This window comes from Parasteatoda tepidariorum, chromosome 7 (assembly GCF_043381705.1).
Source record: "Parasteatoda tepidariorum isolate YZ-2023 chromosome 7, CAS_Ptep_4.0, whole genome shotgun sequence".
Taxonomy (NCBI): Eukaryota; Metazoa; Arthropoda; class Arachnida; order Araneae; family Theridiidae; genus Parasteatoda; species Parasteatoda tepidariorum.
This window is the reverse complement of record NC_092210.1, coordinates 590,375-662,463: the sequence shown is the minus strand read 5'-3', so window position 1 is coordinate 662,463 and position 72,089 is coordinate 590,375. Positions and strand designations below refer to the sequence as shown.

The 72,089-nt window shown below is 29.2% G+C and overlaps 1 protein-coding gene across 2 annotated transcripts; it reads right to left on the bottom strand.

Moving 5' to 3' along the window:
• Positions 1-18,180: 18,180 nt before the first annotated feature.
• On the bottom strand, positions 18,181-65,815 carry LOC107448959 (SH3 domain containing GRB2 like, endophilin-B). 2 transcript variants are annotated; one of them, XM_016064337.4, is made up of 10 exons: positions 65,549-65,812; positions 59,675-59,816; positions 56,735-56,860; positions 52,237-52,370; positions 39,367-39,459; positions 33,432-33,467; positions 30,615-30,704; positions 27,834-27,934; positions 21,465-21,636; positions 18,181-19,009 (listed from the first exon to the last, which is right to left on the bottom strand). In XM_016064337.4, exons 1-10 carry the CDS (start codon positions 65,618-65,620, stop codon positions 18,902-18,904), a joined length of 1,074 nt encoding a protein of 357 aa, XP_015919823.1. In that variant the 5' UTR covers positions 65,621-65,812; the 3' UTR covers positions 18,181-18,901. The 2 variants fall into 2 exon arrangements, with proteins under 2 accessions (XP_015919823.1, XP_015919824.1); XM_016064338.4 differs by lacking the exon at positions 33,432-33,467 and having other exon boundaries at positions 65,549-65,815.
• Between the last annotated feature and the right edge of the window lie 6,274 nt (positions 65,816-72,089).

The window sequence follows — 72,089 nt, the reverse complement described above, 5'->3', positions numbered from 1 at the left end:
TGCTTTTTTTTAATTCCTACTGTTATCATAGTTCAATCTCTCCCTGTATCTCCTTGTTCAAATTTTCAATCGTTAATAAGATATTTTTTATTCTTCCACTCAAATTCAAGTACAGTTTTTTTCTTGAACTTGTAGTGGATGACACTTGTTGTTAATGTAGTTTTTTTAAATGTTAGTTTTGAAAGGGCTGAGCGAAAAACGAAATGGAATTTTCAGATGGATGTCATTGTTTTAAATTTTACTCTAATCGATTCAGTTATTCTCATATTTCAAAAATAACATCAGTGATGATTTCTAACTTTTAGCTCTATTTGAACAACAAAAAAACAATTTATTGCACACATTTAAATATTTAATTATTTTTTATTCGCTGTGTCAGATAAATTAAATAAAAAATATTACGTAGTAGAACGTATGGTCCATGTCACCAAATTTACACTTTTATAGTTATCTGATATCACACGCCTTTTATTTTCAATTCCTACTATTATTTTACACTCTCCCTATATCTTGTTCAAATTTTCTATCGTTTAATAAAATACTTTTCATTCATCCACTCAAGTTCAAATGCAATTTTTTGAACTTGCAGTGGATGACACTTGATGTTCATACAATGTTTTTTGCAAATATTAATTCATTAATTGAATTTAATTAGTTAATTTTAGTTTTATGTAGGAGAAAAAAATTTTAATTATTTAATGAAAAGTAACTAATATTAAAAATAAAATTGTTGACCAACTTAGGAATTGACTTTGAAAAAACGTTTTTTGTATCACTTGCTCATTTAAAGTCCACACATTTTTAAGAGATTGTTTGTAAACAATCATCGCTTTTCGGTGTCATTTAACTCGGACGGAAGATTGAAAATACGATATTTCATTGCTAATAACCATTGTTATAGACTAATCTTTCCTTGATATCTTATGAATGGCGATTAGCATGGTGTTTTTTGTTACAGATAACTAATAATTTTTTAAGTTTAATTGTTCGCCTGCAATATTGAAAAACGTGTTTTTTTTTTATTGTCTCAACGCTGCGTTGTCATTTGTTGGGTTCAAAATTACAAGGCTGCGAAGTTGAGCATTGGTATAGTTTGTTCAACAGGAGTTGGCACTTGTCTCCGCCTTCATCACGTGGTTTTACGTCGATACTATTTCGCTATTTTTGGAAAAAGGATGTGAACAATTCTGAACAAGGTTGCGATTGGGAGATCGTATGACAAAAATATTTATTTCGCAATCTTTATGTGCATTTCGCTAATATTAAATATTTTATGAATTTGATGATATTTCTCTCTTTCGAGTGAATGTTTATTCTTTTTGAGACATTTTGCTGGGAAAATAGCAGTTTTTAAATTTAAAATATATTTAATTAGTTAGAGTAATGAAGAGTATAATAGCGGATGATAAAGCGAAATAACTGAAAAAGAATTCACTGCTTGCGGTTGGGGTGCATTAAGAGTTTCTCTCATTTTCAGATATTTCTCCTCTTACTCCTGCGCTGAAATGAGCTCTTCGTCCGAACTGGTGGAGCTAAGTACCAACTCCTGGTGAACGAACTATATAGTTGTAAATCCAAAAATTGGGTCGGCTGTTCAACGACGGTTACAAAATAAAATATTTAAAAAAAAAAAAGATATATTTGGTGATTATTAAAACTGCACGAATATATCAATCAGTGTTTATACCGATACTTTAGAAATATGCACTAAAGGGATATGTACCAGAGAAAATTACTTGATAGGGGTAAAGTTTGACAATTATGAATTGGCCACGAGCAATGGAATCATGCCAAGTTATGCTAAATACATATTATCTTTATTTTATTGAGATGAACTGCAAAAAATGAGTTTTTCTTATTTCAATAACGTAAAGCCACCGAAAAGGGCAACAAATAACATTAAATAAGAAAATTTAAATTATTTTTGCTGCGTTAATTGAAAAACTTAGGGGAAGAACCAGGTAAGCTACATTTTCGAACCGAAAAAAAAGTTGTATCGAAACTATTTTATTCACAATTTATAAGTAGGCGGGACTTGTAATTCTTTGCTTAATTTTATTTGCTACTGACCAATTTGAAACAAAAATTATGCAAGCATGCTAAAAACAAATGTGGATTAGTTCTGTTAAGATTAAAGTGAAGGCAATTCTGTTACATTACATACCCATATTGACGCAACCACTTTATGTTATTTTCTCTGATTCACTAATTCCCCTAAAAATGTCACTTGCTTGGTTTTTCCATCAAGCTCTTTAGTTGTGTCGGTATCTGCCCTTCAGTTTCAACCATGAATTTGCAGAGTATCTCAGTACTGATTTATTGATTCTTTAGTTTTTTTTATTCACCCCGTGAGAAGAACGGGTATTCAGCTGGTGCTAAATAAAAATAATTGGCAATCAAAATTTCATTTTAATTACCATTTAAACGTGTCACATAAAAGTAAACACTGATTTTACCTTTTAAACGGGCATACTCATTTATTTGGTTATGCTGACTTTCAGTTCTTAAACAGCACCATTAAGTAAAATAATTTTTTTCGAAATTTTTAGCTTTAAAATGTATTGCTTACTGTTTTAGATCTGCGTATTCTTTTGACCTAACGAAATTTATAACAATTGGATACCGACACACGTGACCTATGGCTTCAGCGCCAACTAATCTTTATCAGAAAAATGGTGTATTAAAGTTAAGCTAAGTTTCTCTACATAAGTTGAATTAAATACAGAGCCGTATAGCAAATCGAATTAGTTGAAATCTAATTCTTTCTCGCCTACTTCTTTTACTTAAATTTATTATTTGTGTATGTATTTTATTGTAACCGTGATATATTTTTGTTTTGTGTACCTGGTAACTTCGATGCACAATTAGTTTGTTGTTTATGTTCCACATGCCTTCATGCCTGTCTTCCCTATGTAAATATATAGTGAAAGAATTAAAATCTTAGAAAAAAAAATCTTTGTGAAAGAATTTAGAATGTGTCTCTTAAGAGAATTGGTATCTAACGGGCTTTCTTGAAATAGAATGGAAAGAATAGTGGCTAACGTAAACAAATGCCACGTTTCAACAACCCATCAGGATCGAGATACCCTCACTACGTCCCTTGCAAGTATCCTATTAAAGTTCATTTTGCTTTGAATAAAAAACACTTACAAATAGAGCTCATTGTCTCGCATAATTAATAATAGCAAATAAGGGAACAATTTGATTTTAACAAAGTTTCTTTTTTTTTATTCTTAAAGTGTCAATTTTACCGATCAGACAATTCAATAAAATGCAATTTGGAAGTAAATTTCGATCAATCACAGGATGGATTCAGTTCAAGTGACTTAGAGTTTCGTAAATCATGAGCTTGACGGAAGCGATTTTTGAGTAATCACATTTTTCTTCCTATGAGAAATTAGAAAGACTTTATGCAATGTTTTAAATTAAATTCTAGTTGAATTATTGTATTAAATTATTTTTAAATTTTAATATACAGTAACGCCACGGGCTGGTATACCCTACCTTATACATTGATTTTTTAAAAAAAAATTAAGTGCCGCTGTGCCTACACTGATATTTTTTTACGGTTTAGTGTCATTGCTCGGTATACAAATAATATTGCATGGGGTTAAAGTGTCACAGTTCGGTGTACATTTGCCCAGTATAATGATGTTTTTTTTTTTTCTTTTCTTTTTTTAAGGTTTACTACTGGTGTAGCTAACCCCAGAAATTCATTCAGTAATATTACTACTACTGAACTACTACTATTGAACCTATAGTAGTTCAGTAGTACTATCATTACTACTTGAACTACTGCTATTGGTCCAATATTATTACAGCTACTGAACCAAGCTATTGCTTATACTAGTTTCAGTAAAGTGGTGCTGTTATCAAAAGCCTGCAGAAAAGCGATGGATATATTTTAAGGAAGATCGAATACCGAAGATATATTATGATACCGTTATATATTATGATACCGAAGATCGAAGAAGATATGTACATATTTCTTTTAGTTGGTTGCATTTGGTATTGTATAGAAGGCATCATTGACAACATTGGTTGCATTTAAAGGAACTGTACAGCAGAATACGTTTGTTTGTTAAAGTCCGATGAAGAGAGTTCAAGCCTTAATTAGACTTTCTTGAAATATGTGTGTTTTTATTGCATATACCTGAGACATACAAAATTTATGAGCTCCAGATTCTTATCTAAAAAAATAAAATATTTTTTATGATTACAAAGTTTATATATATTGCTATTTTTCATGGTTTTTTTGCATTTAAAATTGGTTTCAAACTAAAATATGAGATTTCAATTTTCGAAACTTCTCAGTTTTCTTGTGCAAATACATTTTCTAAGATTGATTAAAGAGAAATCTATTAAGCTTAAATGATATTTTTGATTTGCAATAAATTTTCCATTCATTCTGGAATGAATAAAATAAGGGAATGGTGCTAAAATGAGGAGTTAGGAAGCTATTCCAGGTCATTAACCGCTTAAAAGACAAGTTTATATTTTCTAAAATGCATATTTGTGCATTTCTTGTCTTAATATAATCCAAAATTAGTCTATAACTTGAAATTCTATTGCTCAAGATGTCAAGATCTTAAAAAGGAAAGTTTTAATAAGAATGAACTATATTTATACATGTTTTTTTATGCTTGAATTATATCAACTTTTCTTCTATTTCCTTTATGTAGCAAAATAGGCTTTTATTTTTATTATTTTTCATTTAACTTGCTCTATTTTACCAAAAAATAAACTTTTAGGAAACAAATAGAATGAACAAAATAACGCTTTTATTTAAGATTTTAATTTATTTGATGTGGTTCCTTATATATTATTTATTACTTTTTTAACAAGCTTTTCTAAAAAAATGAATGCTGAATGGCACAGAAGGATTATATAATAAGTATTGCAAGACTCTTATCTCGCTTTTAAATGCTATTTTTTATGATACTTTAAATGACATTAATTACAAATTTATACACTTCACTTCTTAACAATTAGTTCTGATTTCTTAGCTCAAAGAAAAAATAATCAAGGCATCACATTGTTGAAAAAAAATTTGATAGTTACTAACAATTAAATATCTATTGTAAGTGTATGAACAGTAAGGCATTTTCATTGTTAAAAAGCAATCTAGGCTTGTGTAAAATCATTTTTGATCATTCTAACTTGTGCCTTCAAGATTGAATGTGTTTTTTAGAGTTCTTGCTTTACAGCAAATTGATTTTGGGAATTGAATCCTGCGTATTGATAAAAAGTTGAAAAGTCGAGAAACCTCGAGAAAGTTCGGAAATTTCGCTGATAACATGCAGTGTGGCCGGTATTTGTATGAACCTCCTGATTTTTCAGGTCAACATCGCCACCGCACACGAGATGCCATGAAGATTTTGGAAGCCAATAATTTTGTATGCGTGCACAAGCTTGGGTCTGGCTCCTTTGGCGATGTGTACAAAATGGTTGACTTATTTGGCCGAGAAGTTGCCGTGTAAATTGTTCCCCTAGAAGTCGCTAAAAAAAGCGAAATTGAAATTTGGCCAAAATTGTCTCATCCAAACATTATCCCCCTCCTCCTTAACTTCCATAGCCCGAATGTAGCAATTTTTGTGACGCTCATACAGCAGAACACTTTGCTACATACAGTCCTAGACAGGCACTTTATGAGTCAATCAGGTGCCCTAGGCTGCCTAAAATCATACTTCTTGGCACTCTTTATGGACTGGCATATTTGCACTCTAACGAGACCGGTCACTTGGATCTGAAAGCAGATAATGCGTTGACTTCGTATGATGGCAGAGCTGTTATCAGTGATTTCACTTTCCTTGCCTCAACATTAAATATTGTTTAGAGTTTGTTGCAATACATTGCTTAGAGTATTTTTATTTTAAAATTAAATTCACTATCCTATTTAGTTACTTTTTTATATTCGAATAGTTTTAAAGTATAATTAAGATTATTACTAGCTTATAATCTTTTTGGCATAATTACACAGAGAACAAACTAGTGCACAGTCTGTTCTACTTCGCTCGCAGATCACCGGGTCATCGAAGCGGGAGTGCCATCCCCTCTACAGAGGACCAAAATTGTGATGGCATGTCTCCGGATCATCCACAGAGATGTTTCCAAAACCGTAGCCAATAGTCCACTGTGTACCTCCAGAGAGACGTAAATGAATTACAACTGCAACCTTAATGCATTATCTTATTGAATGAAAACGATATTTTATGAATCGCTAATTCGATAACAATCCAGTTTTTTTTTCACTATGTAAACATTTATAAAATACAAAAATATTATAAAATACATTTATAATATTATTTTTATTAAAATTTTCTTTGACAATATACTTCAGCATACATGTTTTTTATCATTAAAAAAGCAAAATTTTTATCTGCAGAAGGAATGGCTTCCCCACCTTTAACCCGGACAACATGAGAGCGAAGTTACTTTACCGCAAAATAGTTTAACAGGGAACCGATACCATACACACTAGGTCACTTCGCAGGCTGATCAATGAGGTTACCCACCCGCTCACCGAAAGCAGCCAGAGAGGCTTGACTTCTAAACTCTACTGAAAACCGTGCCTTACCATCATAGTGCATGTTACCTTACAGTGGGACTCGTATATTTTTAAATCACTGCGATGCAAAGTATTGAAATGGACTTTAAAACGGAATGTTTTCTTTTATATAATTTTTAAAACAGAAAAATATGACTAAAATGAATATTAAAATACAAAATGCACACCTCAAACTTTACTTTTTAATTACTCTTGTTCATTAATATATTCATTTTACTCGTCAAAGTAATATTTTGAATTCCTATTCATTTCATTATTTACCTTACATTCATTCATTATTTACAATAATTTCATTATTGACTTTTGACTCGGTTTGAGGGTGCTTAAAGAATAATTTTGTTTTGCAGGTCAGAACTTGGATTGCCATATACATATATAGGCCTCCAGAAGACTTCGAGAGTGAATGAGTAGTTGAGGGCAAATCTTTTGATTTGTGGGAATGATGGTTCTGGAGCTTCTTACCAACCAAGCCTTTGGCAGAACATCATCCTACGTCGGAAGTTGGCAAAAGGATCCTAATCTTTTCAGCCTTCTTCAGGTAGATAGATACATATAAATTTTTATTTAAATTTAATTCAACCTAAATTAGCAACCTAAACTGATTCAGAGCATATTATATTTCGATCAAAATATAATTTTAAAAATTTCATATTTAAGGATTAAAAATTATGTTATGCAAAAAAATAAACATTTTAAGTCTTTTTTAAAAACTAACTGTTAAACTAAGTTTTATGATTAATGTATTTGTTAATAGATCAATATTTTCAAGGTATTTTTATCGAATTTTATGATTACCTTATTTCATGCACTTATTTAGTATTCCTGTAAATACATTTTATCCAATATACACTCCATTTAACAACTTAAATAGAGTGAAGTGTGTTTTTGAGAAATAGATGAATTAGAGAGATAGCTTATGATATTGTTTCAAACGAATGCTCTGTGCGTAAAAAAAACGGAAGAAATGATTTCTGATTTAATAATTTAGTTTCCACGCAATCCTAATATTGTTCGAAATACTAACCTTAAATATTTGCGGAAACAAGATTTTTTTAATGGGGTGCCATTGCATACGACACAATATCCATCCTAATATTGATCTACGGCTCAATGGTAAGTTCATGACATCCTTCAGCCATATGTGTTGCCACTTATAGCAAGGCTCCTAAGAGCTATTTTTTAATAAGACACTGCTGAGTCGTGGTAGCTCAGGGGATAGAGCATTCGCCTCCCAATTGAGTGAAGGATCCCCAGATTTGTTGTTGAACGAGCATATCTGGGACCAGTTGGACATCCTCCGAGTTTAGTCTATTGAGCGGTGTTTTGACAGTAACTGTGGAACGAGATGCAGCGGGATATTATAAGGAACTTGCATGTCTCAATGCCCGACTACATCACATCCTACATTCCATTCTTTTGTATATTTCTCTATTTAAAAATTGCACTTTTTTGATTTTTTTAATCACTCATATCAATGTTGTAGTAACATATGTAAAATTTTGTTTTATTCTGACGAATCTTTCTAGGTGCACCACTTTTTATGGCAATTTCTTAATTATTTGTAGCTTTTAAACTCAACTCATTGCCATCAAAAATTATATGTTGACGAGTACACATAAAGTTAAAAAGCTACAAATAATTTTACAAAAATTCAGACAATTTTTAAATTTTCTTTTAACACTTAACATTGTCTAATGAAAGAGCCTGAAATACTAGTTGAGATGTTCAAAGGAAATTTAAACAGTTCAGAGGTAATTTTACAGCTACTTATTGAGGTTTAATTTTGTGAATTGTAATTTTTGTTCTTATGATCAAGGATGTTGTAACTGTAGAACACAATAATTGTAACTTATAGTCACAGCAAAGAGAAAGCTTAGAAAAGGAACCTAGAACTCAGGTATCTGTTGGCGCTCTGTTTCGTCCTTGCTTGTTAAATGCACTGAAAACCTAAATATTATACGTAATTTTGTTTACAACCTAAACTTTTAATTTTGTTCTGTTTCCTTTAATTTGAAATTTTACTTTGCCCACTTACATCTGTAAGCCTCGTGTTATACTCTGAGGAACGTCAGGAGTTGTGTAATAAAGTTTAATTAAAGAATTTTAATTTTAAGGTTTTAAAACATCATTCATAATTGAAAATAATAATGTTTTTTTTTCTTTGTAGGAAAATAATTTTAAGCGTTGCGTGCGCTCTGTGTGGGGCATCTCAGACAGGCAAATTGAACTTGCTTTGAATTTTATTCATAGCTTTTTGATGTCCGATCGAAGACTGAGATGGAATTCTGGAAAAGCAGCTGACCATTGCTTCCTTGAGGATGGTAGTCAGATCGGAGAGGGGCCTTATCAAAAATGGGGCATTTTTTGTAGACATGACGGTGAAGAAAGTCATGAGAGTAATGTGAATAGGAATCGAGGTATAAAACGCCTTGCTGGTGTAAGTTTGAAGGTACTGCTTCCGAAAAAAGCCAACATCTTAGTTTTGGAAGAAGCAACTGGAAAACACGAACTAATAAAATGTAAGAATTGCAAGCGTACTAAGGTATGGGTAGAAAAATTCGAGCGAGAACTTAAATGAGAAAATTGAGATGTTAAAACGAAAAAAATGCGGCATTGGAACACGAGGTTCGGGAATTAGAAGTGTATGTAGAAATTGACTCGAAAGTTGAGAAAAAGAAAACGCCTGTCTTGAAAAAAACGACGAGAGCTAAAAGTACACAAACTTCAAATAGTTTGAAAGCAATAGAAATTCAGGATAATTTATCTGACAACACTACAACTAATAGTAACATGAGTCAAGGAGATTCATTTATGAACTGGATACGAACAAAGTTAATTGCTTGCAAAAATAAAATAATTCGATTTAATTTTAAATAGTTTTGATTTTAAAACGAAAACAGACCACATAACTGAATGTGAGCAGTTGACTGACTTAAACTAATCTTATCTAAGAAATCAGATAGAGAATTCACCAAAATAATTCCCGAAAGAAGGTTCTTGCAGCTAAATAAAAAAAAACATGTAAAAAGAACCAAACAATTACAATACGTAATCAAAGAACTAAAGAATCCTCAATGAATAACTGAACATTTTCTAACAGATGAAGCAAAACGCCTCGTTTACCTTAAGTCGAATAAGATATCAGAAAGAGATTTCACCAAAATAATCTCCAATGGAAAGTTCTTTTTGCTAAATAGAAAAATAAAGTGTCAAATTGAACAACAACAAAAAAGGAACAATATACCGTGAATCAAATCAAAGAGTACTCAAAGAATAACTGACCTTTTTCTAACAGATGATTCAAAACGCCTCGTGAACATCGTTCAATCACAAGTACAGCCGCAGATGGATTCATTTACCAACATTGCAGACCTTACAACTGCTAGATTGACTGCGTATACGCAAGGATTGCTCATGACGCCTAGTAAAGCCAAAGATGTACACAGAGAGCTCATCATTTGAATTTCATAATGGTTTAGCGTAATAAAACGCTTCTCCTCCATTTTTACAAAAATATATATATAAAGGTTCAAACAGTACAACATCTTAAAAAGTACAGTGAAATTGAAACTTCTATAAAGACGATTGACCATTTCAATGCTCTATAATCCTCCACATAAAGCGAAGTCAAGCTTCCTGGGGATGAAAGAATTTGTGAAAAATGGGCATTGGTCTTCCTACAATCATGCTCTATATATCCTTAAATATAAGTTGTGGTCACTAAATATGAGAAAAGTATGCAAGAACCTGAACTGAAGTCTTAACAGTCATTGCGGAAAACAATGTTGGAAATTCACATGAAAGACTTCCTCATATAAATAATACTACAAATTGCATGAAAATGACAGTTTACTTATTTTATAAAAATTTATTTATTATTCTTTTCTACAGTTAATTTTTTTTCTTCATATTTTTCAGATATTTTTGAATAAAGTCATGAGAATATAGGAGCGAATGCCCACTTCCTGATGTAGGAAAATCCTATTTGAAATTTTTGTGAAGAAGAAAATCCAGAGTTTAGTGTGAAGAGCTATGACATTGTTAATCATGTTTCTGAAACACGTTTATGGGACAAGGTTGAATATTCTGACTGGAAAAACGTTCTTATTTATTAGAGAAAAAAAATGAAGTGTCTAGAAATAAGGGCATAAAATAGGTTGCTACCTAAAGTTTGTGGAACAGAGTCGCATCCCTTATGGAATTTTTTTTCTGGTTCTGAAGAATAAGAATATGGAGAGTCTAGTGAGAATAGAAATCAGGGTATAAATGAGTTGGTTGCTGACACCAGTTTATGGAACAGAGCCTCACATCTAAAATAAAAAAACTTTTATTGGTTCTGATGAAGAAGAAAATCAAAGGATGCTTATGGCAATTTTTTTACAAATTATTTAAAGCGCCTTAAGATTTTAAATCACAAGCATGAATTCTGCTTCCCGATGAGCAAAGTTTTGGCGTCGAAAAATCTTTCAACTAACTTTTGAGAAAACCATGGCAAAATGTTTTTAAACAATAACTTAAAACGTAATGTGAAATCTTTAGATAGATTTTGCTGTTTGATGGTGGTTTGAATGTAGAATATTTGACTACTTTACTGTAATCACCTTAAAACAAAATTGAATAAATGTATTTTTATCGTTAAAGTTTGATGACTATGTACTAATATTTTAATTGATGCATATTTCCCTCAATTGAGTAATAAATACTATTTTCAAACTTGTTTTAAATGAGTCGTTGAAGATTCGTCGTGCTCCAATGTTGTGCTCAACCTTGGGGCTTGACATTTGACTTTTAAGGCAAACAATGTTTTAAAAAAAAGATTTTTTCGAAAAATACAAAATCTAGGTTTTTTTTTTTTTTTAAACCAGGCTCTTTTTGTTGGTATATTTAAAACAAAAGGTTAAATAGTATTTTAAGCGCAAAACTAAAAATAACTGAACCATTGAAAAAAATATCCCAGATATTTTTTTTTATTGTTGATTAATATTTTGCATAAAGAATTCAAAAATATTCTCTTTAGTCATATAAAGATTAGAATATGATAAAATAAATGCAATTAAAGACTTTAAATACACTTATTTATAACTTTACAACTTATTTATAACTTTACAACTTATTTATTACTTTAGCATGCAAATAAATATTTAATATCTAAATCTTATTTTAGTAGTGCTTGTAAAAAATAAGTTTCCATGTTGAAAGACAATATATATAAAAATTTTATATTTCAACACTATTTATATAAATGTCATTATTTATCAGCAAGCATTTTGTCGCATTTATATCAATTATTTGTTTGGATGAAAATTTCTTGTTTTTTTTTTATTGAATCAAAATAAATTTTAATATAAAGGAGCATGAGATATTAAAGACATTACATTTTAATTAAAATATATTTAAAATAAATAGAACGATGAAAAGCAAACATGGCTGCATACACATAAAATAACTAAGGTATGTTTTAATTCTAATTGTTAAAAAAAACAAGGAACAAATTACTTTGTCATGGAATGTTGCTAATGGATGATACTAATGGAACTTAACATTCAATAATATCCTTATTGACGTACTGCAATATAAAATAAACAAGAGAAAAATATTTTAAACAAAAAATTTAAATTTTTTTCTTAAACGTTTTTTTTTTTTTTTTTTTTTTTTTAATCATAAAAATTACAATTTCAAAACATTATAATAATGAATATAAACACTCTGCCTGTATGCAGAACAAATTCGTTTACAACAAAAATAATTCTGAAATTAAAATTAATTCCACAAGAATAAGTCTAAAATGAAACTAAAAAAATAAAATTTAGAAAGCACCTCATTCCCATTTATATTTTTGACTGTAGCTAGCATTATGCATCTTTAACAAGTAAAAAATAAAAATTGAAAAACTTTTACTCGTTCAATAATTACATGAAAGCTAATTTTATAAAACGGACACATTAAATTAGTTATAGTCTATTTTATTTTAAGTATTTTTAAGAAGCATCATGATTTTATCTTAAATTTTTATGTTACAATTAAATTTTTATGAAAAGCTCACAACAATTTGTCTTACATAGGTTTTTTTGTCGAAACTCAATAGTAGCAAGCAATGTTAAAAGGGGGTATTATTACAAATCTGCACTTTCGAGAAGAAGAAAAAAACTTTGTCAATTGCAAAAAGATTGCTTTAATCGATTCCAAACTGTTGGATTCTCTTCTTTAGGAATTATAAAAGATTACTCGGTATTTGATAATCGGTGATTGATATTCCAAAACCAACAAAAAACTTATTTTCATAAAAATTTTACATACCCCTTTTTAACATTGACCGCTTCAACTGTATGTCAACATATAAAAATTGCAGATTTATGTTTCTTTAAAGTAGTACAAATCCCAATTCGCAATACACTTAAAATTGTGAGAAATGTGAGAAAATTCTTTTTTTTTCCATTAATATTCAAATTGGAAAAGTTTATATAAATAAAAATTTTACTTATTAACAAGATTTTCATTGGTTTTTTTTTCCTTATATATATAAAAAACCGTTTGGTTTTAAGCGTGGTTTGAACCACATCGGTTTTAACCAGCCAACCCTAGAAGCACACACACAAATAAAGTCTCTCACAACAAATAATTTCACAAGTTCTCTTCACAATAACTACCATAACATTACAGTTTCAACAAGCCAATTACGCCGAGGATTAACGCCAATTTATTGGCTAGATTCCGAACTTTTCTGCTTTGCGGAAGGGATGAACCAATATGAAGACTCAACAGACTTTCAAACTCAGTCAGATATTATATTGCAAGATACTATACTATCATAACAAAGGAAATAATTATAGTAATGGGGTATTAAATGTTTATATACCCACAATGTGGCCCAATATGGTTACATTGAAAAACCACAAAAGTTACTTAAAATGCTAGTTATAAGGCTATGAGCCAGGTGGACCGATAGGATTTGGTAATGTGGAGCAACAGATTGCTAGTCTTGTGGCCGCAGGCGCGAAAACCAGCCATGGTCAATTATTAAAAACTATATAAAATATATTTTTTTATTTAGTTTAGAATATTGAAACATTAATAAAATATTCCTTTACGTAATATTTTTTTCTAAGTGCGTATATAATAAAAAAGTTAATATTAAAACTTTGCCGCTCTTATACAGTACATATATAATGCCCCACATTTCCCCTTAATATTAACCTATAATTTTTCAAGCCTGGTCAAATACTATATTGCAAGATACTGTACTACCATACATAAGGAAATAATTATAGACAAATTAGAGGGCCCGCAATGGGACTCAATATGGTTACATTAACAAACCCCAGATATTACTTAAAAAGCTTGCTATAAGATGGTTTGCAAGGTGGACCAGTAGAGTTCAGGGTGCCACTGTTTAAAAATTAAAATACAATGGAAAGGATTGAAATTCAACTGCACTGATTACTGTGGGGGACAAATTTTTCATTGCATTTATTCAAGTCTTGTCGGGGTGAGTGGATTTCAATTTTGAAATTAGTTACCTCCTAAAGGTAGCGATTTTTTATTAAATGACATTTTTGACAAAAGTTTAAAAAAGTGAGGTTGAGACAAACTTTTATGGAAGTTAGGGCACATAATCAGGATTAAAATTGTATTAAGATTCATGACCAGAAATGTAGTGGTGATACTATTATCCGTATTATCATCTCTTCAGAAGCACATAAAGAAACATTTCATAATAGGAAAACGCCCTAAGTGACATGACATTTAAAAAATGGGTTCCTATCATTGAAAATGTGTCCTAACTTTTTTTAAGAACTTTTTTAAAGTTTGTCACAACATTAATGCAAGCCTCTGTTATATATAATGCATTTAAACTGTTATAGTTTGACAAAAATTAGTTTTAAAAAAGGCACTTAAAAAAATAAATAAATAAATAAAAATAAACTATTGCTGGAGAGAACTGAGAGCACATTTGAAAATGTCTATATGAGAGTATCTAAGATCTGTTTAAAAAAATCTCATGACAAAAAATAGTTTTAAAAAAAGTCATTAAAAAAAACTATAGCTGGAGAGAAAAACTGATAGCACATTTGAAAACGGTGATATGAGAGTATCTAAGTTCTGTTGAAAAACCTCATACAGTAGAAAACAACAAAAAAAATGTTCCCCAGTGTTAATTTTAAACTAGTATTTTCTTTCAAAAATAATTTAATTACAAATTTTAATTCAAATTATTATTATCTATTTTGTAAAAGAATATTATAATTGAAACGCAAAATTATTTTTACTTGAAATTAATAGTGACAAAATGAATAATGATCAAATAAAATAAAATATTTATACAGATCATTTATTTTACCAACTTCTTTAATTTTATATTATTATGTAAAAATGTTATATCCCTATTGAAGTGTAAGAGACAGAATCAAATAATAAAAAATATTTATTTCGTAACAGTAAATTTTGAGACATTTGCTCAAATAGAGAGCCTGATTTTGGAATAAATGCTTTTAAAAAGCGTGGAATTAAAACTTAAAAGCATTTAATTTCACAAAAGACTAAACAGCAAATTTATTTAAATTAAAACAAAACAGTCACTTCACAAAAATAATAAAAGTTAACACAAAAAACACAATTATATGTACAAGGAAAGAAAATTTTAAGACAAATTAAATAAGTTGTTTCAAAATCCTTTAATGAGATTTTCTTTCACTTATTTCTCACATATAACTGGAATTCATTCATAAAAAAGTTACTGGTAACTACGTTTATTACCTTGCAAATTGCCAAGATACTGAAATTCATTTTTTTTATTTAATCAAAATAATGTGAAAGTGGTTGTACCTTACACATTAAACTGAGCAGTCACTAAATAAACTTAAAATTCATTTTAGTAATTACAAATTCTTTTAAAAGCATGTGATCAGATTATTATCACAGAGAAATAAAAAAAGGGAAATGTTTTCCATTTTAAAAAAATAGAATTAATTAAATAACTATGTTTTTCTTCCTCTGACAATATTTTCAGGTGTATAAGTTGAACATTTTTCTTATTTTACTTCATGAAACATGGATAAAATTTTAATCATCAGTCAAAGCTAGCCCCCCTGAAAAATTCTTCCTTCCTGACGCTTTTTCTTATATAATTTTCAGTAGTACTTTAAGTATTAATATTAAAATGCCAATTGAAGCTTTCATTAATTGCATTTTTTCAGCAAGAAAAATTTAGCCTCCAAAGAGCAAAAAAAGTTACTAAAAAATGGGGGTAAACCACAAATTGATTTTTTTTGAAGTAAATATGTTATTACATTTCAATAGTACACTAAATTAGAAAACTGAATTTTTCTGTAGTTTATAAAAGCTTCCCACAAATACATCGAAACTCATTAAACTAGTAATATTTGTGAAAGCTAACTAATTTGCTTCATCCAGATTTCTTTTTTCAGTTAAAAAAACATGGTTTAAAGAATTTAAAATTGCAGGACTTCAAAAATATTATTATATCAAGGTACTATAAGATGAGAAACAGGATCAATATAATCATTGGGTGATTTCCAGGCTATGTTACAAGCTGTAATTCGTTCTTGCAGCTTTTTATTTGCTTATCTGCTTACTGAGCTCTTAAAATTCATTTCCCTGCAATTGTGCACTTTGCAAGATTTTATTGCTTGATTGTTACTCAATGCTTGATTGTCAGCACAAGTGATGGGTGTGCTTAGAGGTCATTAACATTGACAGAAAAGCAGCCTTACCAATATTATAATACTCTTCTTTCTTTTTAGGTATAAATTATATGAAGTATACTGAAAATAACTATGTACACACAGAAAATAAATATTGTTAAAATTAGTCACACACTTTAATTATTGTTAGAATTAGGTCTATGATTTAAAAGTTTATGACAGATACGTGTCATTTGCAGGACACCTCACGTTCATTACATTTTGTTAACTTGAAAAGTTAACTTATACATCAGGAAATATAATATTTTAATAAAAGAATTCCGCGTGCATAAGACACAAATAAAAATACATTTTAAAGATTTCCTGTAAAAATTATAGGGACTTTAAAAAAATTTATAGAAATAAAATAGAAATGGTAAAAACAATTCCGCATGTTGATCCGCATATTTTTGAACTTTTTTTTCGACTGAAATTTAAAAGAATCCAACTTTTGCATTTCAGGAATATTTCAAAAATATTACGTAATTGCTTCCAGTTTTTTCTTTTCGTTTTTTTTTTTTTTTTGTATTTTTTGCCTGATTTTAGACATAAGAATTCCTTTATGACATAAATTATATTAACATCCAGTAAGATGATTTTGAAAAAAATAAGCTTACATTTGATTATTGTGCAAAAAAAGCAAACCATTAAAGCACTTTGAAAACTAAAGAAGCAAAAAATACATAAAAAAGTAAAAAGAATATTTCGCTTAGAAATTGCTAATTAAATAATTTTTATATATATCTTTAAAATATAGCTTTTTAATTAAGAGAAAAAATTAATTATCAAGTTTTGAATGTGAGTGGAAAAAAAATGAAAATTTTACTTTTTAAATGCCCATTTAATAGTTTGTATAAATATTTTTAAAAAATAGCATTTAATTCAGAGTGAAAATTAATCATCAAGTTTTAAATGTGAGTGAGGAAAAAAAATTAATATTTTACTTTTTAATTGCACATTTAATATTTTTTATAAACATTTTTAAAAGATAGCTTTTTAATTAAGAGTGAAAATTAATCATCAAGTTTTAAATGTGAGTGAGGAAAAAAAAATAACAAAAATTCAGTACTTATCTATTTATGGGGCATTAATTTCGAAGCATAGAATAACCTAGAATAAAGTTACAGTACATACATTTTTTTAATAACATCACAATCAACCACCATAGCACTTTTGATTGTATCTAGCATTGGTGCCAATTTAGCTACTGTCCCATTAACAGAAAAGTACTTGAAGTTGAAAAAAGCCAACGCTACTTCAAAGAATTTACAAATTTCTACACCACAAATTACACTAAATGTTAGCTAGTTTCAATAGATCTTCAAGCAGATCAACAACTAGAGACTTGCAAGGAAAGCCAACCAGCAACGTTTGTTTTCCATTGTTGCACAGAACTATTCTCTATTGTTTCATACAAAATATTATATAGTTATAAGCAACTATAAAAAAATAATAATTACCAAACAAATAAACAAATTTGCATTTAGCCAAATAAAAAATTAGGGTTTATCTCCACATTGTAAAAAATTTTGCTAAATATTAAAAATTTTAGATGGGTTGATCATAAATTTTTAAAAAAAATTGCAAGAAAATTTATGAAAGCATTAAAAAATGAGCAAATTGTTTTGTTCCACTTCTTACATAGGTATAGCATGGAGGGACATGTGGCCTACTCGGAATCCAAAAGAGTATTCAGTGTCATTTCTTATTTTTAACCCACTGGCGGTTCGGCATGTAAAAAGTCATATTTAAAACAGCAGTCTTCTCTGCATAGCAAAACCGGTTTTTCCATGTTAATAGATAGAGGAATAGTGTATAAGGGAGAAATATTCTCCCAATTTCGCCAATTTTCTAAACTGCCGGTGGGTTAAATTCCAAAAAAGCACTTTTTTTATTTATTATTATTAAAAAAAAATAATAAATAAAAACAGTTTATATGGTTTAGAAGTAAAACAAAATATTATATCGTGATTTTTATTTTTAAAATTCAGTTTAAAAAAAGTTTGAGAGAGATTATTGTGAACATAAACTGCTCTTTCTTAAATACATAAAATAACTGAATAAAGTAAAAAGAGCATAAATAAAGCACAAATAAAGGTGCAGTAATGGACATTACTATAATTTTGTTTCCATAGACAAGAACCTTCTTCTGCTCCTTCAACCCTTATTTATGCTTTATTCATGTCATTTTTGCTTACATTCAACATAGCACAAGGCTTATATTATCTTATAGCCTATCTTTTTATCTAATAGCTTATCTACTTCTTGGCATAAAACATAAAATACTTATTAAATTTAAAGAAACATTTAATAAATTTTTTATTCTTAAATAATGTTTTGACGGAGAGAAAAATATATAGTTAGGATAAAATGCATGGTACATTGCCTATGTATAGTATTAACACAGTTTTTTTAGGAAAAAAAGAAAACCTAACGCTCCAAAAAAATTTCTTTCACTCTGCCTATGATTTTTCAAAAAACTTTCTGTGCAAACTAAAATCTGTAGAAATTATAGAAAACTCGCACTGGAAGGCATCCTTAAACAATGCATGAATCTTAATTATCACTCAATTTATGGCTATTTATTATTTTAAGAGTTCAATATTAAGACTAAGAGATATATTTTTAAGGACTAATTCAATATTTCGAGGTAAGCAACTGGAACTTTTCCCTTCTCTGTGCCTCGTTCACCCATCATCCAATCTGTGTCCGGAACGGCAAGATTACTGACAACAATTACCTAAAAAAGAATAGAAGTTTCAAATAATACAGTAAAACCTCGCTACAACAATTTTCTTGGGACGAAATAAATATATTGTTGTAGAGGGATATATTGTTATATCAAGCGTCTACATACTTTGGGGACAGGAAAAGATTTTTCTTTAACTTTTATGTTATATATGTATTAACTATAAATGTATATATTTTATAAAAAATTAATTTGGAAGAGTGTTAATAATGGTTAAATATCAAAAACATTTGAAATAAAATAAGATCGCAAACACACTTGAAAATATTGAATTGTTTATTGAAAATAATCTGATATTTTTGTTTGTTTACTCATTTTACTGACTGAAGTCAACCAACAAAGTATATACATTGAGTTCAAAGTCTGAAAATGATTTTTGTTTGTCTCCACCCACCCTCGACAGAAAAAGTTCTCTTTCAGGTGTTAATGTGATTTGTGACTCATGATCAGCTTTTAACATAAAGGAAATGAAATCAGATAGAAATGTTACATCTGTGTCTTCTTAAGAGACAATTCGAAGAATGGAAGCTTTTGGGGTTGTCAGCAGTAAGTCTTCTCTTGTTAGAAAGAAAATGGAAAAATGGCAAAAGATGATAAGATAACATTTTTGCCATTTTTTAGAAAACCTATAATAAATGGAGAAACTAAGGTTGAAATTTGGGGAAAAAATTGTTTTAAAGGGGTTTATTATTTCAGAGAATATCGTAATATGGAGAGGAGGATAACATTCATTCATATGAAAGTTCGTCGGGACCACGAAACATTATCATAATAGAGGGGGTTATTGTTGTATTGGATATCGTAGTAGCGAGAGTTCACTGTATTCATCACAAACAGAATTTTTTATTTTATTAACATACTAAATTAAAACAATGTTAATAAAAAGGGAAAAAAATAAAAAATAAAATTTGCAAGAGAGTACTTTGCACTTCACTTGCATTATATTTTTATTAGCCTTTTTATAACTTCATATCTCATCAGAGAAATGCTGCAATCTTAGTTTACTTTGCCCTGTTGTCTTTTAACATAAATATTTTCAACTTGACAACTTTCAAATCAAATTTGCAAAAAACATTTACATGGAAACAGGTAAATCTTTTAACAAAATAAAGAATATTTTCAAATTTGTTGTTATTTAAACAGAATTAAGGGTTTTATTTTCAATTATTAAATAAATTTATGACTCGTTTTCTATGAACCTTGATCAACAACTTATAGAAGCCATTTAAAGTTTCAACAGACATAATATTTTTTTTTATTAAAATTGCAAAGCAAAGAATAGTTTATGGCAGCATTCCCAATATTTTCTTCTAAGTATGTCAAATAATAAATATAACCAAAGCAAAATAAAATTTAAATTAATGGCAAGTATCAATTAAAAAGACAAGTATTAGTATTCATTAAATTTATTCACAAATAATTATTGAATTAATGAGAAGTATTAAGAAATAAATCATACACTACTGATAAATTACGCTGGGTGTAAAATTGAACTCTCTATAAATCTGGACCTGAGATTGGTCTGCTTCTCCTCCCCGCAATTCCCAACCTCATTCCATCATCTAAGCGTTGGTGGCCACTCATTTTTACTGTTACAATTTGAATTTAACCTATTGCTGCAAAATAACACCAAGAAATTTGCCGAGGGTGCAAGCGAATGAAATGTGCCTTAAACTTACACGCACTTATATAGCCTGTTTCTCTAAAGGCTTCGTCTACACATGATTACATATTTTATGCATAAGATTTACATTTTTGTCTAAAAGCAGTAGTTCAGCTCTTTTCATGAAATTCAATAAAATATGCAAATTCTCTTAATTAATTTCAGCAGTATATATATATATATAAGTTAAAAATATAGAGAAAATGAGGAAAATAATAACGATTAAAGAAAAGAGAAAAAGAAAAATTATTAAAAAATAATTTTCAGAAAATGAAAAAGATATAATCTCTTCATCAGCTCACACGATTATATCCGCAAAAAGGAGTGCTTTCTAATATTGCATCAATATAGCCAAAGCAAAAAATATCAATACAATAATGTGAGGAGCACTAAAAAAAATTGAACCAAAATAGAACGCATTCAGTAATACATATGTAAAAAACAGAAAATAAAAATAAAAAGTAAAGAAAAAACAGAACAAAACACAAAACGAAATCAATAAAGCAAGTAGCAAATTCAAATGAACTTTCATGCACTGAAATCTTTCAAGAATGATTTCAAATATTTTCCTTATAAGATTGCCAGATAACGAAATATGAAAACAGAAGCGCAAATTGAGTTAAAAGCGTAAATAGAGGTATTTTGCTTTATGGCTCATTCTAACTATATATATATAGTAAATTACTATACATATGCATATAGATATATAGATAAAGTAATTTACTTCATATATATAGATATATATAAACCTCATAAAAATAAAAATAAAAAGAAGAAAGATACCTCATCTGCAGTTAAGGACAATTCAGTAGTGTCGTAAGCTTCATAATTGTAAAGCACCCTGGCTCTCTTCTTGTCATCAGGAAGGGAATTGAGGGGCATGTCTGAAGGACTGGGTGAAGACGGATAAAGACCTTGATAACCACCGCTCTTAGGTTTTGAAGCAGTGGATGTGCTGTAGATGATAAGAATTGGTTAATTCTAAAGCACAAACAATTTAAAATAACATATACACTTTGAAATGATGTTTTTTTTTTTTAACATTAATATCCTTAATGTAAAGAGCATGCAACTATTATTATTTACTGAGTGATTTTTTATAACATCAACATACAACAATAACAGGGGTGATTGTGAGCCCAACTCAAAAATCTTGAAAATTTCTGAGTAAAATCATTGAGGACGCATTTCAAAAAATTTATGTATTAATAAATTTAAATCATTTATATTTTCACAACATGAATTCCTAAATAAATTATATCCAGCATAATTTAAATGAATAATTATGTATAAGTATCTCAAATCACATTTATTATTCTACCAGAAAAAATATTTACAAATGAAGGAGATGACAAGAATAAATTCCAGTTCTAATATTTTTAAATAAAATATACACGAATTTTTATACATAAATGAGATATGTGATTTCTTGAAACTTCTGAATTCCTTGGATTCCCGAAATTTTCTGGAAAAAATCAGGAAATTTTGTTTTCCAGAGCTCAATCATCTCTGCAATAAAAACTATTTTTCAGCTCCTTTTTAAGGCAATTTTTTATTTATTTATTTCGCAATAAAAATGCAAAATGCATCGCAATAAAAAAAATTTTAACTTCAACTGCAGATTCATACACATGCATGGGAGATGCACTATTCGTAAGCATTCGTCTCTCAGACAGAACATAATATATTTGATTTGTGTTTTATTGAGTACAAAAAGCAATAAAACACACTTTAAATCTGAAAAGTTGCTTAGTAATTATTCATTTTCTAAAATGGAAATGAACATAGTTAACTTACTTTGTGTTGCCCGTAGAACGAATGTTTATAAATCTACAGTTAAAAATGGAAAGTTTGTTGACAAAATTGATTCCTGGATCATTACAAACTTTTCAAATATAGCAACAGAATTGTACAATTTATATTTTTAAAACATTATACAAGTAAGAAAATATCCATGTGTATTTCATAATTTTTTTGCTAAAAAGCACATTTTTTCAAAATTATAAGACTTTGAACTTTTATGCTAATATTCAACAAAAAAAAAACTTTAAGAGAGATTACAAAAAACATTTGCTTTCACAAGGCATAGGCTGAAAATTCAAGGAACAAAACTGAGTTTCTTTTTAAACTGTGAATTTCAGAAATCTATTTGTAATAAAAATTATAATAAAATGTGGTTTAAAAGGTTACGTTTTAAGATCAAGAATTATTAAAAATTTCTGTTGGAATTTATTTTGTGTATGTGTGTGAAGGAAAATCAATATTTAACTATAATTATCTTAAAATTCACTTTGTTTTTATTTGGTCTGAAAAACTTAAAAGCATTTTAATATTTTTAAAATTTCTTGACTAAAGTACTGGAATTTACAGCATAAAAAATACCTTTGAGATTTATTTATAAGTTTCAAAACTATGAAAATTAATAAAATAATTTAAACAAGCTTAAAATAAAAAAATTTTAAGTTTGTAAATCAATATTTTTTTCAAATTCGTTTTATTTTTACTTAAATAGATGATTTTTTAAAAAGTCAGTGAATTTTAATCACAAAATCCTGCAAAAAATTGGTTTTCTCCATGTTATTCAACGAGATGCAAGGTAGAAAAATTTACAAGTTTCTAGAGACTGCATTCTAACTATGGAAACCAGTTATGCACATGCACATTGCTTAAAAGTTATTTTGAAAATTCCCTGCCTATTTCCTACTCATCTATCATTACGGAACAACAGTAGGATGATCATTTCTGCCCACTTGCATCATTTGAAAGGAATATGTGAGCTGATTTTAAAATTCTCCATGTTATAGAAAAATGAAAGAAAAAAAATAATGAAAAACAAATAATTACTAGGGAAAAAATTTTAAGCAATTGATTAATGAAAATTAACTTTTTTTATTTTATAATAAAAAGTTGATTTGCCAGAAAAAGAAAACAGTACAATTTTTTCTTTTATTGCTTGTAATATCAATTATTTCTTTAATCATTTTCTTTTCTGATTAATTTCTTACTTCTTAATAACATGGATAACAATTGAAGTTTTAAGAAAGCAAATATGAGTTAAAGGATAAGTGAAACTTGAACATCGCTGTTTGCCACTTCAATACAAACAAATAGTACATTATAATTGCCTATACAAATAAAATAAAGTTTATACTGGTTTCCCTTCATATGTTGATAGAAAAAAAACTACTTATACTATTAACTGCTATGTAAAGACTTCACATAATTCATTTCGGCATAATTAGAGATAAAGCAATATCTTGGGACTCTTGGACGGTAGGATTTGAAATAGCATTATTAAGTTTAACTCTTTTATTTTTAGCTGAAAATAGCCGCCGTTGTGGAGCAATTTTTCCTTTTTTTTGTTGGAGGCAAAGGATTTAGAGGAGTGGTAGAATTATGATGAGCCAGCAACTTTACTTGAGCTGATTTATATGTGTCATTTAAAATTTTAACTTCTGAATACTTCTTCTTTGATACCATAAATCATATCACTAAATTTTTTTATCGAAGCCTCTTTTGCTTCAATTAATGATATGTTCACTGTCCCACTTTCCTTTAAAAGTTCTGTAACTATAACATTTTCTTCAAAATCTTTATCAGCTTTATCTGCATCAATACATAAATTAGTTGTTTTCCCACCTACTTTATCAATGCACTGTTTCGCCTGTAAGTACCTGGATGTCAAATGAATATGCTTGCACATATTATTTTTAATACTTGCATCTATACATGTGCAAGTATATGCATGTAAGCAGGAATCATATTCATCACAATGTAGTTGACATAAACAGTTTTTATTGTTCTTTTTTACCATATAGGTTGTTGCATGGTCATTTGAAGAAAGTACAACGAATGAATCTTTTATTTCATTAACAAAATCAAGAGATAATGCAAGGCTAGTTTGATGTCTCAGACCCAAGTCACTCAGCTTTGGTACTAGCTTGCCTTTATGTAAAATAACAAGTTTATCATACAGTTTATCTCCGATGAATTTCATAATCTGAATAACAGATTTGTCTAACCTTTTTACCTTTTTGCCCTTGAATTAAATATATTTCAGTGTCCGGTGCATACTTTCAAGATGCATGTTGGTATTGATTCCCAGGTTTGTTCTATAACAATAAGCCCAGCACGCGGAATTATTTCCATAATACTGAAAAAAGTAGTCTCCAAACTGCTTTAAATCATCACTTAAAGAAAACATATCTTTATTGTTTTTTAGCAGAACTTCAAATGTATTTATATCAATTTTGTAAATCGAAGTTTTTAAAATTTTGTACACAAAAACACGTAAATCTTGGTTTTTAATTTTGTGAAGATTGTTCCTCCAGGCATTATCAACATGCCAGGCACAATAGTCTGTTAGTAGGGATAGTGTCAAATGTTGATAACCAAGCATTATAATATGTTTCAGCCATATCAGGCATAAAAATTGCAGTTGAGATATCCCCTACAACTTCCTTAATCTCATTAAAAAATACAGAACATGAATCTTGATTTTAAATCGTGAAGGTGCATGGAAGTCCTTGCCTCATGTCAATGAGGACTAGCAATGTTGACAGTTGAAAATCGATGCATATGCATTCAGGAGCATATTTAGTTAGCATTTCTTTCTGTGCCTCAGTCATAATAATAAGCACAAAATCATCACTTTGAAAATTTTGATGCTTCGGACAATCGTTCTCTTGAAATTTATAAAATAAGACATCTTTATTATCTTTGTGATTCACCCAAAGATCAATGCTTGCGGCATCACTTTTAAGACCACAAGCTTCAACTTTAAATTCCATTTGAATTTTATGCAGGCCTTTATTTGTTAGCAAATGAACTCGCTTAATTCTAGATGGAGGGATATTGTCTCTAACATCATCTAAAATTTTATTAAATGAAGTCCCTGTTGCAATTTTAGCAGCAAAGAAACTTCTTTCTTCTTCGGTTAATGACAAATGTCCAATTCCATTTGTATGGCCAATATGTATTTTGATATATTTTACAAGGCACCCACCTGCGGAACTATTCACAGTGAAGCCAGCAGGGCAATAGCCATTTATTTTTCTACTGCCTTGCATTTTTAAGTGTCTCAGCCTTTTACCTTTACATTTATAGTAACCAGATCTGTTACAAATGAAGAACTGTTTTTCCACACCAGCAGTAGCATGGGCAACACCATGTTCTTTAACAAAGCTTCTCCAGTTTAGCTTTCCATGCTACAAAGTCACTTTCACTTTCGAATTGAAGAGTTTCTTCTTCAATATTAATGTCGTGATCTGCTTCAAAATGTATTTTCAAATCCTTCTTTGATCCCGTAAAATTACACATGGGGCAATCATCAGATTTTGTATCAATAATTCCATGAGCAGTTTTTTCTTGAAGACGTAGATTGCAAATATCATTATATTGTTTTGAACACATATATCAAGGGAATTGAAAAACTTTACCTTGTTTTAATGAAGGACACAGAGATTGAATTTCAGCCAAATGAAATTTAAGCACATTTTCGTAAAATTTTTCTATTTTTAAACATCTTTCTGCAAGAACTATATTCAAGACTGCTTGTGGCTCCTGATCAACACTTTGTTCAATAAGCACAAAATCATCAGCAACATTTTGCGAAACAATAGGACTGTCCATATCCAAAAAATCATCGTCCGTATTCCGTTCCATATTGCCAGCATCAGTATAAGAAACCATAGGTTTGTCCACATCCAAAAAATCATTAGCTGAATTTCGTTCCAAGTCGTCAACAGTATTAATGTAAGTTGGCCCTAAAAGGGGCCGTTTTTTTTTTTTTTTTAAATCATCGGACATAATAAGACAGCAATTTTAACGAGACAGCAGAGGCAATAAAAAATGGCAATCAAAACAACATTCAAAAAATCCCACTCACAGTGAAGAAAGTGCATTTTTCCCTTTTCTCAAATCCTCCCTCATATTACCCTATTTTTTCCTTAAGTACCAAAGTTAGAAAGCAGGCCCTAGACAATTCAGAAAAATTTCAGTACACTACTTACAAGGACAAAACTTCTAAAGTGTTAAAAAATCTGTGTAAAAAATAAAAATTGTGCTTGAATTAAATTATTAATTCATTTGATCATTTTATTATTTGAAACTGAGAAACTTACTTTCATTTTTTATAAAAATAATACATTTTCGTAAGAAATAAATAATAATTGATGTTTAACAATCTAGAGTTCAAAAAAAAAAATAATAATTTCCATTGCTTTAAAAAAATATTTGTTAAAAAGATAAATTATAATTTGAATACAATATTCAAAGAAAGGAAATTTATTTCTCGAAGATACATTATACAACACAGTCACTCTTAACTTGGACAAATATTTTCAGACCGATTTCAAATTTAAGCTGCATATCTAAAATAACATTATTTACAGAAAGAATGTAGCATTATTTCCTTTTATTGCATAGTTTTGTTCTGAACAAAATTCTGAGGATTTTGATTTTTTTCTTTAATTGTGCAATTTATGTAAAAATTTATGCACAATTAGTAAATAATTGATGTTTAACCATCTAGAATTCAAACAAAATTATTTCCATTTTTTTTTTTTAAATTTTAGTTAAAAAGATTAATTATAATTTCAATACAATATTTGAAGAAAGGGCTTAAAGCTACATTATTCAAGACATTAATTCTTAACTTGGAAAAATAATTTCGGACTGACTTCAAATTTAAACTGCATATTTAAAATAACATTATACAAATGGAATATAGAATTATTTTCTTTTACTGCATAGTTTTGTTATGAACAACATACTTATGAAGATTTTGATTTTTAAAAAACAATTGTGCAATTTATGCAAAAATTTATGTACAAAACATTCTATGAGCTTTTACACTAAAAACATACACAATGAAAAAAAATGCTATTTTGGTGTAAAAACTTTAGGAGCTACAAATTTGGCTGGCACTTTTTAAAAAGAAAAAAAAGTGTAAAAAGTGATGAAAAGCTATAAAACTGCGATTTTGTTTTATGCAGCTTTTAAAAAATTGATTTTTATACTTCACAATAACATTATATAAAAAAAAAATTCTAGAATTTTGAGTCCTTTCATTATCTTGCAAAAAAAAGTGTCATTAGAGTATATTAAGCTTAAGAAGTAAAATTATTTGTAAAAACAGATAATGTGGCATACCTTGTAAGTTCTTTTTGTAAGTCAACCATGAACTGTTGGCACTGATTGTAGAATGCTGCCTGTGCCTCGACAAAATCGCTCAAACAGCGTAAATGATTGGCCTGAAATCATGTTTAAGATTCAATTTATTAAAATATAAAAAGTTCAATATAATGTTGAATTGATTCATTTGAAACTGGCCAAAGCAGATCAGAGCTTTCTATTATATTTCATATATTTGAAAGATTAAGCAGATTAGGCTTGTAGAGAAAATTTTCTTGATGTTAATCGCAAGGGTCATTTGTGAATAGTGATTTTTGCTTCAGAGTTTCGTGCAAAATTTCTTCCATATATTTTCTCATTTTTGATATCACATTTTTTTTCTTTTACTTTTAGCTGCTTCAGCATTTAAGATTATAAATTGAACAGTTTTAAACATGAAGCACTGCATATTCTTTATGAGAATATTTAGTTCACTTCGAATGTTAATACAGCAAAATCTGTTTAAGTTACACCTTGCAGTGCATTGTTTTTATGGAAAACTCATAGAGGGATTAATCTTTTTTTTTTTTAATTACTTCTTACATTAAGATATCCTAAACATATAGTATCACATCATTTATGTTGTCTACATTATGTTATGTTTATTTTGTACACTTCAAAATAATAAAAAAAAAGATAAATGTTATTAAGATTTTAAACATAACTTCAAAATTCAATTCTTCAATGTTGACATTGAAGACCATAGTGAATGTTAAAACAAATGTAAACAAGCAAATAATGTCCACAGGCAAACAAAAATGAAAAAGCTTACAATCTCCATATCTATATTTATATTGCAATATCTATATTTTAGGTCTTTTACTTTTTGTAAACATTAAATTATTGTTTGTTAATGAAACTTTGAGTTCTATAAAAATATGGTTACGTGACGACTGAATCATGAAAAACAATAAGATTTAAATTTACCTCTATCAAGGGAAAGTGAGATTGCTTTTATAATTCTTACTTTACATCTGCTTTAAATCTTTAATTGAATTCAACAATATCAGAACAGGTGATTTTTTAAAATGAGGCCAAAATTCGTTCCTACTTAATATTTCTTTTATTACAGTAATATCTCGAAAATCCAGGTTGTTCGGGACTTTATACAGTCCGGATTTTCAAAATTTCTAGATTATAGGTATATTACTTTAAACCAATAAAATTATCAAAGTTTTGATGTCACCAGGTGGATGTAATTTTACATCCACCTGGATAACATTTTCTTTCCAACTGCTTTAAGAAGTGATAACTCAAATTCAAAATTTGCCTAGCGTAATAATATTGTATTAGCAAAATTTAAAAAATCATGTGAAAATGGTTAAAAAGAATGATAAATAATGAAAGGAAAACAATGTGGCTTATGATGGAATCGTTAAAAATCAAGTGGTTAAAAGTTTTACCTCAATATTTCAAAATCACATGTTGTCCCTGTGACAGAATTTTTTCTAGCTTTCTGTGGCAATTCTCTCTAGTACTAATACCTTTCTGGGAGACATTTTTAATAGTAGCAAATATATATATGTAAATAATTTAAAGCAACAGAAGCGCTTTCTGTTTACAAAGAAGAGCCTTGATGTATAGAATGGAACAGTATATAATTTTTTAAATTATAAATGTAAGAATTTTTTTTAATCTACATATAAAATAATACATATTCTAATATTATTGACGAATTCTCCTGTACTACAAAAATATTTGTAGTGTTAACTTTTTTAAATTTTTGCTATTTGGAATTACTTTTTATAATATCAATCTGAAATTCTAGCTGAAGCCAGTCATTGTGGATTTTTTTTTTTTATTCTCCGAAGAAAGTAGAAAAAAAATCACGAGTGTTTGTTCCACCTCTGGCATGCGAAAAAGGCATTTTTTCAATATAATTCTGCAGAAAGGGAACAAAAAGCTCTGCAAAATCATTTCGAAAACTTCTGCAGATAAAAAAAAAACAAACTTCTTTGCTTCCCAAATAAAAACGCTTTTTGCAAGAACTTTGTAATGTTTTGCAGCAATTTTGCCATGTCACCACAATTCTATCACAGGGCATGCCATAATAACATTGAATCAAAAACATTAACATTTGAAAAACTGTGGAAATGGCCGATAAAACGATAATAACTGCAAAAAAAATTATTGAAAAATGGCGTAAGGGTGAGATAGAATTTTTGCTAACTGAGCATGTCAAAACGTCCCAACTGAAACTAAATTCGTGTATTGTATTAACATCGTATTAAAAGTGTCAAAATTAGAAAAAAAACACATGGAAATAAATGAAAAGCGATGGATAACCAGCGAAGAAATGAGCAGTAAAAACGTGGATTTATGATAAAATCATCGCGAATCGAGCATGTCAAAAAAATAATGATTCAAGTTTGAAATTTGCATGTTGTAATAAAATTGGAATCAGAAAGAATCTGTGCAAATGACCAAAAAACAATCCAAAAGTGATGTGATCGTTTAAAACCATCGTTGAACAGCCGACCAACTTTATTGGGTTAACGACTACTAATGTTCAACTCTGTAGCCTTGTAATTTTGAAACCAATCCAGAAGACAAGAGAACTCCTGGATCAAGAATTGAGAGAAATTTGTCTTTGTGGAGGAATTTTTGACCCGCATTTGCGTTACATAGAGAGGAAAACCACAAAAACCTCTCACAGTTAGCCTGACGGCAAAGGAATTCTAACCCATGATCCGTCTACAACTGAGGATATTTTACATCAGCACATAAGTTGTTGATTGACATGTTTGTTGATTGACTTACATGAGCACTGCTAATCCCTTCAAGTAAGAGTCTAGTGATTTCAGCTTGTCTGTCAAATTCAGCCTGAGAAATTCTGAGTTCCGTTTCAGCCTACAAAATAATATTAAAAATAGGCATTTAAAAGAATAAAAGGGCGGATTACAATGAAATACATTTCAAAATCTGAGTTTTGAAATGTAATCAGAAAACAAATCTATAAAAAATAAAACAATATGAGAAATAGTATTTAAAAATGTATAACTAAATAGATTGATTATGATGAACTACTACTAAAAAGCGGAGCTTTAAAATATGATTTTTAAAAAAATGTAAAAGAAAAACACTTTGAACTAAGATAAAAAAAATTGCCCTAAAATAAATTAATACTTTAAAAAATGAAATAAAACAATATGAAAAACAGAACTTAAAAAAAGTAGAAGGGTTGATAAGTAATCACATCTCAAAAGCAGAGTTTTGATGATAAGTTATTAAAAAAACGTACAGGCTAAGGTGAAAAATTATAATAACTTTTTAAAATAGCTGCCAACTTGATAGGAAGACATTTCAGTAGATTTTGCAAAACATTAATTCAATAAACTATCGCACAATAACTAAAATATTCTGGATTAGAACATTTTATAAATTTTAAAAATCAAAAAAGGAAAATAAAAAATAAAGAGTATATTAAACAAATAACTACAAAGCTATATTTACTGGAATATTTTCCTTCGTATTTGACATTAATAGGATTAAGATGCATATTTTTAAAAAATAAATTTTTGAATAATAATAACAAATAGTTTAGTAGATTATGTAACATTTTTTATGTGACATTTTTTATGAAAACATATTTTTATGAATGTAAGAAACAACTATTTTCAATAAGTACAACTTTAGCTTTATAGCAAATATTATTCAGTGTGCATTTATTTATTGTTTACAACAAATTCAAAATATTATAATTTATTCAAAAAAGTATGGTTTGAATGGTCAACTAATTTTAAATTAATGGTTTTCTTACAAAATCTATAACCCAATATTTTGTCTAGTATAATAATTATTTATGAATACATGAATTAATAAATGTTATTATAACTAAGTTTGCAATTCATTAATAAATACAGAATCATGCTATATAAATTTATTGATTAATTTATTACCAATTAATTTATTACAATTAATCAGCAACCATTGAGATTTTTGGTTGGTTCAACTGAATAAGAATTTATATAAGTGCAATTAAATGATATTAATAAGTTATAAAGAATAGGAATTTATTCACATAGAAAGTGATTGAAAATGAAATATTTAAATTTATGAGATTAAACTGTGTAACAGAGATTAAAATTCAAAGCAAATGGATTCTACGGAAGCTGTTCTTTGCAGGGTCACAGAGCAGCTAAAAGCTCTTTCTTTTCATCCCGAATTAACTTTATGTAGGAGGCCTTTTAGTAAATATGATGTCATATGATAGTGGAATATGATGTCATTTCAACTGGAATTAACCTTTTTAGTTGGCTTTGGCAGTATTAGAGTAGGGAGAAAAGATTGCATCATTGCAATTTTATTTTTATTTTTTTTGGCTATACAATTTGGTTTATACTTATGTTATTCTATCATACCTGCCAACATTGGGGAGATAAAATATTGGAGACATTTTTTAGCTTATGAGTAAAGTTATGCATGATAATGTAAGTCAAAAAGTGAAATTGAAAACATCAAGCATGATAATGCAAGTCAAAAAGTGAAATTCAAAACATCAAGCATGACTATGTAAGTCAAAAAGAGAAATTCAAAACATCAAACATGATAATGTAAGTCAAAAAAAGAAATTCAAAACATCAAGCATAATAATGTAAGTGAAAAAGAGAAATTTAAAATTGGAAATAATATAAGCACTTACATTCAGCAAAAAATATGTATATAAATCTTAATCTGAAGAAGATTTTTGAAACCATTATTTATAATTACTTAAATTATTTTAAAACTGTTGTTTAACAGCTGACCCAATTTCGGGTTTACAGCTACTAATTTTTAACTCTGTAGTCTTGTAATTTTGAACTCAATCCACAAGACAAGGAAACTCCTGAATCAATCAAGTACTGGGAAAAATTTACCTTTGTGGAGGACTTTTTGATGGTACTAACCTGCATTTGCGTTACATGGAGACGAAAACCACGAAAATGTCCCACGGTTAGCCTGACTGCAAGGGGTTCTTAAACTTTTAACACTCAACAGACTGCAGTGCAGGCAATAGCACTATCTGTTGAGGAATAAGAGAAGTATTTTTGCCATCAATGGATATTTTATTTCCAAAAAAAAATTTCTTATTTAAATTTCTTCAACTAATACGAAAAAATTTAAGAACATACAGGTAAACAGGAGATAGTCATAAAATACAGGAGTCTCCGTTAGAACACAGGTATGTTCATGGCAGACTTGACAGATATGTTCTATGTGAAAAATGCATTATATGTCTTCTTGCTCATGGATTTAATAATTGAAAACAGCCGCAACAGCCCATTGTGGGCCGGGGGATCATTTAGGTTAAGACGCCACAATACAGACCACACAGTTGTGACAATGTGGTCTGTATTGCCCACTGGCTCTTATAAATTGCCAGACAAGCTGACTATAAATTGCCAGACAAGCTGACTTTTCTAATGAAATTCCTTTAACAAAAACTGTTATTGTATAACGTTTCGACAACTTGATTAACCTCAAATAAAAAGGTAGTACTGATGAGCTAAAAAAAACAATATACAGTTAAAACACATACAAAAAAAAAACATTACAAGATTATTGCTTAAAACAATAAGCTTTTATTAAATTGATTACCTGCTGAATCTCACGCTGAACCTGGTCAGGTTTAAGCTTCATAATAAAACAGATAATTAAAACAGAGAGAAAAATAATTAAATAAATAATTGTCAAGATGATTTAATCAAGTATGAGGTGCATGTCCAAAGAATACAATATGTGCAACATAAAAAATCTATATTATACAAAATACCAATGCATATCTATGGATACAAGTAGATTGTTACAAAATATCGTTAGAATTTCTGTTTTGCACTGGCAATATAGAAATGAAGTATCAAGCGAGTGAGCAGTTATAAGAGTGAAAGCTTAAACAAATATGCTTAATTAATTTCTCACATGGGCTATGAAAAATAGAAACAAATTGAGCTATAAGTTAAGCAAAAAATGAAAAGTCAAATACTTATGTTTTAATTATGTTATTAAATTATACAAGATCAATAATGATTTAAATCTATATGTAAGTTTTATTCATGCTGCATTATTGATGCAGAAAAAAGATGTATTTTATCAATAGATGTAATTATCAGATTGGTCTCATTTACTCTCTTTTAATAAATTTTTCCTTGGCTTTCACAGATTTTTTACAAGTTTATGTTGGAATGACTTCACTGAAATATTAAAATTGTGCACACATGAAAATTCTTTAAATTATTTGCTTCAGAAATAGTTTCAATTTAGCATCGCAAATCAAATCTAATGCATGTAAATTGAATAAAATGTTTTTAAATTAAAGGTTTCACTGTCTGTGAGTGTTGCCTATTTTCAGTACTTTTTTTGAAAGAGTACCAGGGTACATATAAAGCACATAACAATACAGTGAGGGAGCTCAGCTTGGTCAGATTGCGAAGGAATCTGAAAGGAACTGTAAAAACAGTTTCAGAGAATTGATGAGGAGTAACTCCTCAAAATGTAACTATTCTAAATAATTATCAATTTGATAAGGAAAAGAAAATGTCTAATAATGATATACTAAATTATTTTTTATTCCAAAATAAGAACATGCATTTCTTAGCTATTAAGCATCAAATGATTAAGCAATTTCTTAGTTTAAATAATCATATTCACCACAGATAAATTCTAGTGGTTAGTATTTTATGAACTAAAAGCTTGACTGAACACAAGAAGTAAATCAATTTGATCTTGAATCTTCACTATAAAATAAAAGCCTAATGTTATGACTTCGGTTTTTAAAATTGATATCCATTCAAAACTACAATATAAGATGATTTTTTTTAAAAATATGCATTATATTAAGTGATTTTTTTTTTTAAACTGAATTCAAATTGATTTTTTATTAAAATTTCTATAAATGTCAAAACATTATTTACATTTGTAGAGCAGTAATTTAGACTTGCAGATTTCATGTAACCAGTCATTACAAGCAAGTATTATGAAAGTATGAATCCGAGTTGGCAAGTTTTTGGTTTACTGTTATGTCATAACGGTTTTAACATAACGGTTTTTACTGTTGTGTCATCTTTGGGTGAATTGAAAATAATAAAATGATGAACCTTTAAATAGTACTTAGTTCATTTTATTTCAATTAATTAAAATTTAAATAAAAAGTATTTAAATCTTAAAACATTAATAAACTTAAAACATTAAGCTTGATAGAAAACAAGAAGTAAATCAATTTGATCTTGAATTCTAACTATAAAATATAAACCCAATGTTATGACTTCTGTTTTTAAAATTGATATGCATTTAAAACTTGTGGCGACTCAACTTTATTGTAACCACCATCAAGAACTTTAAATTTTCATTCGGTAGAACAATCTATGCTGTGTCTTTGGCATGATGCGCTGTGCTGATTTATATTCCTCTTCCTTATACTTTAATATTATCGTTGTAAATAAATAATAAAATAATGCAAACTCTAATGATTAGTCTCCTGAAGATTATCCAACCATTACAAATTACTATATAAGATGATTTTTATTAAAAATATGCATTATATTATGTGATTTTTTTTAAATTGAATTTTTATTGATTTTTCATTAAAATTTCTACAAAGGCTAAAATATTATTTTGTAGACCAGTAATTTAGACTTGCAGATTTCATGTAACCAGTCCATACAGGGAAGTATTATGAAAGTATGAATCAGAGTTGGCAAGTTTTTGACACTTAAACAGTTTTTACTGTTGTGTCATCCGTGGGTGAATTGAAAATAATAAATTGATGAACCTTTAAGTAGTATTTTTATTTTATTTCAATGAATTAAAATTTAAATTAAAAGTATTTGAATCTTAAAGCATTGAATTTTTAAAAAAAAAAGTTATAAAAGATATTTGACAAAAAATGGTTTAAGATTATTGATTAAAAAAAATATATGATATTATATTTCACAACTAATTAACAAAAAGTGTGCATACCTAGTCACTATCACATACTTAGACACAATGATCCTGATTACTAATAATGCCATTTTGTAAAAATTTCTGCTGAGTTTTCAATTAAATGAAAGTTTTAAAATTAGATAAAATTGCTATTGAATTCAATTAGTTCATCTTTAGTCAAAAAAGTTTGATAAATATTTGATAGATATAAGATGAGGAAAATAATTGACATTGCTTTAACATTGCCAATAACTGCATCTGTTTTCTAAAAAAAAGATTAAGCAACTTAAAATAGAATAAAATTTAAAAAGCCAGAATTAGTCATTTTTCAACTTTTTTTCATGCCATCAATGAAAGTATCATAGAATTTAAATTTTGAACAGCAGTACTATTAAAAAACAAGAAAAAGCACATAATTAAATTCCATATATTATATTAATATTTTTCAAGAACCTCAGCCTAATTAACCCTAGAATAATGAAAAATAATATACTAATAAAAAATACAGTAAAATAGTGAAAAAATATTCGAGGTAATGTAGAATTATGTTTTTTTTTTCTCTTTTGGTTAAATATTCAATCAATAATTCTTGTGTGTTTACATTATATAATTTATTTGTTATAATAATATAATCAGTGTTACAAAACAGCAGCAGTTTATAAACGTATTCTCTATTTTAAAATTAATAGAGGAGTGAAATTACCCTTTAAAATTATTTCTTTGGATAACACTGCTTATTACTTTCAATGAATGTTTTCAATTCATCACTTTTTTTTTTGCATCTTTTTAAATCTTCAACTTTTCCTCCGATGTTTACGATAAGTTGAAATGCAAATCGTTATTTAACGACGTTATTTTACCTCTCTTAAACTATTGTTGCAACAGTTTTCATACAAACTAGATAACCTAAAAGCCAATAATTCGATTTTGCAATCACTCAAAAAAAAACATTAAAATTGCAAAGAGGCAACATTGTCTTTAATAGTGAACATTTTTTTAAATGTTTTTTGAAGTTTGATAAGTCTTTTTTTTTTCCCTTTTTTTTAATATTTAGAAGAAAAAACTTTCTTCCAAATATCAAACCTATTCTACAATTACAATTTCTTATAATGATACTTTAAATGGAATATTAAATGATTTAATAGAATATTTAAATAGATGATAATTACTTGAAAAAATCAGGTGACACTAAATTATACCTTTCAAAACTTCTAGAATTAAAAAAATTAACAATAGAAATTTGTCTTAATTTTCTACATTTTGTTGTAACAACCCTTTTCATACCTAAAGTCAAAACTTTTTATCAGGATAAAAAAAAATACTTTATTTCATCAGAGAAAATGTGATTTGTAAAAATTCTTAAATATTTGAAAATGAAAAAGAAATTATCACTAAATTCTCCACAATCTCAGTGAGAAAAACCAGAAAAGTGACTTTTTAACAACTGTTGAGTTTAAAACTTATATTAAATATTTTTGAACAGTTTGTGGATTTATAAATTTATTTTTAAAAGAAAACTCTCCAACATGTGAATAGAAATTTACAATGAATAACTCATAAAATTGTTGGATAAATTACAGTTTGCTAAAAGTTGGTTTATTAATAGAAATGTAAAAAAATAATCTGCATTAAAAATATTCTAAATCTATGTTATCTTTATTTCAGAATTGTTTTTTAGACTAATCATACTTAACACTATTTTATTATGAAAATTAGTATAATATTTCTTTATATAATTTAAATTAGAACGCATGACTTGTAGCTGTGATTTTATACAAAGAGAAAATTTTAAATTGCCAAAAAGCAATGTTGTATTTAACATTGGACATTTTCTTCTTCTTTATTTTGAAAATTAATGTCTTTTTTTTTTCTTTTTTTTTTTTTTTTTTTTTTTTCTTTTTTTTTTTTTGATATTTAGAAGAAATACTTGTCCTCTGAATATCAAACCTATTCCACAATTAGAATTCTTTTAATGATACTTTAAACAGAATATTAGATTATTTAATAGAATATTTAAATAGATAAAATAAATGATTTATATTAAATTTAATATTAAAAACTCACATAATCATTGGATAAATTACAATTTGAAAAAAGTTAGTTTATTATTAGAAATGTAAAAAATAATCCACATTAAAAATATTCTAAATTTAAGCAATCTTTATTTAAGAATTGCTTTTACTATTCATACTCAACACTACTCTATTATGAAAACTAGTATAATATTTAGTTTCATAATTTAAATGAGAACACATAACTTGTAGCTGTGATTTTGATTTAAGCATAATTTGTTAATTTAATTCCATGTTAATTATACTCCACAAACTTATCAAATTAGATTTTACGAACCCTTTATATAAAGTAGTGAAAGGGAAGTAGTGATTTCTTACGAAATTCATTAAATTATTTTTTTTACAATTCTAGCTTTTCAGTTTAGTTTTCATTTATTAAGAAAAGATATATTCAATAGCTTTGAAATTACTACTATTATTATGCAAATTAGTATCGATTTCAAAGCTATTATATAGCTATTATACATTATAAAGCTATAGCTTTGAAATTAATACTATTATTTAAATTATATTGAAATATTAATGTTTGATATTTCTTTTTGAAAAACAGTTTCTTCCACTAAGGTTAGAAAAATCTAATCCTTCCTGGGTAGTTTTTTCCATGATTTTTTTTTTTTTTTTTTTTTTTTTTTTTTTTTTTTTTTTTTTTTTTTTTTTTNTTTTTTTTTTTTTTGTAGTAGAAGAAACTTACTGTCCCTGATTAGAATATTACACTTTAATTCAAATTAGATCATATAAATGAAACTCTGAGATTTTGTATTAAAAAAGGGTGCTTGATTCATATATTAAAAATAAAAAGGTACACCATGTACAGTTTTTTGAGAAAAGCCTTCAAGTTTCTAGTAAATGTTCCTATCTGGCTTCTTAATGTATCTAGAACCTTAAACTCAGGGAATGTAGGCAAGGTTTTTTTTTTTTTGCTATCAAGGTCGCTAAGCAGATAATAATTATACTCTCAGTGAGAGCATTCTACTTTTACCTGTAAGTTGATGTTAATAATGTAAAATTTGTAAAGTCGCACAGCCACAATGTAAATATTTGGAAACATTTTGTGTGGCAAATAAAAAAATGGAGAAAAAAAAATTTTCAACAAAAAGTATGCACAAAAATAAATAAACATATATTTCTACCAAAAGATATTTTTCTCATTGTACAGGGTTGCCACTTATGTGTGTCTAAGAAAAAATTCCCTGTGTTTTCCGTGCACATATATTAAGAAGAAACACACATTTCCTGTGCTCTTGTGAATCATATTAGTCTGGAAAAACTTGGAGAAATGAGAAATAGCTCAGCATAAAACAAATAATGCTATAATAAATTAAATAATATAATATAGCTGATCTTTAAATATTCCATAGATTGCGCTGAGAGCTCAGCATTTTTTAAAAGACAAAAATTATAAATAAAATTCCCTCTTTTTTTCCCAGTTTGTAACAGAAAAATTCCTTGTATTCCTTTCCAGGTATTTCTCCCAGTGGATTGGCAACCCTGTTGTGGAGGGTTTTAAAGAGATAATTAAAAAATAATTATAAATGTCTTACATTAGCTTGGCTTTCCATGGATCTTGCTTTCCTCAGCCTGCTTTTACAAGCATCCAGATCAAGTCTCTTATTTTCAAGGATTTTTCTCTCCTTCTACACAAAATACAACATCCATTAGAATAAACACAGATAATGGGTGTAGTGCACTACAAAAATATGATTCCAATTCACTACTAGTATATAAGACATGTTAACTCGATTCTATGGTGGGGTACCTTTTCATAGATAACCACTCACTCCCCACATTGGTGACAGAGGTGATGTGAACATGCCTACATTGGCAGAAACGCCCACTACGATTTGAACAAACCTACTTCGATGGATAATCCACACATTGAACAATTGACTCGCTACTTGTGAAGGTGACATTGACCTCCTCACACTGTTGCTTCTCAGTCACCATCACACACGACGTTCGACGTATACACTCAACTACTAAAAGCAACACAAGAGTGACCACGACCGTGAACTTAATGCAGCTCTCACGATCAGCACTCAAAAGTACGGAGATCTTAATACAGCTCTCCCGGCTTCTATTTCCATTTCGACTTATTTATATTAAAGTATTTTTCTTTAAGTGTTTTGTTAAAATTTGCTTTAATTAATTAAATCAGGGTGTGTAGCCAAATCTATCAACAAAAAATGAGCACCTTTTAAGCACTCAAAAAATATTTGAAAGCACTATACATTAACAAAATGTAAAATAATTTTCAAAAACTTTACATGATCATAATAAAATAACTAATTTCTGATAAAAAAAACTCTTTTCTATATTATATTAGCCATTATAAAATATTAGCCATTACATTTTTCCATTATATTTTTCGCCATTATATTTTGCCATTCCAATTAGTCATTATATTTTTCGGTTCAATATCAGAGTGTGAAAAATGAAGCCTGAAACTGAGAACATCTTGCAAACAAAATGCAACAGAGTTACACATGAGAGTGCAATAATCTCACCGAACCCAGCTCAGTAGATGCTCATGCGAACTGGTAAATATTTCATCAAACATGTAAAATGATTAGCGTTTTTATACGCTATGAACTGACGGTATGCCGAAATAAATTGTTGAATGAATTGTGAAAACGTAAAATAGAACAATGTGAAAAGCACGCTTTTGCATAATACATGGCGAAAATCGACATGGTAAAGAAAAAATATCTCCTTTTTGAAAAAGAAAAATTAAGCACTTTTTAAAAACACCCAAGGAAAAAGCACCTTTAAGGGCTTTTAAAAAACGAATATCGAAAATAAGCACCTTTAAGCACTTTTTAAAAACACTATGCACCATGTTAATACTTTGATTCCATTTTTAAAATACTAACAGATGTAGCATAAAAGACATTTTGGTGTCAAAAACTATAAAAGAAAGTAGAAATTGAAAAATGGAAACATATTTATTGCAAAGTAATAACAATATTAACTTAAAATAAGGTTACCATAATTTTGAACCATAATTTTTTTACCATAAATGTGTGATTTTTGACCATAATTTACCATAATTTGTGATTTCAATATCATCAACATATCATTAAAAGACATTGAAATAAGAAACGTATTAGAAAATTAAAATATAAAAAATACCATCTGTCAATTGCAGTCTTAGAGTCAAATTCTATAATTCACCAACTATGGTACACTAGAGTCAAACTCTGTTATCTTAAAGCTAGCCCTAAATGTTTGTTCACCAATAGCAAGATGGTGAATGGAAATTTTGTACCTTGGCCTACATAAATATTGAACAATTGCTTATACATGTAATAATTGCATAATAATTTAAATTATTTATCTAAAAGCTTTTCAATTAATTTTTAAGTGCTATGAATTAACTTACATCTTTATAAATATTGAAAAATAAGAAGGATTATTTAGAAAATATCCCTTTTCAAGTAGGCAATAGTAGATAATTAGAAAATATTATGAGAGGGAGAGGAGGTAAACACACTCTTTACATTCCCTAGTAATTCACCAACGTGGATTTTCATTTTATTGCTTATAGAATGTATAAAATTGATTAAAAATAAATACAATTAATATCTATTTCTTCGTTTTTTTTTTTTCAAATCCCTGGTTACAATTAAATATTGATAATTTTTAAAAATTAATAAATTGTGCAAGCGTAGATGGGTGAAAAAAGAACTTAGAAGTATTATTTTAGAAGTATTGAGTCAGGATAACACAATGTTAATAATGAATGTAATAAGAAATATGACACAATGTTGATAATGTGTTTGATATAAAGATTTAAATGTTTGAAAGTTTTATATTTTTTTAAACTGTACATGAATATAAAAATGATTAAAAATAAATACAATTAATATCTATTTCTTTTTCTTATTTCAAATCCCTGGTTACAATTAAATATTGATAATTTTCAAAAATTAATAAAACTGTGCAACCGTATATGGGTGAAAAAAAGAACTTAGAAAGAAGTATTATTTTAGAAGCATTGAATCAGAATAACACAATGTTAATTATGAATAATGAATGTAATAAGAAATATTTTTTCAAATCCCTGATACAATTAAATATTGATGATCTTTAAAAATTAATAAATTCTGTAACTGTAGATGGGTGAAAAAAGAACTAGATAAATAATGTGCTTGGTATAAAGATTTAAATGTTTGAGAGTTTTGTAATTTTTGAAACTGTATATGAATAGGATCTGTAAAATCTAACTACCGTATTTTTCGGCGAAAGCGCCGCTTCGTCGCAAGTGCCGCACATCGATAAAAATGAAATTTTTTAACAAAAATTATAGTAAGCACCGCAAAGGTGCTACGCCTCGCATATCAGCATCCTTATAGAAGAGACCTTTAAATTACCTTATAAAATATCAATATAATGAAAAATAAACTTTTTAGCAACAAAAAAAAGCAACAAAACAAGATAAAAGTTTTCTTACCCGTTGGCACCGCGCCAAAAAAATAAGTACAACAAATAAGTCTGAAAATAATGCTAAGTACAACAAAATATTTTTAGATTCATCAAATAACATCTAATATATATAATTCTCTTATGTGGCTCCCAAATTATGGCTGTATTTCTTTTCCGCCGGTGGCAACGTCTGCTTTGTTTCGTTTACGTTACTATTTCTCTTACACAGCGACAAAAAAAAGCCTCATTACAACTCCCCGAATGGCAACGGTAAAAAATCGACCAATGATTCCCGCTAAAAATGTCACATGCCAAATCTAGCTGAGGTGGCTCAACATATAGCACTTTTAAAAACAGAAACTGAAATAACCAGAGAACATCAGCTGCGGCAATCTCACATACTATTAAGCTAGGCAGAAGTGAGTAGTCTTTGTCGATAGATCTCTATTTTAGTATTTTGTCTAAAGCGCTTTTTTTCACGAATTTATTTGACGATTTTTCATTTATATCACGAATTATACTATAGCACATTTCTAATAGGCTTAACGAATTACATGTCATTTATTTAAATTCAAATTTATTTTTATGACTTAGTATTAACTAAAAAGATGTAATTTTTTTTAAAAAAAAGTTTTTATATGGATTTGAATGATTGTTTTGAATTGAGCAGCCCACTATTAATTCTTAATTATTTGGGGGGGGAGAATAGCCTTAAATGCGTTAACAAAGAGTTCACATGAAAAAAGTTTTCTCTTTCAGCAAAAAAGAATGTAAAATAAAGTTGTTCTTACCATTTGGCACCGTGCCAAAAAATAAAGTTATGTACAATAAATAATTCTGAAAATAATGTTAAGTTACAACAAAATATTTTTAAATACATCAAATAATGTAATTTCTAAATTATTTGGGGGGGAGAGAATATCCTAAAATGCGTTAACAAAGAGTTCACATAATAAAAATTTTCTCCTTCAGCAAAAAAAAAAAAAAGCAACAAAACGGTATAAAATATAGTTGTTCTTATTAGTTGGCATCGTGCCAAAAAAACAGAAGAGCAAATAATTAACTGCAAAAAATATTTATATGCTCATCGGTGCTGATAAAAAAACAGAAGAAAAAGGTTGGAGAAGCTCAAATTTTAGAAAAGTAAATAATTCTTCTATTAACAAAAATAATTCAACCATATTTAGCGGAAGAATAAACGCTGAGACTGATCACATAAATCTGCAAAACAATGTAATAAGAAAAATAAAATGAAAAATTTTAAGCAAAGAATTTATTAAAAAAGAGATTTAGAAAAGATTAACAATTCATTTCAGTTAACAATTTCATGAAAAAAATATATAGCAATGTAGAAATTGAGTATTTAAAATCCTTCAAAGTCACTTTCATCACTATCGGAGTTAAAAAGGTTAAATATTTCATCATTTGCCGTGCATTCATCAACATTAGAGGAGTCCTCATCGGAGTCATTGCTATCGGAGTCATCCCCGAGCTTAATGATCCCGGCCTTCGCAAATGCCCGAGTGATTGTTTTTGCGAGTACCGCAGCCTAAGAATCTACTACCCACTTTGTTATCATTTCATAGCTAGCTCGCTTCATCTTTCCGCTAGCGCAGTGGTCGGCAAATTTATTAGCCAAAGAGCCAAATATGAACATTACAACAATTTTTTAAAAAATTGGGAGCCAAATCTGCTTGTTTAGTAAACTTTTATTGCGCTAAATAAGTAGTACACTAAATAAAACTAAATTTCATACTTAATAAATATTTATTAATGCAAACAATGTGCTTGCATCTCCTTGGAAAGTTTGAATATGTCAGGTTTGTATGTTGTTGTTTTTAATTTTAAGCGTGATTCCAAGTTCTCATCAATAAGACGACTTCTCAGTTTCCTCTTGATAATGTTCATGCTTGAAAAAGATTGTTCGCATACATATGTAGAACCGAAAAGGGAAAGAACAGCAAACGCGAGATTTTTCAGCTGATCATAAGAGTCAGGAATACTATTCCAGGGTTCCCACTCTATGATGAGATTGAAACTCAAGGACTTTCCAGGACTTTTCAAGGACCTCAACAAAATTTTCAAGGACCTTAATCTAAGACCAATTTTAAAAATTATTCTCTTCTATTTTACTAGAAGCAACAATGCTTGTTGTGGCAATAATTAATTTCAAATATAATACCTAAATGCTTTGCCTATATAGAGAGAAGAGAGTATATGTATTATGGACTAAAATTTATATTTTTTTAAAAACAACCCTACTGGTTTTACATATTAATTCACAAAATCATTTTCAGCACAATCTATAACTAATGGTAATGAGGTGTTAATGGTGAAATCCTTTAATCCTGTGTATTTCCATGTGAAGGCTGCATGAAAGACAGAGCTAAATCTTAGGTATTCCATATTCCATGACTATTCCATAACCCCCTCCTCTCCTCTATTAAACATCGTTTCTGAAATTATTCATCCATAATTTACACAACCTTCTCTAAATGTTATGCAGCAACAATTCTTTCTGAAAATAAAAATTAGAAGGAACATATCCCATTTTCACCATGTTTAAAAGCATTATTCGTTATGTGTAATCCACAACTGCCAATGAATATGACCTGGTGGGAATATTTCTCTTTTAATTCACACTGAAGCTTCTAATAGAATTTCCAATTGACATAGGGTCCATCCATGGATAATTGAAGTATTTTAGAGAGCTTTTAACCATCATCCATGCATTTGTAAAAAGAGGACAAAATATTTTCTGCAGTTCCATGACCCATAAATTGGGAGGTAAGATACTTAGTGCAAACTTTATTATCAATTCCTTACCATAATGTCCATCTGCTTAGATTGTAGAGACTGATTTAACGTCTCATCAAAGAGTACAGTGTAGCAATCAACATTCTTCAGCTCATTTATAAGAATCCCTTTGAAGTATAGTGCCAATCCAAAGGAGCCCAAATAGGCTCACTTTGTGGCACTACAAAAAAATTGTCTCGCTATACAGCTATCAGCAAACATTTTGGAGAACAATTTACTAATCCCTTCACAGGAGTTACATGAATAATTACTAGTGATGCACTTCAGACTCCAGAGAATTTCAGCATCAAGCACATTCCTTTTGACCAGATAAGAAGACAATGTTACCTCGGCCACTAAAGTTTCTGTTTCACATGGGGCACACGATGTTGAAGGAGTATTTACACCAGATGAATTAGATGTTGATGTCTTTGGAAAAAGAGAACTCAGGGCATGAGACTGCTTTTTTGTTTTACCTTTCTTTCATGTGTGATTTCAGAGCAGATTCTTCCATTTTCGCGATATCGATCTCCTTCATGCATAATCGGCACTTGGCTCTGAACTTCTTTTCGGGCATCGATAAAATCCATTCTTTATAAGCTTGATTATCCATCCATTGGGGATTAAAATAGCACTTCCCAGGCATAACTAGTCTAAACTACATAACACAAATACGAAGCCGTGCCTTTGCGAATACGCTTTACAATAAAGTTTTGAAATGACGCAAACGTAAGGACAAGTGCGGATGGTAAAACGGCAAATTTATTGAAAACTACAAGGTACATATTGTTACGAAATTCGAGAGTATTCCAGTTTCGATAAGAAAAAAGAAGATCTAAGCATATGCGACAGAAGATGAAGTGGAGTCTCGCCCCGAACGCATTGATTGTCTGCTGTGCTCCGCGCGCTTGGCAGACACCAAGACGCTAGGCCCGGTTAGAAACGGTGGCGTTAAAAACCACGTGAGAGAGCTCGGGAACAAAACAGAAAGAACGAGAAAGATCCGCGGGTGTTTTATAAAAAGGGCCGTCGGCAGTATTGGACAAATTCAAGGACCTATCAAGTTTTTCAGGGATCTAAGACGTTTTTCAAGCACTTTCAAGGACCTAAATTTAGCAAAAAAGAATTCAAGGACTTTCAAGGACTCTCAAGGACCGTGGGAACCCTGTATTCCAAGCATTGAAAATGATCTTCCTTCTCCAGGTGATTTAAAGCAGACCACTTGTGCTGTGAACTAAGATCAAATTTTTTCTTCTCCAATATTTCCAATTCAACACAAAGACGTTCGAATTTAGAGTGCCATCTCCTTGTTTTTTAAATCCAGCAATTGTATTTCAAAGCTACAAATGTCAATTTCAAAAAGAGAAAATTTCAACTCTGTTTCCGTAGCATTAAAAGGATTTTTGACAAATGCTAAAGTTGCTCTGCTGTTTTCAAATTCCTGAAACCTGCTGAGAAATGCTTCCCTCATATTTAAAATTATTGTTTTAAAATGGTGTTTATTGATAGAGGAATTATTCTCTTTGCGATGCTTCAGCAGGCTCGGAAAGTGAAACAATGTCTCCCTTTCAAAATCCTGAGCAAAAATGGATAAATTGTTTTCAAATGTTATTACTTCTTCTAACATCGAAAAAATTAAGTTTCCTTTCCCTTGTAGTTTACGATTAAGCTGATTTAGATGAGACATAACGTCTACCATGAAATAAAAGTTTTGGATCCACTGATCGTCTGTTAGTTCTGGATAGGAGAAATGCTTTAATTTCCGGAAAAAGGGACGCAAAACGTTTTAAAACGTTCCCTCTTGATAACCAACGTACCTTGCTATGAAGGAAAAGATCAGCGTACTCACTCTCCATTTCAAATAAAAAACTCTTTGAATTGGCGATGATTAGGAGCTTTAGCTAAAATAGAATTGATAATGGTAATCACTAATTCCATAACTTTACAAATTTCATCCGAAAATGTTTGCGTAATAAGCCCTTCTTGGTGAATGATACAATGGTAAACAAGTATCTCCTGATTAATTTTTTCTTTCAAAATAGCAACAAACCCTTTTCTTACACCGGTCATACTTTGGCCCCATCTGTTGAAATCGACACAATTTTATCGAGGGGAATATGATGTTTATCCATACACTCAATTACAGCATTTGCTATATCTTCTCCAAGCGTCTGACCTTTGAGTTGCAATAATCGTAAAATTTCTTCTTTAGGGCCTGAACGAAACATAAACCTTACAAAAAGTGAAACTTGCACTGTATCATTTATGTCACAAGACTCGTCAACTGCTATTGATAAAGCCGAAACCAATTTCAGATCTTCGATATGTTGGGTGGTTATATTCGAACACATTTTAATTGCTCAATCTTTAGTGGTTTTGGCAGACAATGGTACCTCTTTAATTCTTTCCAGAATATCTGCTTTGTTCTTAAAATCCCGAAATAGCCCTTCGGATTAATTTATCAAATTAAGATGTAATTTTTTTCTTACCAAGTTTTTTTAATGAAAATATTATTGTGTTTTCCGTGGATATTTGTGCCAGAGCCGCCCTTAAGGAGCAAAAGAGCCACATGCGGCTCTGGAGCCGCACTTTGCAGACCACTGCGCTAGCGGTATATGTATGAAGCCCTTCTTCCTCACACATCCATTTCTCCCATATTTTACGAACTTCATTTTTAAACACCCAGTTTACTGTGATATCAAGGGGTTGCAATTTTTTTGCCAACCCCCCTCGGATGATGGCTATATCAGTCAACAGTTTATCAAATTTTTTTTCATTGTTTCCACCCTATAAGCAGTCAGTGAGTCCATGATGAGTAATGACTTTGGTGAAAAAAAGGAGCCCTTTCGGAGTCTATAAACAACATCTAACCACTGCAACATCATATTTTCATTCCTCCACCCCTTTTCGTTAGCATAAACAGCTATTTCCTTAGGGAAATTGCCCTTTGGAATAGTTTTTCGTTTAAAGATAACGAGGGGTTTCAGTTTCTCCCCGCTGGCTGAGCAGGCCAACACACAAGTGAAGCTCGATTTCTCGTGGTCTGTTGTTTCAATTGAAACAGTTTGCTTGCCTGTTTTGCTGACAGTGCGTGAAGGGGGACAATCAAATGTAAGAGGCACTTCATCCATGTATATTATTTGATTAGGAGTGAGGTTAGACCCCCTCACAATATTTTGTACAAAATCTACGAAGTTGTCTCTTTGTATTTCCTAGTCAACGGGCAAAGATTGCCCCACTGTTGTCCTTGCTCTTATGGACAAATTCCGGCGCTTCATGAAGCGAAAACACCATGAAGGGTAGGCAGTAAATGCGGAGATACCCATATTTTGAGCAATTAATTTTGCCCGCAGTCTCATCCTAACGGTTGAAACCACATGCCCTTTTTCTCTTTCACTTAGCACCCATTCCTTCAGTTTGTGTTCCAGTTCTGGATACTTGGTAATTCCGCTTCTCCTGGCTCTTTTATTTCTAGGCATTTTTTCTATAATTGGCTTTTCTTTTCTCCATCGACGGATGCAGCGTTCCTCTATCTCAAACTCTCGGCCCGCTGCTCGATTGCCAATTTCTTCAGCTCGTTTAATAACAGACAGCTTTAAGCTGGCAGTGCAACTCCTATTCTTTCTTGAAGCCATTACGTTGATGAAGAAAGTAAATGTTAACAGGGATAGTATGAGGAAAAATAATAACGAAACAACTAATAATAACTAATAACAGGAATAAGAAATAACTAAGCGTGTATCAAAAAAAAATTCTCAAGAAGGAATGAGCTGAGCGGAAACGATTTTTACTTTCACAATCTTCGGGGGTGGAATTTTAGTGAGTAGAATGCCCTCTCGTTCAATGGAAATTACACAATATGACTCAGCTTGAAAAGAGAGGAGTAAAAACTTTAAAAGAGGATGTACCCAACCTCTTCCGCTTATCATTTCTACTGAAGCTGCTTAGGAGGAATCAATCAGTTATTTTTAAAGGGGTTGGGGAAAGGAAAAGGGGATACTTCCTTATCTTTTCGCTCCAATTACAATTGCCAAGGCGCGAAGCGGATTTCTAGCTTATGATCTTTCTTAAAGTTGGGGGTGGATACAAGTTAGCAGGAATGAGAGTAGTAAAAAAGAGGAAATCCAAGAATGAATATACAGTGGGACTTCTATTTAACGCACTTCCATTTTACGATTTTTTTCGAGGAACTAAGAACATTTTGAACATTTCTTCATAAATAACTTTCAAATAGCAAAGTGAATTTTCGATTTAACGAACTTTTCTTTAAAATCCATCCCTATTTCCCAAAATATTTCAGAACATTTCAAAATTGTTAGCGCATTTTATGGGGAAAATGATCTTGAATTGATTTTCAAAGCCACTTAACTTTTGAAGAAAGCAGTAAATTCCCTTTCCCTTTTTGTTTTCATTTCGAACGAAAAACTTGGACAAAATTAACGAATTTTATCAGTAGCAGTTAAACTTAAGAACGAATGTGGTAATGTACCATGTTTAAAATTACTTTTATAATAAATGCAGCTATAATTTTATACATAAATTTAGATTCTTTTTCTTTTTTACTTGAAAATGTATGTAGCGTGATAGTGTAACACTGGATAATGTTTTGCTCTATTCTTGCTTTCCATGCAGATTTCTTTTATGGTAAATATTTATAAAATAAATAGTAGATACTAGTTTACAAGATAAAGGTGTATCAATTGCTATTTTAATTATGTCTAGGGCTTAAGAATTTAAAACTTGTTTTGTGTTGTTTAAGTATTTCAAAAGGTGATTTAGTGAATTTTCCATACAACGAACTTATTATCGGGATTTAAAAACTTCGGTAAATAGAGGTCCAACTGTGTTTTTATATATATATACAGAATATCCAAAAATTTGACCAAAAAAGTGCGACTTTTAAACTATGTGAATATAAATTCTGATGATTAATTTTAAACTTAACAAATATAAATCCTGATGCGTGGATTTTAAATCTTGTGAATATGAAACTCTATATTAGAGTTCAAAAGTACGAAAATACAATAAATCATGATGTCATTTTTAGATAGCGTAAATAAGAATCATGATGCATAATTTTTATCAGCTAAATATGAAAATCGATCTTTGGTAATAAAATCGCGATTTTTGAAAATGCACAAATACATATCGCGATATTGGATTTTTAAATCTCGTAAATAAGATTAGCAATGTACGATATTTAAATTGCGTGAATAAGAATCACAACTTTTAAATCAGGTAAATACGAAAATCGATGTTTGATATTAAAATCGCGTGAATAAGATCCAGATATTAGCAGATTCTGGGCTTGGGATTTCTAAAAGGCTTGTTTGTATTGTTTTCGTTTAACCTTAATAAAAATTTACAAAATTGGCAAATAAATATTTTCACCGCAAATCCACCGCTATTTTTTTATTTATTATTATTATTTCGTTTGCTTCTTGTCAATAAACAGGAAGCAGCGACGCCTGAATTACGAAAGTACAAGCTATCTGGCGGCCGGGGGCAATAATGCAGAAAATCTTATTTTCTGTGCTTAAAAGTGGAGAAAATAACTAAAATAAGAAAAATGGCGCAGGGTTTGCAGCTAAGTTGCTTGAATTTTTTGTTTATCTTCGAAAAAAATTATTTTATTTTAACCACTTAATTTTCAGAAAAAGCAGAATATTTATAAAATTAAAAAAAAACGAAAATTTTAGAGAATCAGAGTTTTTGATTTAAAAAAAAAACTTTAATTTGTTAGACAAAAGCGGAAATCCGCTAAAAAAGCAGAAAAATCTCATCCTTGAAGATACATACCTTTTATTTATTTAATTTTTTTTTTTTTGCGATGTTTTTTTTATAATATATAAAATCTATTAGATATACATAAAATCTATAGTATATATAAAAATCTATTGATGGTGTCGTAGTTTTCCATTGTTGTCAGCGTACTTTTTTATTGGTTGGAAAATTCACATGGTAGGATCCAGTTTTCCCACAATAATTTTCATATTAGTTTGGTTGCCATCAGCATAAAATTAATATAAGTCATAAAAGTATATATGTTCACTAATAGATCTTAATAGTATCATAAGGGAAATATTTGGTGGCTGGACAAGTGTTCTTTTTACTACATATATCTTTAGTTGAATTATTTCAACTGTTGCCAAGAAACAGCAATTAATGCGAACCAATCATTAGGGTTGGATTAGCTCTCCTAGTTGAGTAAAAATATACACAATTAATATCTTTTTCTTTTTATTTTATTTTTTAAATCCCTGGTTACAATTAAATATTAATAATTCTTTTAAAATAAATAAATTGTGCAACTGTTGATGGGTAATAAAAGAAATTAGGAAGTATTATTTTAGAAGCATTGAGTCAAGATGACGCAATGAAAATAATAAATAATAAATGTAATAAGAAATATTACACAATGTTAATGTATTTGATATAAAGATTTAAAAATTTGATATAAAGATTTAAAAAAATTTGAAATTGTATATTAATAGAATATGTAAAATTGATTAAAAATAAACACAATTAATATCTATTTCCTTCTTTTTTTAAATCCTTGGTTACAATTAAATATTAATAATCTTTTAAAATTAATAAATTGTGCAACCATAGATGGGTAAAAAAAGAACTTAGAAGTATTATTTTAGAAGTATTGAGTCAAGATGACACAATGTTAATAATAAATAATAAATGTAATAAGAAACATTACACAATGATAATGTGCTTGATATACATGTTTGAAAACTTGAAAGTTTTATAATTTTTAAAATTGTATAAGAATATAATCTGTAAAATTGATTAAGAATAAACAAAATTAATATATATTTCTTTCTTTTTTTTAAATCCTCGGTTACAATTAAATATTAATAATCTTTTAAAATTAATAAACTGTGCAACCATAGATGGGATAAAAATGAACTTAATAACCTGTTGGAGAATTTTTTCAGGCTTTCTGCAACAGAACTATCTAGCTCTAATATCTTTCTGAAAGAACCCTGCTGCACCCATGAACGCAACAAAAAGTGATTATTTTAATAGGCAATTCAAATTTTACGTGCATAATTACTGCATTAAAGAAAACCGAAATTTTTTTCTTTCTAAAAGGAAAAAAACTTTCTGCAAGAACTCTGTTTACATTAGGAATGAGTGATAAGGATTGAGTCAGGATTGAAATGAAACAGAGACACACTTACGACAATAGTCTTCATATCCCCTTCCAAAAACCTCTTGAGTGGACTCACAAATGTTGTCATGGATGCACGAACAAACTCCCTCTCTGCAGCCCCAAGTCTTTGCTGAGCTTGTCCAATCTTTATTAAAGCTGTACCTGTTCATACAGATGCAAATGATTATTTATTTCACAATAAAAATATTTCAAAGAATATTAAAAAGGAAAGAGACAATTTAAAGTCAGTTCCTACTTTGGTCAACAAAGAAAAATTTTATTTTAGTAACTTTTTATTAAATAATTGCAACTTTTTCTCCCATAAAAAACTAATATTAATTAATTAAATTTAATGAATGAATTAATATTTGAAAAAAAACTGTTATTAACATCAAGTGTCATCTACTACAAGTTTAAACAGAAATGTATTTGAACTTGAGTGGATGAATATAAAGTATTTTATTAACAATTGAAATTTTGAACAAGATATATAAATATATAGAGAGCGAGTGTGAACTAATAGCAGGAATTTTAAAAAAAAGATGTATAAAAAAGATATATAAAAAGATGATGGTTTTTTATATACAAGATATATAAAAAACCAACACAAAAATGTGGATTTATTGTTTCTTAAGAGACACAAAAATAAAATTTTAAGATAAAGTATTTTGTGAAACCGTTTTTCCTAAAGTTGAATTTGAGAAGGAACCGCTAAACGGTAGTAAATTCAGCCTGGACAAACCCCTGAGTAGGAATTAATAGAATGAAAAAACAAGACGTGTGGTACCAGAAAACTATAAAAGTATAAATTTGGTGAATGGTCTTTATTGAATTTATCTGAAACAGAGAATATAAAATTAAATATTTAAATGTGGGCAATAAACTATTGTTTTGTTCAAATAGAGCTAAAAGTTAAAAATTATCACTGGTGTTATCTTTAAAATATGTGAAAAACTGAATCGCTTATAGTAAAATTTAAAACAATGACTAACGCATAACCAATCGGAAAATTCCATTTCGTTTTTCACTCATCCCTATTTAATTAATGAATTAATATTTCAAAAAAAACTGTATTCACATCAAGTGTCATCCACTACAAGTTGAAAAAAATGTATTTGAACTTGAGAGGATGAAAAGAAATATTTTATTAACAATTGAAAATTTGAAAAAGAGTATTACAAAATCAGTGATTTTGACAGACTTCAGAAACTATAGGTTCTTAGGACACAATCTTCCAAATTTGGGGGCAGCTACTAAAATGGGCTCAAATTAAAAATAACACAAATAACTAGCAACATTTTACATTTTCAAAAATTAAAAAATTCTATGTGAAATAATGATACTCCAGACGCAAAAAAAAAAAACTAGAGAAAAGCAAGTTTTTAAAATTAAAAAAAAAATGAATAAAATAAAAAATGATTTGTGATGTAAAGCAGATGAATTCTCCACCTCTTTAATTAAAATGTTTTTTCGTTTTTTTAATATCCGTCATTGAACAGCCGACCCAATTTTGGATTGACAACTACTAATGTTCAACTCTGTAGCCTTGTAATTTTGAACCAGACCAGAAGACAAGGAAACTCCTGGATCAGTACCCTCAGAGATATTGATTTGTTATGGGAACATGGAGGACTTTGCGACTCGATAGATTTAACATGCATCAGTCACCATTTACTACACAGAGAGTCTTCGGCCGGCAGAGATTGAACCCACGACCTCTTGGACACGGGCCCAGTGCCCTACCAACCAGGGTATCCTGGCCCTAATTACAAATTTATAATGATCTTATTTATTGCAAGACAAAACAAAGAGTTTCCAAATAAAGGAAAAGTTACATTTGTATCCATAGCTTTTAATTAGAGCTGATCAAATGTCATTATGTAAAAACAACAATATATATATTTTATTTTTTTAAAAATTTGGTTTAATTTTGCAAACATAAATCTGCTCAAGCACTATTTTGCTATTTTTCTTGATGTAGAATACACATCCCTGAGTCATAATTTTTTTTTGTTACATCCCCTCTGCAACTTTTAGCATAGATAAGAAAATGCTGAAATTACATTTTTTTTTTTAAATAATTATAATAATACTATCAACTCTAAACACAACATAAAACAAGGACAACATATTGAGTAACATATGTCATTATAAGATTATAAGATGTCATTGTTAGAGTTTTAATGCTAGTTGTTAAAGTGTGGAAGAGTATAAAATCTTATTTACTATTTTCACACTACCTATGCATATTTGTTTAGAGCAAACTGTGGGGAGAGTAGATATCAACAATGTCAATCTTCGTCTATGAAAAGGTACCCCAAAATAGAATCTAGTTAACACGTCTTATATACTACTGAATTGGAATTACATTTTTGTACTGGTAGATACATTACAGTCCTACCCCACCAGAATTATACATGTGATAGAATTCGATGAACGGATACCACTAGATGATTCATTGCTGTTTTGTGAGAAGCTGGGAGAGCTGTATTAAGATCACCGTACTTTTGAGTGCTGATCGTGAGAGCTGTAAAGTTCACGGCCGTGGTCGTTCCTGTGTTGTCTTTAGCAGTCGAGTGTATACAGGCCGACATTGTCTGTGATCGAGACAGAGTAGCAACGGCGCAAGGAGGACTATGTCGCAGTGACAAGTAGCAACTCAAGTGTTCAATGTGGACCATCCATTGAAGTAGGAGAGTTCAAATCTAGTGAGCATTTCTGCCTAGGTAGGCGTGTTCACATCACGTCAGAAGGTCAACAATGTGGGGAGAAATATCGACAATGTCAACCTTCATCTATGAAAAGTACCCCCAAAAGTATCTATGAAAAGTAACATAAAATCGTGTTAACATGTCTTATATACTAGTGAATTGGAATTACATTTTTGTAGTGGTAGATACACTACACTAACTATTACCGAATAAGTAGAATAATAATTTAATATTTATAAATTAAATTATTTTCCTAAACAGAAAATATGATCAAACATTCGTAAATTAAATACTTACATAGAGAGCAATTGATTGTGCCAGATTTTGAAAACTATGGGCCTTATTGTCTAGGACTTCCATATTTTTGGGTCTCTATTTACTAAAAGCGGATCCCACTTTAAAGATGAATTCTCTACCTCTTCATCTGTCTACTATTATTCACATTTATAATTAATCTACCAACTGATAGACAAAACAAAGAATTGCAAAACAAAAAGGGTTACATTTGAATGATCAAGAATTTTAATTAGGTTTGCCAAGGGAAAATCAAGGAATCAAGGAAAAATAATGATATTGTTTGTACTTAGAATTATCTCATTCTTTCTACAGCTTTCTATAACTAACTATAACTGTCTTGTTCAGCTATAAATAAAAAAGAATTTTTAAAATTATATATTTAAAGTTTGGCTATAATTTTGCTTGCATAAATCAACAGTTGGGCTTTTTTTAATGCTTCAAAATTAGACATCCTAGGGAACATAGCTAATTATTCGTGTACCTTCTTGGAGTATTTGACTTGCTATTTTCCATAAGCAGAATCACTCACACATTTCAAGACATGAAAAGGAATAGTTTGAGCATTAAATTTTACACAGGGCTACAACTCAAATCTAGAAAAAAAAATCCCCTGTGTTTTCCTTGTACGTATTATACACAATATATTAAGAGGAAACAATTACAGTGCTCTTGTATGAACTATATTGGGGTAACTATACTAGTTTTAATTGTTGGAAAAACTTGAGTAAAAAAGGAACAGCTGATATTTGTGACATGATTAGTGGAAATTAAAAATTATGTTAAAAAACCATCACATAAATATGTAAAGTAAGAAAATATTTTTAAAAATTGTCACTACAAATAAAATTCATTTATGATCGGTAAGTTTCTATATATTTTTCCTCACATATTCAAAAATAATTTTGCTATTGTAAAACTTTGGCCTCAAAATTGTATCCAAATTTAAAATCACTGTCCGTAGCTAAATTTCAATTCGAATTTAATAAAAACATGCATTTAACAGTAAAAAGTCATTTTTATTATGAGAATATTTTCGACTAGGTCATACAGAAAAAAGTTTCACAGAGAAAAAAATTTTCATATAAATGTCTGTTCAAATAAATTTACAATAGTGTTTAAGATAATGTTCAAATGTTTAAAATAATGTTTGAATTTCGACTTCCTGTACAGTTTATAGAGGGAGAACCTCATCCTTTCATTTTAAAAAACTCAGCAAAAAAAGCTCACTTTGATATGGTGTAAGCGACCTGTTAGGCTTACCACATTGCACTATCTGACTAAATATGTGCTACCTTTTCATAAAAGACAGCTGGCAGAAAAACTCCTCTTTTCCATAGATTGCAACGAGAACAGGGTTTGTATGAAAACTTTCCTTTTTAAAAATATTTTGTGAAACTACCGTTTTTCCCAAAGTGGAATTTGTGAAGGTACTGCTAAATGCTAGTAAATTTACCCTGGACAGATCCCTGCATATAGTGTTTTCTTGAAACAAAATGTATTTTTCAGAAAAGTTTTTACCATAAGGGGTTCCGGATCCTAAATCAGCACCAGCATCAATCATATCTTGTCCCAGTAAATCTAAATTTGATGGATGCTCTCTTCGCTTATCAAGTTTCTCAAAAAAGTAATCTTCTACACGGGTATCTAGAAAAGACAAAATGCTTTCAATTTTTTTTTCCAAAAATAATATATAAAAAGAGAAACAACATTTTTAAAAATATATTTTCTTTCTATTAATAAAAAAATAAATAAATTTATTTTATTTTAAAAAAATATAAACACAAAAACCCAAACCAAATAAGAATTATTTGGAGCTTAGGGCACATTAATTTTGTAAGCTAGAGAAGAAAAGGTTAGAAAACTGATCATATATCACTTTCAAGTACAATAATTTAAGTACAATACTTAAAAAAAACTTTCAGAAATTGCAGGAGAAGGAAATTATAGGAATTCTTTTAGTACTTTTTTTTTTCTTTTTGTACATATTTCTCTTTGTACATTTTGTACAGATATTTAAAAGACTGTCATTTGTACTTACAAAAGTTACTTTTACAAAATTAAAAGAGAGAAAGAAAAAAATATTTCACCTAATAAATTTTTTTCTTAACAACACATAAAAAAATTATATATTATCAATATACATATTCTTCCTTTTTGCACTTAGCAAATCAACGCAAACTAAAAAAAAAGTATACACACATGCAGACCTGGAAGAATTTCATAGAGCATGAAAAATGATTAGTGCTTTCATACGTTACAGGCGGACGGTACGCGAAATGGATTTTGGTTGAATGAATTGTGAAAATTTTGGATGGAACAAAGTGAAAGCCCCACTTTTTGCAAGATTCGCGGTGAAAATCGATATGGTAAAAAAAATATATCTCATAGTGGAAAAGGAAAAATTAAGTACTTTTTAAAAACACTAAATGAAAAAAAGTGCCTTTAAGGACTTTCAAAAGCAAAAATTTAAAATAAGCCCTTCTTAAAAACGCTAAGCACCATGTTAAAAATATTGTTTTAAAAAACCATGTGAATATTAGCAGCAATAACTGTTTAAAAAAAGTCGATTGAAAAAACAGTGATATCGTTGAAACAAAAAATGATAAATAAATGCAGGAATAATTCATTATGTTGCGATATCAGCCGACTCCACTTTCCATCATCACTAACGAATTCATGACGACAGTCTTTAGTTGCAAAACAGCAGTGCTGATTCCCGATCCACAGAGAGTATATAAAGACTTAACTAATTGATATCCGTTTCTATTCTTCCGTTACCTATTCGCTCATGTTGTTTTGTGATACTTATGTGTTATTTTTGGATTATTAAAGATAGTTTTAAGTCGTCATGATTTTTCTTGAGGATACCTCGTCAATGATGCACACAATATAACAAATTATGTCGTAATAATTAAGTACAAAAAATTTTGGGATTTAAAAAACAGTAATAAAAAAACACCTCGTTTAAACACCAAAGGCCAAGTGGCAAGAAAGTAAAATTAGGCCTTTATCAGGTGCATATCTCAGGCTCAGAATGAAACTCTTCAATTTCCAAAAGCCAGTCTGAACTCATCTCTACCAAGCAGTGGCGTACGCAGAATTTTTTCAAGGGGGGTGTTCATAATTTTCTGAAACTACTAAAAGAAATTCGAGTCAGTAATAAAGCACTATTATTTCCCTAATTTAGACAGCTAGACAATTTTGACTTTTTATTTAGACAACATTGTTTAGTTAAATTTTGATTTGATTTTTTAAGTTTAAGAACATAATGTAATATTTTCTGAAAAAAGTTTAATGTCATATGGGTGGAAAGTAACACTTTGAGGGCCACTTTCACATTCATCAGATTTTGTTATGCTAGAAACATTTTCTTCAACGGAAGTATCACATTTCTGTACAACAGAAAAACTTACATTGGTATTAGATGCTGTCACCTCACTAATTTCAGATCGTGATTTTTTCTCAAAATAATTAAAAATTGCTAAATTCTTGTGTTAAAAATTGTTAAATCCTAAAGATCCAAGAACAGCAAATATATATATATATTGGCACAGAAATATCCGCTATGCTACGATCTCAAAGTTTCGAGCTGGAATGAATAACTTCAACGAGCACTTTATCTCCAATGGTATTGTTACTGATTTCTTCACTAGTCGAAATAGTGGCGACGACGGGTTCGGCGATTGAATGAACTTTTTGTTGAGATAAATTAAAACAGATTTAGCGACAAGCTCCGAAAGACAAGCGGCAGAGATAACTCTTAGTCTGACTAACTAACTCCACTGTACTCCGTTCCCCCTTTTATATAATTTTTCACCGCATCTCCAAAATTCTCGAATTGTCTCAAAGACGACAGAACGTCTAGGATTCCAGAATCATCGCGTAAAGACCTCGCGAATGACAGCCAGTCTCGAAAACTATACTGGTAGGACAGAAAGGAACCAGTCCGTAACAGTATCACGTGAATTTGGTTTCAAAAGTACAACCCTATTATGGTAAATGCTTTTTCAGTATTCTGAGAAATACCGTGAGAAAAAAAAATTAGGCATAAGGCAGATAAAAATATATAGCCTTAAAAAATAATAGCTCGCATAATTTCTACTAAAATTTTTATTTTTGTCTAATCTCAAGGGGGGTGTTTAAACCCCTAAACCCCTCCCTTGCGTATGCCACTGCTACCAAGTAACGTTCCATAGAAGCATAAAAATTTAAGAAAGTTCAAAGACATGTTATGATTAACTGCATGTCTTTTTCTGTAAGTTCTAAAAAAAGACAAATTTTAATGAGAAAATGTGTTTTGTAAGCATTTTTTTGTTATCCTGATGCTTTCTAAAGCTTAAGTTAAACTTAAACCTAAATCAAGTTCCTAAATTTAATAAAGCTTCACTAATATCCTTTCTCTCTAATTCTAGAATAGCGATTTAAACACAGACATTCTTATTAATTTTAAACAAATACTTGGATTGGGTTGAAGAACTGCATCAGTTCTTGATACAAGTCTTTCAGTCCAATGTTTTGTTCTATCAGCACGTAAAGCCAGTCCATCATAATGAGCATCAAGTTCAGTTTTTTCTGATGTACCAAGTTTCTCTTCAGTATACTTAAAAAAAAATGTACATTTTAAAGGAAAATCAACAACTGAACAATTTTTATGCAATAAGAACAAAATATGTTGCTACCAATTTATTAGAAAAGCTACAATTGAAATGTTATTAACAGATATTTCTTTTTAGCTAAATATCTAGAGTGTATATCAACATCAATTAAAAAAATTTCAGATAACATATACAACAACATATATTTTTGGATAATCACGCCTTATTTAATTAAAATGTAAGTCTAGAAAATTAAAATAGAAAGTGCTATTTTCAAGCAAACACTCTTTTAAATGATCACAATTTTGGAATTACTTTTATAATGTTTTGAATTTTGCACATTTGACTTGTTTTTATCTAGGTAATTGAATAATTCTTCGCAAGTCAGTCATTTCAGAATTTCAGTCTCGTGTTCTTGAAATTAATCTCAAACCGCATTTTGCTCTTACAAATCAGCATTATAAAAATAAAATAAAAAAATCACTTTAACTTTCAAGAAAAAAATTCACCTAAAAAGCTCTAATAAAAAAAAAAGAGAATACTGGTAAGGGAAGAATGAACGTTTGATGAAAGTTGATGAAATTTTGAATTGCTGAAACCTGCAAAAACTTTATCAAAATATAAAACTTTTTATATTGCATTTTAATAAATTTTTACAATTACTATTTAATCTGTTAAATCCTGGGATTCCAGCCAAAACCTGTAAGGGGTAGGTAAGAAACACCTGTCTCTTACCTCCTCAGGGGTCTGTCTAGGTTTTTCTGAGAGGTACCTATTTAAGAGGTACCTTATTTAGGCATAATTTGTGATATTAAAAAATCAACACAAAAATCTGGTAAAAATATGAATTTATCGCTTCTTACAGGATACAAAAATAAAATTTTAAGAAAAGGTATTTTGTGAAAGTTGAATTTGTGAAGGTACCGCTAAGCGGTAGTAAATTTGGCCTAGACAGACCCGTGATCCCCCTTACTTCATTGCCCCGTGACAGAATCGCAGCATGTTATAGAATCGCACATTGTCGCAGAATGTTATAGAGTTCTTGCAGAAAGATTTTTCTTTTGAAAAGTGAAAATAATTACTTTTCTTCAGAAGTTTACACGTAATAATTGAATCATGCATTTAGGTAATCACTTTTTGACGTGTTCAATTTACGGCGATAGTCCCTGTAGTTTAATATTAAGCTGATTTAAATGAGACGTTGCATCTACAATGAAATTAAAATTAATGGATCTTCTGATCGTACTTTAGTTCTGAGTGATAAACTCCATTTCCAGGAGAAATGCTTTAACTTTTAATAATGAGGATCCCCGAGGCAGAATCGCAGCGACACGGCGACATTGTCCCAGAACATTAGAGAGTTCTTGCAGAAAGACTTTTCTTTTGAAAAGTAAAAAAATTACTTTTTTTTTCTACAAAATTTTACATGTAATATTTTAATGATACATTTAGATAATCACTTTTTGACGAGCTCAATATACGCCAATAGTATCGTAAATCAAAGTAATGTTTCGATTGAATTTTTGGCAGTTATTGATATTGATTTTCACACGGTTTTTAAATATCCCGACACATTTCAAACAATATGTAAAATTCGAATTGTGCATTTGAGTATTTACTTTTAAAGGTAATGATTCTATTGAATTTTTAGCAGTTATTGCTATTGATTTCTCCATAGCTTTTAAGCCCAATGTTTTTTATACAATATTATTTATTAGAACAACCTAATCTTGAAACAAAACACGCATTTGAGGAGTCCGATTGGCGTGACTTCGTTGTCGATCTTTTTTTTCGGCAATTACTTATATGGATTTCATGATTTTTAATTCTATTTTTTACTGTGATGATTATTTACAAAATGCGAAGAAGGAAATAATTTGTGCGTATCCCCTCCCCCCAACAAAATCCGAGAATATCACCCATAATAGTAGAATAAAAAATTATTACATGTTCAATTGAAAAAAAAATTCTAGTAATATAGTTTTCTTTAAGTAAACACAGCACTTTTGTTATTTTAAATTAGTAACATATATGTTGGTTGTTGGTTATTATTCATATAACATATATGTTTGTTATTATTGAAAGTATCTTGCAGAAAGATATTAGTGCTAGAGAGTTTTGTCGCAGATAGCTAGAACAAATTCTGCCACAGGGCTTCATTGTTCAAACCCCTTACTTCGTTGTTCTTATTGATTAAACCCTTAGAGGTGTGATTTACACAGAGAGAACTTTGTCATGTGATTCACGGACAATTTTCAGTCAAGAAAACCCTATCCCTAGTCTTTTGCTATGGATATGGATTACTGAGCTGTATTTCAAACTATAAATTTCAATTAAAAATGGTCGCTTACTGCTGTACATACTGATATGAAGAAAAAAATTTTAAAAAGAACATTTTACATTTCACAAATAAGATTTTTATTCTTTTATACTCGTTATTAAACATTTATTTCTGATTTATATGTCAGCACGAAAGGTTATAAAATGAATTTAATTGTTTTTTAACCTGTAAAATAGCTACTATTTTTTATACATTTATTTAAATTGATAGATTATAATGTAGTTAACATATATAGGTATTCCATTACAGTTAAATTTCATATTGATATAAAATTTCGGATATTTATACTGCTTTTTTTTATGAAGCACGTGCATTGAATTTGGCGCATTATTTTTACGCCAATATTTTGTAAACAAATCTCTTCTTATTTTTACTCTGTAATTTATATTGATGCTTGGTGGAAATGAATTTTTTGAAGCAATTTCAAGTGAATTTAATTAGATATTCTAATTTGTATTTTAATACAATTAATAAATTTTTGGATCAAAAATAAAATCATCTTTTAATAAATTTCCTCATTAAATAAAATTTATAAGCTGAGGAATATTAATTTTTTATTACTTAGAAAATTATTTTATTATATAGGAACAATTGCTTGAATATTAATATTTATTCAGGAAATTTTTACAATTATTATTCAGAAAAATATTAACTAATTAAAACTTAATTGGCATGACTGTATTTTCTTAAAAATAAGTTGTCAAAGGTGTAGCTATTTATTATTATTATATACATTTTATTTTCACTTTTGAACATAAAAAGGAATATTTCTCTTTTTGATTATAAAAAAAAATTATATTAAATGTTAATTAAGTCACGAACTATCAATATGTCAAACAGCTAGGTACATATTATTCTTATGTGGAATTTTGTAATTCTAATTTAAATCAAGAGACAAATAACAAAACTAAAATTTGTTAATTTAGTTTAAATACTTTTATCATTTTAGGGTAACTCACTAAAATTTTAAACTTATGAATTGGTTAAAATAAATTATTATTGCATAACAAGCAAATTAGGATCCCAAATTGTAAAACATGTATCAATATTAATATTTGTTTTAAAAATGAAACGAAATATTTTGTTTTTGTCAGAAAAATAATCAGATAATACAATCAGATAAATAATAAATAAATATCAGAATAATAGTACCAATAAATATCAGAGAATAAAACTAAAACCATAAAGAAGTTAAGCAAAAGATGAATTGTATACCTGAGTAGGGATGGACATAGATATATATTATTTATGTATATATATATTTAGATAAAAAATTGCTAATTTAGTTGTTCTGCTATTTATTATTTTTTTATTGCTATACGTAATCTCAATAAAATTTTATGCATTGATTAAAATTAATTATAATCAGAGTTATTTATATGCAGGGTATCTACTACAGTTTAGATTTTCAAATTCATTACTTTTTATGACTTCCCATGACAAATTCCAAGAATTTTTCATGACTTAACAAAGTTACCATTTTCTCCACAAAAATGCAACAATAAATTTAAAAAAGCATTATAATAACATTAATTGAAATGATAGGTATAACCAAAACTGTTATACTCTGCATCTTCATATTTATAGATTTTAAATTTAAAAAACAGAGTAAAGAAAGAGTTGAAGCAATAAAATAGCTAAAAAAATACAAAAGCAAATAATTATATCTTATTTTATTTGTGCAGAACTATATTCTAAAGATACTTTTTTTGTTCATCAGAAAGAAAAGAAATACTCCTGATTTTCTTGTTCTCATTTCGAAATAAAATTAAATTAGCCAATGACTGGCTTGCTTCAGCTAGAATTTTCAATTGATAAAATAAAATTAAAAAAATAATAACAAAAATTCTGAAATCACAGAAGTTTAAAAGATAATTCGCTCTAAAAATGATGTTTTTTCCTTTCATTTTTTTAAAGAACACCATAATTTTTACAGAACATGATAAAAACATTTTATATTTTAATAAAATATGACCGTGAGTGGAGATTTTGTTACAAATTCAGATATTCGGGACACCATGAAATGGGGGGGGGGTAAATTCTAAGGCGTTAAAAATTAGATTTCCATGATTTTTTTAAAAAAACAGCTAAAATCATAACATTTCATGACAAATTTTGTTCAATACTGAAAATTATGACTTTCCATAATTTCTCATGACTTTCCAGGTGAGCAGATACCCTGTATATGACCAATTGATGTATATATGTAAGGAAAACATGTTTTAAAAATTTAACTCAATATTTTTTAGGGGGAAAAATGAAATAAATATGTAGTACTAACAATTCCTAAAGTAAAGCATTTCCACAATAGCCCGTTGAGGGATCATAAATGCTAAGCTGCTACAATTTTGAGACCAACAGCCATAATAGTGACAAAATATTCCTGTATGATGCAACCGCCAACTATGAATTTTTTGGTAAGGTAACCCCTTTACCAGTTCACTTTTGAACAACTTTTCAGAGCCCTGTTAGCTATCTCTACCCTAATATTTCCTCTAAGGTTAAACGACCTGACTTTTGTTTGTCTCTTTACTTCTCTACCTTCATTTGACGTTTCGACACTGAGGAAGATTCTTGTTTATAGAACTGAAACTATATTATGTCTATTTATTTACTTTTATTTGTGCTTTATTCTTGTTGCCTTTTTGCTTTAAACAAGAAAATGTCCTAATAGAAATGGTATTAAGACGCAAATTAGCATAAAAATAAAAGATAGCAACTTTCAAATTAATTTTTTCACACATGCAAAACTCATTAAATATGTTATAAATTAAATGATTTGATTAATTCGTAAATTTTGTCATTCCATATGCACAATAATTTTGTTTTCTCTAGGGAATTTTCTCATATCAGTACCAGTTCATGTCTACTAAAATCATCAAGATTTCACTGCCTGGTGTTGGTACTTACAAAAGAATTATCATGGATAGCCTTTGTCCCTTCTGTGATGTTCTTTTATTTATTTGTTATCACTTTTTTTAGTTTCTCACGTACCACTTCCTGATTATCACCAAAACTTCGCAATCTAATCTGAAATCTAAGCATGAAGGCAGTTTAAAAGAAGAAAAACCTCAAATTTACTAAGATGCATGAGTTATAATTAAATAAAATAGAAAATAAAGAAGAAATTTACGTGTAATAACAACAAGAGGGGATGAATTGACTATTGATCAGTACACATACAGAGAAAAGAGATTTGAAAAAAAAGTTTGTATACTTAGGAAACATTTATCATCATGAAAGAAATGTATTTCAGTCATCGTAATAGCCCAATGACGAAAAATATTTTCTTTAATAATTAAAGTATAAGATCTTTGAAATAAACGATCCTGTTTAATAGTCAAAAATTAAGAAATCTCATTAGAAATTTAAAAATATTTTTTATTGTATACATACTTGAACTGCTCGACTAAAAGCAGTAGCTGCATCGGCAGCAAATCCTTTAATAGATTTCATACTGAAATCCATAATAAACTTGGAACTAAGAAAGGATTTAAGATGTGGAGAGTTTGGGAAACTTCTATCTAATTATTTGACATAGAATATCAAACCATACTACTCTTTTTTGATCGAGAGATCAGTCTTTCATATTACTAAACTTTAATGATTAGACATATTAATTCTGATTCTAGCGATGCGCTTCTGACTACTTATTTCTTTAATAAATAAGACTCCGCAATTTAGTACAAACCTCTTTTTAAAAAAGAGGAAATTGCTCAGTTGGGAGCTTTGTCATTTTAAAGACATTTTTTTCTAGACTTCCAAATCCATAGAAACTGCATTTTTTCGGAGTGTTGACTTTTTATTTTTATATTATAACCGTCATTGAGCAGTCGACCAAGTTCTTTGGGTTTACAACTGCTAATGTTCAACACCGTAGCCTTGCAATTTTGAACCCAATCGAGAAGACAAGAGAATTCCTGGATCGAGCATTGGGGGAAATTTGCCTTCGCGGAGGACTTTTTGATGGAACTAACCCGCATTTGCGTTACATGGAGAAGAAAACAACGAAAACCATCCACGGTTAGCCTGACGGCTAGGGGACTCTAAGCAATGATCCGCCTACCACTGTAGGTAATTTACGGCAGCACTATGGTCGGTGTGAGCCCTGTGCGAAATTCGTATCATCCAGCTATCACTGCGATTTGAGCTCGGTTCACCTCATTGGAAGGCGAAAGCTCTATCCCCTGAGCCACCACGGCTCTGTCAGAGACCAAAGCCGTCATTACTCTATAGATGGGGTTTTCTACACTAGGGAACGCTGCAAGCTCGGGACTGCCTAAATTTCCGGGTTACTGTTTCAGTTGTATGTTAAAGGCATTTGGCATCATTGTGTTTTGAGATTCTTGCAAACAATGTATTTGATTACTTATTACTTGTGTTTACAATGCTAACAATACTTGTGTTTACAATACTAAAAGTGTTAACACCAACGTAAGATGGTGCACAGCTTGCAACACGAGCAAACAGTAATAAACAAATGGAAAGAGGCCAAATCAAGACTGCCAAAAAAGCGAGATATTCAAAATCTAGCAACCATGTCACCTTTTTTAATAATAAATAACAAAATAACTAAAACAAATTTTCACTCCAAACTCCCCAGAATTGCATAATAACATTAATATCTTATGAAATACGGCAGATTTGAGCTCAGAAATTATCCAATTTATTTCTTTTATTGAAAACAAAATTATCCGTTTGAAAACATCGCCTATCAGAATAACATGTAGTAAGCAGCTGCAAACTTTTTAACCTGAACTAGAGTAGGTGCCGAGCTCGAGATTGTTATTGTTTACATTCCTATTGAAAACACCATCCATAATGAACTGTTGCTTCTTTTGAGCATGTCATAATAAGGAAAGCGTCTCTAGTCTCGTACATTTCCAAGCATAGATTCCTATGCAATGAAATTTGAAACCTGTAACTTGATGTACTTTTAACTCACTTAGAAGTTTGCTGCAATAGTTACGCGACTCCTGTTATCTACAACGTTTTTAAAGTTGTATCTTTGGACTAAATAAGGACTGAAATACGTCCTTTTTTTTTTTTTTTTTTTTTTTTTAAAAAAATCAGTAGTTGTAGAAGCAAAACTAATTTTAGATCCCGAATTAGGCAAGATCAAGTATAACAACGCAACAAAATTTGCTCCCCAGCGGAATCATACTTGAATGCGGAAATGATTATTTGATTGGTTCAACCGAAAGTTGATGACAGTTTTTAAAATGCTCTCAATTAATTCCTTACACTTGAAAATTACAACAAAATTATTAACTTGAAAATTACAACTTTTATTTGATACTAGCCAATTATCACCAGAGTATTTATAGTTACTTGTACTTAAGAATCACAACCCAAAATTAAAAATTCGGCAGCAAGAAAACAAAGTCAGCATTCTAAGAGATCAATCTTAAAAATTAAAGAAATTTTCGCAAAAACTCACTATTTAATATTTTTTAAATAAATTTTTTGAAGGAAAAAGAAGCTAAAAAGTAGAAAAATGAAGTGAATTAGGACGAAGGATAAAATTACGTTTAACATTAGATTTTATTTTTAAATATCTGAAAGATTTTATAAAAAAAAAAAAAAAAAAAAAAATTTAAAACTTCAACATTTTACAACGAAAATTATTCAGGTTGTACATTTCCAAAAACAGAGTCCCAAACCCCTATCTTGAACTAGATTCTTTTGAAACAGTAAGGAGTTCAACTTATTTAGGATCAATTTTATTACTGATATGTCTCCTGAAATAATTTAAAGAAACTGACTCTATCTGGCAAGCTCAAAATAAAATCTGACCATATGGCTGTCTATGGGCTGAGAAGTTTTATTAAATCTAGGTCTCTTTCTGGAAAAAAAAAGTTCTTAATTTGCAAAACTCTTGTCAGGCCGGTCTTGACATTTGCTTCTGAATCTTGGACAATGGCAAACTGCATGAAAATTGTATCACAATATTTGAGAGAAAGATATTTGGTGGTGTAAATTAAAACAATAACTGGAGAAGGAGATTTAACTTTGAACTGCACAAGATTTATAAACATAATATTATTAAATACATAAAAATAAGCAGAATGAATTGGATGGCCCTCTTAATTTGAACGAGTGATGACAATACAATAAAATGTATATTGCTTTTTAGACCCACTGGAACAAGAAAGCGGAGAAGCCGCAGTTAAGATAGGCTGATTCGGTGGAGTCTGATTTTCTTGCAATTAATGAAAAGAATTGGAGATTAAGGATAAATCGAAAGTCGCTATGGAGAAATTTTCAGAGGAAGGCACTGGCCCACGTTGGTCTGTCTGGCCAACTATGATGATGATGGCATTTCATCATTTCAACTACTACATATTGTGTGTTTTCAGCACTAGATTTACCAATCAATGCTACCTGAAGCTGATTGACCATTGTTGCTAACCTGTCTGCATTATCCAAATAAATTCCACCAATACTTACTACAAAAGAGCATACTTTATGAGAATTAATGAGTTTTTACTTAAAAAAGTCCTTAATCGTTTTTTGTTTTACATTACTTTGGCACTTTTCAGTTGCAATGCTTCGCCATTTTTTTTAGGGATAATAGGAAGGCTGGTGTCGTCTCTTCTTGTTGTTTTATATATATTCAACAGCACTTTCGATAGCCTTTAGTTCATCTATTTGAGAGATTTTTGTACGTTGACTTTCATCGTCAGTCTTCATCATCTTCGCTAGATTCATTTTTATTATTGACGATATTAACGATTATTTCATCGGTAATCTCGTGTTGTACGTCAGATTGTTTTCCTGAGTGTTCGGAAGATAAAATTCAGAATTTCCTGCAGCGGTAGTTTAAAAATGAACTAGAAAAAATATTTGATTGTTGCTCGATTAAAGCGGAAACTCGGATAATCAGGACTCTACTGTACTTATATTTAAAAAATAATCAACTAAACTTGAAAAATTTTTTTAAATACAGAATGTGTGATACAATAAAAAAATTAATTAAAAGTAATTTTACTCACTAAAAGTAAAATTGTAACAGTTCAAATTGGAAACTGTCAATCTCTCATTTGAAATAAGTTTGTTCTATTTTAAAAATTACAACATGAATGTTAAGATTTATATTTGACAAAATGTAATATTTTTCTTTTGTTACATTCGAAATCAACTCAAGCAAGAGCTTATAAAACAGGGATCTCAAGAAAAATGAATAAATTTTTGCTACAATAATGGATAAATTAGTCAGTGTTAAAACAAGTACAAACGGCAAAAAAAAAAGTACTTAAAATTCCAATAATTTTCGAATGGGAATTTCAAAATAAAAACTAGTTTCAATTTCATAAATAAGAACAGCTTTTCCGGCATTAAAAATTTTCAAACTAATTATCAAATGTTAATTTTTTTTATTCCATCATAATCCCTGTATAATTTTTTACACACAATCTTAATTTTTAAGTCGTATAGTTTTTTGTGCAACAAAGTAAAATGTAAAGCAATAACCATTGGTAAGAGTTTAACTAATTTGTGGCTTCCAGTATACAGTGAGCAAAATAAAAAACAAACCAACCTGAATAACTTTTGGTCTAAAGCTTGGATCTTAACGTCCAGGACTCTTTCTTAATGGTTGGAGAGGATGACCTCAAATGTATTAATTAATTAGTGCACACGATATTTTAAGTTACGAAATCAGACACAAAAACATGCTTTCTTTGAATAAACATATTTTTTGTCACAACGAATTCAGATTTCTGACTGCCAAAATAAAAAGGAGTAGCCACAATTTAGGAAATAAGGACCCAATAGTTTCAGATGAGCAATCTGAAGTTTGAACCCTTTAAAGTTAATTTTACTTTTTGCATATTTCGAGAACTTTTAAAGTGAATTGAAAAGTTTTTGCACACAATTATAAAATTCATTTATCCTAAGATAATTCTATGTAAAAAATAAATTTTAATAAATATTCATTATTACTAAATTATTGTGAAATCTGTCGAATAAATCTGTCTTGTAAAATCGAATTTTTAAAATGCGATTTTCTTTTCGCTTAAGAATTTCTGGAGATAGCAAAATACGCAAAAAGTAAAATTACTATTAAAAGGTCAAAATTTTGAACTGCTCTCTTGACCAAACTATAGAGACCATATTTCCCAGATTGCGGCTACCTACTATATTTCTGGATTAAGAAATCTGAATCCGTCGAGAAAAAGGTATGTTTATAAAGAGAAGCGTCTGATTTCGCAATTTAAAAAATCGTCCGAACTAATTAATTGGCATATTTGAGGTCATATTGAAAATGTGAAGATCTGATCAAAGAATGAAACTGATTTACATAAGTTCAGAAAAAGACAAAATAAGTAAATAAATTTTAAAATAATAAATCAAAATGGAAAAGCTCTAAAACAAAATTCGTCTTATTTTAATTTAGAAAGTTAGAAATACAATTGTAGCAGAAAACGAAGAGAATTTCAAGATATGTGAGTTAGCAAGACAGCACTTGGACACACTGCCTGACAACACACAAAACTGTCGAATATTAGAAAAGTTGAAATGTAAATGCAATTAAAAATTAATGACAATCGAACGCAATTTAAAAGTACATAGACTTAATAGTGAAACGCCTACATATAAGAAAAATAAAGTTTCAGTTAGAATAACCAAATCAAAATAAAATATAAATTGCCAAATCATTAAGAAAACTTAAATAAATCAAGTGCTGACCCCTTGTGAAAATCTTGGAAAAATAAAGCAAAAAACATTCACTGAGTAAAAATTCTAAAAAAGGGCTGCCATCTACATGCTTCAGGAACAAAAAATCCTGAATTTCACAGCATATGCCTACTTATGCGGGCTTCAATATCGGCCGAATTATTTGAACGTCTTTAAAATATTTTGAATCAAAATATCATAATTAAAAGGAAAATTACACAAGCCTGCGAAATTGAACTTTTTGAAAAATACAAGAGAAGTTATTGTTGATTTATAAGTTATTTGATGTGCTGATTTCGAGAATGACCTTCATTTTTCCCAATCACTTCAGGATTTTTTATAAAATCTATATTAATGTTTTTACTAAAATCCTATTACCCAACGTTTTAAATTTGTCCAGCATTTTTATAACAATTTCCTTATAATCATGATCCTTGTAATTGCCCAGAAATTTACTGACGACATCTTTGAAAGCAACCCAAGCTTCTTTTTTCGTTTCTGTCAAGTTAGTCCCAAATTCTTTATTCTTCATGAGTTTGCGGATATCTGGACCAACAAATATTCCTTCTTTCAACTTAGCTTGGGATAAACCTGGAAGCTTTTTGCACAGGTATTTGAAACAATTTGCCATCTTTTGGAACAGCCTTGACAAACTGCTTTATTACACCTAATTTTATATGAACAATACTTTTTTCGGATCAACTAAGCTGTTTCGAATAACGTTCTTGGTGCCTGCAGGGCCGGCTTATGCATGTAGCGGCCCCTAGGCAATGCTCGTCTCGGGCCCCCTCCCCTACCGTCTTCTAACTTCCTAATTATTATATATCACAGTATATTATATATAGTATATTATTACATTATTCAATAAAAATATTGAATCAAACGAAAAGAATATAAGTAATTAATATATGCATTTAAAAAAAAATCATACAATAAGCTTAAATATTAACTCTTCTAACTTTTTTTGTTACAAAATCGTTCAAGACATCCTGAAAGTTAACCTTTTCCAATACATCATTTTCAATTGCCATTATGGCCAATGAATTTAAACGGTTTTAGTTGAACGAAGACAGTTTTTAATTAATTTCAATTCTCGGTGGCTAGTTCTTCCCCTTTGTGGTTCTGTATGAGAAGAAATTTAAGGAAACGTTCAGCCGAAGTGAAAATTCAATTGCACGAAGTGAAAATTCAACGATTACATTAAAAATGTTGTCTATGAACAATACAATACAACCAGAGCCGTTTTTAAGGATGGGCC

Excerpts from the sequence above, each read along its gene's own strand:
- LOC107448959 (XM_016064337.4), bottom strand. The coding sequence starts at position 65,620 with ATGGATTTCAGTATGAAATCTATTAAAGGATTTGCTGCCGATGCAGCT. Across the intron at positions 52,371-56,734 it reads AGGATCCGGAACCCCTTATG|GTACAGCTTTAATAAAGATT; the intron begins GTAAAAACTTTT and ends CTGTATGAACAG. Across the intron at positions 39,460-52,236 it reads GGGATATGAAGACTATTGTC|AAGGAGAGAAAAATCCTTGA; the intron begins GTAAGTGTGTCT and ends TATTTTGTGTAG.